Source organism: Petaurus breviceps, unplaced genomic scaffold (assembly GCF_028583685.1).
Source record: "Petaurus breviceps papuanus isolate PSGF00001 unplaced genomic scaffold, PetGlider_PUasm1.0 176, whole genome shotgun sequence".
NCBI classification, from domain to species: domain Eukaryota; kingdom Metazoa; phylum Chordata; class Mammalia; order Diprotodontia; family Petauridae; genus Petaurus; species Petaurus breviceps.
In genome coordinates, this window is record NW_027185771.1 from 32,256,003 (window position 1) to 32,328,091 (window position 72,089).

The following is a 72,089-nucleotide window of genomic DNA, read 5'->3' on the forward strand; positions in this document are numbered from 1 at the left end:
ATGAGGGAATTGGATTCATTACTATGGTCTTCTCTAGCTTTAAATTCTACTTTCAAAAGAGATGTAAAAATACAGAGAAGGACCTTGAACACCATTTAGTCCAATCTCTCCAATGACAAATACGGAAAGTAAAGCCCCAGGAGATTGCACGCCGGGCTCAAACAAGACAGACCCCACTTCTTAGCTTCCAGGCCAAGGATAAGAAATATTTCTTCCAGAACAAACTGAACTCACTTTGCAGCCTGGCGCCGTCAGGAATACAGGGGCCATTCCCACAGTCTTGGAGGACAGAGGGCTCAGAAGACAGAACTGGCAAAAACAACAAAAAAAAAACGAGCTAAGACAGGCATTAGTCTACCTCGCCCCTTCCAGACCTGGGCAGAACCAGCCCTCCCGACCCACTTCCCCTGCAGAGGGGACTCACGAACAACCCAGGCCCCGGGTCGGGGTTCAAGGACCAGGCACAAGGGGAGCACTAGCGGTTCCAGCCCTAAATCCGGGCAGGGACCGCGGGGAACCCGGCCAGGACGTGGCAGGCGGGGGCTCAGGGGAGGCAGAACACGGGGCTGCGCTGAGCTCTCCTTCCCCGCGGACCGGGAGCAGCGAGACAGGCTCAAGGGCCGGCGGGGGACGACTAGCCCAGGAAAGGGCCCGACCAGGCACCTGCCAAGAGAATCGCCCGGCCCCGCGCCCACAAAGGCCCCTGGGGCAGGGCCCGGCAGCCGGCTCGGCTCAGCGCAGACCCCCGATCGCTGGGGGCAGCTCAGCTCGCCGGGAGCGGCAGGAGCAGGGAGAGGCCGCTGGAGGCGTTGGGTCAGAGGGAGGGCCGAAGGCCGGACGAGCCTCGGCTCCCGGGTCCGGGACAGGGAGGACAGAGGAGACACAAAGCAAGTCCATGAGGTCAGGCTGCCCAAGTGACAGCAGAGAGAAACCGGAAAAGACGTCAGAGCCACTTCCTCCCGCCCCTTCCGGACATTCTCCTTCAAGTGTCTCCACAGCCTCAGGGTGCAGCACTTTGGTGCCTCTTAAGGTTTCCGTGGCAACCACTATCGAGGGCTCCGCCCTACCCTGAGGGAAGTAGGGTCACAGGGCCGGATTTCCGGAAGTGGGGTCTGAGGTCCTAGGAGGTTTGTGCGCATGCCTAGGAGAGAACAAGCCTGCTGCTGGGAGATGGCGGGGTTTTTTCCTTACCAGGCTATTAAGCCTTCTTTGGGGATGAGGCTTTGTGCCAGACCCTGGGCACACCAAGACCACACCGAAAAGCCTGTCTCCACCCACGGAGCTTCCAGGATGTGGCTGGTGCCGCTTATGCCCGGCATGGATCCCCAGCTTCCTTCCCTACTCAGGTGAAGCTCCTCCTCCCACGTGGGGCTTTTTCCGCCTCCACCCTAGACCTGACCACGTGTTTGCCTGTTCGGCTTTCTGGGGCAACAACCTTTTTGTATTCCTAACACCCAGAACAGGTTCTTTTTTGTACTTTTTTCTCCCAGCACACATACTTTATTCCTTTTTTTCCAGTTTCACATTTTCTGTTGTTTCTTGCCCCTCTCCAAACCATTTAGAGGGCGAGAGAAATAAAACCCATTACAAGTGTGTGTTCATGCAAAACAAATTTCCACATTAGCCATGTTCCAGTACACACACAGTAAAAAAAAAAAAAAATTAAGCTTCAATCCACACTATATTTTGCCTTCAGATGGATAACCTGTTTCATCATGAGTCCTTTGGCATTGTGGTTACTCATGATCAAACTTGTTGAGTTAGTTTATTATCTATACAATATTGTTTTTTTCCCTGGGTAAGCACATTTAATTTGTATCAGTTTATACAGATTCCCAAGGTTTTTCTGAAACCACACCCTTTATCTTTTATTATTGTTCAGCCATTTCCTAATTGATTGGAATCCCCTCAACTTTCAATTCTTTGCTCCCACAAAAATAGCTGCTATAAATGTTTTTGTACTGTGGTAAGATTTTTCTGTATTGGCTTCATGACCATCATTGCAATTAAAACACCTAATCACATCAATTAGCTAGGGCCTGCAAAATCAAAATGAGGCAACAGTTACAACCCTCCTGCTATCTGGTTACTGTTCTGCCTTTTGGCAAATTCCAGTTTTATCCCCTAGTATTTGCCAAACTATTATTTTGCCTAATGCAATTCTGCTATTTGTTCTTTGATGCATAAATATTTACATTCCTGTTGGTTTGTAGCTAAAAACCTTTAAAAGGTTGCAAAAAATGACATTTGGGGCTCATTGATTTTTATATCCATTGGAACTGCTCCAAGATTATAATACGTCAGTTATTAAAATGTCCCTTGACGTTGATAAGTACAGTTGTCAGGAGTACCTATAAATGAACCCTTGAATAAATTTCTATCAGATTGGTGGAGTAAAGGAATAGGAATAAGTCTTCTATTCCAGAAACCACCTAATACACATGGTAAAAATCTGCCTAGGGAACTTCTGAGCAGGAAAACTCAACTACAAATAAAGTTGCTATTCCTTCTAGAAAATCACAAGACAAATTAGTGGTCTGTATTGCTTATTTATCACTTGAATAATCACACATAAACTATTGCATTTCAGAGTGCTTAGACTCAAAAGCCTCATTGATCTTTATGCCCTAGTATATCATTTTTCCCAGTTACATGTAAAATAACAATAACAACAACAATAATAATAATTATGTAGATATATATTTAAACATTTGATTTTAAAACTTTGAATTCCAGATTCTATCCCTTCCTCCCTCATCACCCACCCTTACTGGGAAGATAAGCAATTAAATATAGGTTGTACATGCAAAACATTTCTATAGTGGATATATTGTGAAAGACTGACTATATTTCCTCCATCCTATCTCACCCCCAACTTGTTCTATTCTCTTTGATCTTGTCCCTTTTCAAAAATGGGTGCTTCCAACTTCCCTCCCCGCCATGCCTGCCCTCCCTTCCATTATCTCCCCTTTCATACCCTTCCCCCTACTCTCCTGTAAGGTGAGATACCCTATTTAGTGTGTATGTCATTCCTTCCCTAAGCCAAATTCAATGAGAATAAGTTTGTCATTCCCTTTTGCCTTCCTTTTCTTACCTTCCATTGTAAGTTTTCCCTTGCCTCTTCTATACTAGATAATTTACGCCATTCTGTCTCTCCCCATCTCCTCTCATAATATTCCTCTCTCACCTCTTAATTTCACCTTTTAAGTATCATCCCTTTCTATTCAATTGGTCCTGTGCCCTCTGTCTATACATACCTGTACACATATATACACACACTCACATATGTATTCATCTGCCCACATACCTTCCTATATAGACATACACACACATATATGTGTATATGTACATATACACATATATGTGTGTATATATATATATTCCCTTCAATTATTCTCATGCTGAAAAAAGTTTCATAAGTTACAATTATCGTTTTTCCATGTGGGAATGTAAATAGTTCAACTTTGATAAGTTCCTTATGATTTCTTTTCCGTTTACTTTCTCATGCTTCTCTTGCTTCTGGTATCTGAATGTCAGATTTTCTTTTCAACTCCGATTTTTTCATCATGAATGCTTGAAAGTCCTCTATTCCATTGAATGACCATATTTTCCCCTGAAACGTGATGCTCAATTTTGTTGGGTAGGTGATTCTTGGTTTTAATCCCAGCTCCTCCAGAATATCATATTCCCTTTGATCCCTCAGTATAGAAGCTGCCAGATCCTGTGTTATTCTGATTGTGTTTCGACAATATTAAAATTGTTTCTTCCTGGCTACTTGTAATATTTTCTCCTTGATCTGGGAATTCCGGAACCTGGCTATAATATTCCTAGGAGTTTTCTTTTTGGTATCTTTTCCAGGAGGTGATTGGTGGATTCTTTCAATCTGTATTTTGCCCTCTGGTTCTAAGACATCGGGGCAATTTTCCTTGAAAATTTCTTGAAGGATGATTTCTAGGTTCTTATTTTGATCATGGCTTTCAGGTAGTCCAATAATTTTTAAATTATCTCTCCTGGATCTATTTTCCAGGTCAGTGGTTTTTCCAATGAGATATTTCACACTGCCTTCTATTTTTTCATTTGTTTGGATCTGTTTAATAGTGTCTTGATTTCTCATAAAGTCCCTAGCTTCCATTTGCTCTAATCTAATGCTGAAGGAATGATTCTCTTCATTGAGCTTTTGAGATTCCTTTTCCATCTGGCAAATTTGGCTTTTTAAGGCATTCTTCTCCTCATTGGCTTTTTGAGCCTCTTTTGCCATTTGAGTTAGTCTATTTTTTTAAGTGTTATTTTCTTCAGTCAGGTTGTTGACTCTCATTTCATAATTTTCTTGCATCATTCTCATTTCTCTTCCCAATTTTTCCTCCACTTCTCTTATTTTGTTTTCAAAATATTTCTTAAGCTCCTCTATGGCTTGTAAACAATTCATATTTTTCTTGGAAGCTTTTGGTGCAGGAGTTCTGACTTCACTGTCTTCCTCCTGTTCCATGCTTTGATCCTTTTTGTCCCCAAAATAGGAGTGTAAAGTCGTATTGCTCTGCTTGCTTTTCTTCCTTTTTTTGCTCATGTTGCCACTCAATTACTTGACTTTTGAGCTTTTTGCCACAGTAGAACTCTGCTACCAGAAAGGGGAGCTTTGTCCCAAGTTGTTGGGTTTTTCTCAGCTGCTGGAGCTATTAGCTGGGTGCCCTCCGTGAAGCTTCCACATGTTCTGGCAAACTGGTCATGCAACCCAGGACCTCTACCCTAGATAGTGATCCAGATCCAAGCAGGTTAAAGCAAGAGGGATTACCTGTCAGAGTGGCTGCTTGGTCCCTCTACAATCTGCAGGCCAAGAGCTCTGAAGCAGCCATGCTTTGGTGGCTGCACTGCAGCCCCCCTTCAGCTGCTTTACCTCCGGGAGTAAAGGCTAGACCACACTCCCGAACTCAATGTTCCCACAAAGTCTACACTGAGTTCTCACTTTGTCTCTGGCATCTATGGGTTGATAATTCTGGAAACTGCCACAGCTGCTGGTGATCTGAAGTCCCGTCAGCCAGCAGTTGGTTGTGGCCTCCCTGAGGCTAAAACCTCGAGCTCACGAAGGGCTGGGCTCTGCAAACAGAGCACTGTGCTGGCCCCTTCCTGCCAATCTGCTGGGCTGTTTTCAGTGGGAGTTTAGCTTCTTTCTGTCATTTTGTGGGTTCTGTAGCTCCAAAGTTTTTAGAGTCATTTTTTACATGAATTGGAGGTGGAAGTGGGAGCTTCAAGGAAGTCCTGTTTCTACTCTGACATCTTGGCTCCACCCCCTTGACATTTTTTTTTTAACCTTTTGTTCTTCCAGATGTATTATTCTTATAGCTTTATAAAATAAACCTTTGGTACTTTGATTGGAATGGCACTAAGTAAATTAATTTAGCTAATATATTTGTTATCATATTGTCCTAGTCTACCCATGAGTAATTAATATTTCTCCAATTATTTAGATCTGTTATTATTTGCCATATGTATAAAGAATGTTTTGTAACTGTATTCATACAGTTCCTGTGTGTTTTGGCAGGGAGACTCCTAAGTATTTTATATTGTCTGTAGTTATTTTAAATGGGATTTCTTTTTCTATCTCTTCCTCCTGTGTTTTGTTGGCAATATATAGAAATGCTGATTTGTGTGGATCTATTTTATGTTCTACAACTTAGCTGAAGTTGTTAATAGTTTTGATTAGTTTTTTAGTTGACTTGTTAGGGTATCTAAACTATCATTCCATCTATAAAAAGTGAGTTTTGTTTCTTCATTGCCTATGCTTTTTTCCATCAATTTCTATTTCTTACCTTATTATTTTAGTTAGCAACTGTAGTATAGTATTGAATAGGAATGGTTATAATGAGCATTCTTGCTTTACTCTTTCTCTTATGGGAAAAGTGTCTAGCTTATCCTCAGTTTAAATAATACTTCCCCTTGGCTTAAATATGTAATACCATTTTAACGAAAACTGTTCATTCCTCTGATTTGTTTTTGTTTTTTTAAACAGGAATAGTTGTTGCATTATGTCAAAAGCTTTTCTACACCTGTATACTGTGCTTTCTACATCAAATTGTAATGATATAATTGTTTTTAATTGTTAGTTGTGATTATAGTTGTTTTTTTTTTAAATATTAAACCATCCTTGCATTCCTTACATAAATCTAACTTGGTCATAGTGCATGACCTTTGATATATTGTTGTAATCTATTTGTTAATATTTTTAATTTTTGTATCAATATAGATTAGGGAAATTGATCTATAGTTTCTTTTTCTGCTTTCACTTGTAAACCCATCTGGTCCTGTGATCTCTTACTTAGAGATCACATTTATGGCTTCTTCAATTACTTTTTTCTAAGACAGTTATTTAAGATTTTTATTTCCTGTTGTGTTCATCAGAGCAATTTATATTTTTAAAAAAACTTAACCTATTTTAGTTTTACTGACATATAGCTGTGCAAAATATCTCCTAATTTTATTTACTTGTCTTTGTGAATTCATCTTTTTCATTTCTGATACTGGCATTTTGGCTTTCCTTTTTAAATAAGCAAATGGATTAAATTGTTTTTTCCCTCTATCAAAAAAAAAAACCCAGCTCTTTATTAATTCAGTGTTTTATTTTGTTTTACTTTTGATTTTGTTCATCACTTCTTTAATTTTCAGGATGTCTAGCTTGGTGTTAATTTCAGGTTTTTAATTTGTTGATTTTCTAGTATTTCTTATTGGATGTTTTAGGGGGAGATGATGGAAATAACCAAGTAACTGAATTAGAAATTTATAAACCAAAGTAAGAGTTATTGAATCCACTAGCAATCTCTCCCACTTGGGTAGAGTTGTACCATTCAAGGAGAGAGCAGTGTTTTTATGGGGTTAGATGTTTTTAGTACCCTGGGGCAAATCTTGCTTCACATATTTGTTTGTCCATTGAGTCCAGGATATTGTGGTTAGGTGAGTTCTCAGAATCAGGATGCAAAACAAGAAATGTCGAAAACATACTGGATGCTTGCAGTTTCAAGTGAGAAGTGGGTAAGGGGGCATAATGGAGGAATTAATAGGCGAGAGGGTGGCACGATCAGGATCTACATATGCCTAATTTATTTGCTTCTTTTACTGATGTGTAATTAGTGATATAAAAAGTACTGCTTTGGCTTCCATCTGCAATGTTGTCTCATTGTAATTAATGAAATTATTTCTGTGATTTATTCTTTGACCCACAAATTCTTTAGGTTAGTTTCCAATTAATTTATAACCTATGCTTCAAAGGCCCTTTATTGAATATAATTTTTATTGTATTATGTTATGAAAAGGATGTCTTGAATATTTTTTTCTGCATTTGTGCAGTTTTTAAGCCTTAAAATATGGTCAATTTTTGTGACAGTGCTTGCTCAGCTGTGTAAGTTATACTTTTTCCATGTAATCTCCAGAGGTCTCTCATATCTAACTTTTCTGAAATTACCTTCATATCCTTTTACTTTTTCTTTTATGGTTATATTTATATCTAGGTTATATCTAGGGGTAAGTTGCAGTACCACACTATTTTAGATTTACTGTTTCCTCCTGTAACTAATTTGACTTTTCCTTTGAGAATTTGGATGCCATTTGGTAATTTTATATTCAGTATTGATATTAATTTATTGTCTTTGATCCCCTTTAGCAAAATGTAGCTTCTATGATTATTCTTTTAATTAGGTCTCTTCTTGCTCTTCCTTTGAGATGACTGCCATGGCTACTTTAAAAAAAAAAAAACTTTAGAATAATAGATTCTATACTAGCCCCTTATTTTGACACTACATGCATCTTTATGTTTCAAATGCTTTTCCAGTAAACCACATATTGTAAGATTCTGGTTTTTGATCCATTATGTTATCCTCTTCCATTTTGTGGATGAGTTCATCCCATTCACATTCAGTTATGATTGCTAGCTGCATATTTCTCTCCCTTCTATTGTCTTATACTTTTCCTCCTCTTCTACACCATTTCCTCTTCAAGAGTTTGTTCTCCTTCTAACCACTTCCTCCCTTAATCTACCTTCCCTCTTATTTGTAACCCCTCCTAGCTCCCATTCCCTCTCCACCCCTTTTTCTTTTAACTCCTTTCCCTCCTATTTCTGTTGGGAAAGATGAATTTCTCTATCCAAATGTGTGTATGTGTATCCATCTCTCCTTGAACTAGTTCAGATTAGAGTGAAGTCCAAGTGTTACTATCTCTCCTCCACTATATAAACTGTTATATGTTCCAATTATTTTCCCTCTTCTTCCTCTCCCTTCCCCCTCCCAATATATTCCTCTTTTTCAACCTTCTATTCTTCTTTTGAGATCAACCCAAAATAACAAATACATCAGGCCCTCTAATTAGAATCCAAGACCCCTGGTAATGAAAAAGTTCTGAGGGGTTACATGTATCATCTACCTATGTAATAATGTAAATAGTTTAAACTGGTTTAGTCTTTTGTGATTTCTCACTCAAATTTACCTTTTTATACTTGAGATCTATTTGAATGTCAGTTTCTATTCAGCATTGGTCTTTTCATCAGGAATACTTGAAAGTCTTCTATTTCATTAAATGACCACTTTCCTCTTTTGTGGGATTATATGGTTTTGTTGGATGTATTGTTCTTAGGCATAATTGTAAACTTCTGGAATCATATCCTAACCTCTCTGTTCCTTTATATGGTGGCTAAATCTTGCATAATCTTGACTGTGGCTCCACCATATTTGAATACTTTCTTTCTGACTGCTTGCTATAGTTTCCCCTTGATCTGAGAGTTCTGGATTTTGTCTATAATATTCCTAGGAACTTTCATTTTGAGATCACTTTCAGGATGTGACCAGTGGATTCTTTCCATTTTTTCAATGATTTCTACTTTGTCTTCTGGTACTAAGATATCAGGGCAGTTTTCCTTTATAATTTCTTGAAATACAATGTTTAGGCTTATTTTAGTTTATGGCTTCCAGGTAGTCATGTGATTCTTAAATTATCTCTCCTCAATCTATTTTCAAGGTCAGTCATATTTCCTATTAGATATTTAATTCCCCCCCCCCCCCGTCTTTTGACTACATTATTTCTTGATGTCTCATCTGAGCTTTTATTTAGAGTTTTTGATGTGGCTAATTTTTAAGGGGTTACTTTCCTCAGTAAGGTTTTGTACCTCTTTGCCATTGTCATTTCCAACTTTTAAGGAGTTATTTTCTTCAGTAAGGTTTTGTACATCTTTTTACCAAACTGTTAATTATCTTTCCATAACTTTCATTTCCTTTCAGATTTTTTTCCTTTACTGCTTTTATTTGATTAAAACATTTCTTAAATCTTTTTTTTTAGCTCTCTAATATTTCTAAAAGCTCTTGTGGTGCTGTTGTCCAAACTGTATTTTTCTGAGTTTTTGCTTATATGGTTTAAAGTTTCTTCCACATTTTTGTCTTTCACTTCCCACTCACTGGAGTAGCTCTTTATATTTATATTTTTTTTTTTTTTGCTTGCTCATCCTTCTTGCCTGTGTCTTGACTTTAGAACTTATGTTAGTGCTCTCCTCATGCCTAGGTAGTATGTCCTGGCTTGAGCATGTCGTTCTATGTTCTGTTCTTTCACAGCTCAATCTAGGAGCCTGCAAATTTTTGGTGCTTCCAAAGTGGTGTGATCTGGGGTGAGGTCTGTTTATTGCCTTCCTGGTCTGAGGTCTGCAAGTTCTTCATTTAGGTTTGTCTAATGGTTTGGTGGTTGAGTTTCTGTAGACAGCTACTAGATAGTTACTGCTAGCTCACTGTTGAAGGTTGGACTGGGTTCAGATTGACTGAACTGCTAGTTCCCTCTTTGATCTTGGTCTCCTGCCTGGTATGTATGACAAAAGATTAGAACTCAGTCCTTACTCTGCTCTTGGACTCAGAACCACACAGCTAAGTTTCTAGAACTTGTTCCTCACTCTCTATATAGCGAGAGTCCCTCCAGCTCATAACCACTCTTCTTGGGAACTGTGACCCAGAATTGGGTGGGCAACAGAACTGCCAGTTATTTCAATAGTCTCCTGAGATGTCTTTCTGTCCCAGTGTCTTGGGTTTGAGAGGGAGTTTGGCTTTCAGGAAAAGAGTGTCCCTCTGTACTCTACCCTTGTTGAACCACATGGAGACATGAAAAGGCAGCTCCAATTTACCATTGTGGTAAATAGGTGGGAGGGCCACAGGTGTTCAAACATTGCATTTTTTGGGGAACTTTTTCAATGTATCATTCAGTTGTGCTTATTTCCTTCCTTGTACATTTTTTAACATGGCCAATGTGTGAATTTGTTTTGATTGATTCTACTTATTTGTTACAGTGGAGGTTCCCTCTTCCCTTTAATGGAGGGGGTAGTAGAATTGGGAGAGAGGGATTATAAAAAAAAAAGAAAGAAAAGTGGATCATGGGGTCATTTTTTAAAAGCCCATAACAGAAAAAAAGGAGGTTCAGAAGTCATAAATCAAGGTCCGCTTTAGTTGTTGATGACTGTCAAGTTCAGGATAACATAGAAAATTTAAAAATCAAATTAAGTTAAACACGTATGAGCTCTTTAATTGAGAATGAGATGAGATTAAACCTTAACTAAAACTAAGAGACAGCCAAATCTCAACCAGAGACGTCCATTTTGCAGGATCTAGGGAGGCAAGTTACAAACCAGGCACATACTGAGGAAACAACTCTAAATGTCTGTCACATCTCTCTTCATGTGTCTCTCCTAAAGTCCCTCTGGTGCTACATGTTTCTCTCCCAGAAATTCTGGAATCCATGCTATTAGTCCTGTATAGAAGCATACAACAGCATGTCCCGCATTCTTTTCCAGACTCTGGAGTTGTGTCTCCTGACATATATGCAGCAGTATACAAAATACCTCAGGCTTGGGTGGTAGTTGGGGTTATATTCAGGCATAATTTTCATTTTTATACCCTTCCTAGCAAACTTACAAAGTAATTTCCTTGTTATAGCTCATGTTCTACTTATTTAGTATAAAACCTAAGAATAAAATTTGACTATAAAAGTAAAACTGTAAAATGTGTCTTATGTCCATTTTTCCAATATGGATGTCACTACTTCAGCATATCTTTATTCAATTTGAGATCTGTTAATCATATGTTTGGATATAAGCTAGGCTAAATATATGTATCAAGCCTTTTCATTCATCAGCTTAGCCTTCCAGTTCCCTTACTTGGTCCCAGAGGATGGGATCTGTGGGATGAAAGTAGGCCATTGCTGATGCCCAGATTAATCCTAACTTGGGGCAACATAATACTATAGATTACTAACAACACTCTAAGATGAGCTGATATCAAAGGTGGCACAGGACAAAGTAAAAAGAACTCTTGATCTGATGTAAGAATTGGGTTCAAATTTTGATACTGCTTTTTTTCTTCTTTAGCAGCTCACTAAAACTGTGAGGTCCAGTTTACTCATTCCTAAAATGGAATTCCTAAATGCACTATTGGGTAACTTGCTTTACCTCTCTGTCCCTGAGTTTCCTCATCTGCAAAGTAAGGGTATTGGAGATCCCTTCTAACACAAAATCTGATATTTTTACCCTATGATACCCACTCAACATCTTATTCTACAGTCAATAACAAGACCAATCTTGCTAAATTGTTAATGGAACAATGTCTGAACATTTTCCTAAAATATCTCCATTTCCCAAAAGATAAAGTAAAATAGTTTGTTCAGGATTCTTTATTTTTTGTACTTACTCTTTAAGGTTTAGGATGGCTAGGGTTTTATATCAGTTATGCTGAGAACTCCCTACAATTGAAAAACAAATCACTTGACTTAATAAGAGATTTTGCAGATAGTTACATGGTAGTTTAACAAATGGGTGAACTAATTTAACCACAAGATATTATTTTTGTTAGAAACTAGTTTCCTACAAAGTGGTTAGTTAGGTGGCCCAGTGGATACTCCAGGCCTGGAGTCAGGAAAACTCAAGTTCATATCTGGCCCCAGACACTATGTGACCTTAGTCAAGTCACTTAACCCTGTTTGCCTCAGTTTCCTCATCTATAAAATGAGGAAATGACAAATCAGTACAGCATCTTTGCAAAGAAAACCCCAAATGGGGTCATGAGGAGTTACACACATCTGAAATGACTGAACAACAATAACAAAGTGGCTTGTCATTATAACCAAGCTCAAGGGTTCTATGCTATAAGTTCCAAGAGCAAATGGGTCTTTATGGTACAATTCTGTTGTTCTACACAAAACTGTCTCCTTGAAGTGACTTAATTGCTACATCATTTGAAACACCTCCCAAGCAATTTGTTGGATTTTCATCTTATACTTGCTAAGCCACAAAAATAAGTAAACAATATTTCTCTGTTGGTTATTATTCAGATGCTCAAATTCAACTATCATTTTTCCATTCATCAGACAATACAGAGACAATCTTGCAAAAGGATAAGACTTTTTGGTTGAACTTTATATTATAAGGGAAGTTGTGTTTTGTGTGACTGTTAAGGATCCTGGAGTTCAATTTTATACTTTTAAATTTTGGCTGTTATGTATGGCAGTGATTAGTAACACAGTGTTCATGTGAAAATTTTGCATAAAGGAGGAAATGAATAAGAATTGAAGAGGATGAAAAGTATAGTTGGATTGACAAATGCATCATATTAATGAAATCAATGCATGCCAAAGAACTGCCTAGCTCAAGCCTATTTTTTTCAATACCAACACATTATAAATGTATTCCTCTATAAGGTTGTCCTATTTGCCTATGAGATTATTATTCTAAACAATCCCTTAAAACCATCAGGATGGGGGCAGCTAGGTGGCACAGTGAGTAAAGCGCCGGCCCTGGAGTCAGGAGGACCTGAGTTCAGTTCCAGCCTCAGACACTTAACAAGCACACACAAAAAAACTAGCCGTGTAACCTTGGGTAAGTTACCCATCAGGGTATATGGGATGGCTACATTCAAAAATAAATGCATACATAAATGTGGAAGAATTTTCACTAATAAGGACAGTAATAACACAATCTTTTTTTGGATTATCTCAATAGTTCACCAGGAGGTCAAGGTAATGAAGTAGTAACTGATCCCTCCCCCCAACTAAGCCCCTTCATGTCCCTACTTTTGAATCAGTGCCTTCCATCAAATAATTTGGCTTGTACACTGTGAGTGTACCCTCATTTGAGAAATATTGGGTTCCTGAACATCCTGAATTTGAAGAATCATAAGCTAAGTAGGTTTGTTATAAGACTATAGAAGATTTCAGTATGAGAAAAACCAAGTAGGTGCAATCTCCCTTGGCTCAGCTGCTTTCTTTTTTCAGTGACAGAGATCCCAGAAATTTCAGATGCTGTTGCTCATGAGAAAATTCTTACTAAATTACAACTTGTTAGACAGAATCACTAACTCCTTAATATGTCCAGTTCTGTCACTATCTAACCAGTAAGTATGAGTTATTTACTCCCTTCTCCCCAAAAGTATATAAGATAGATTTATTCCAGGCCACACTTTTTTATTCCTACTATGGGGTCCCAGGAAACATGATCTTCCTTTGGTCCACACTTCTCACCCAGACCTCGAACAAAAAGGCTAGAGTGTTTTCATAGGATGCTTAAGTGCTAAGCAACAAATGACTAATCATATCAATGAATCATTTTAACCTATAGGTGAATTGTCCTGGCTTATTATTCTCTTCTCTCTTAGGAATTTATCCAAGTTATGGGTAATTCTGACCATAAAATTCTCTTTCACCTTCATCTTACAGTCTCCAGGTTAGGATGAATCCTGAAAAAATCCTGGCCATCCAGATAAGGATCCAGTCCTCTAACCTGTTTGTAGTTCTGTGCATCTCAGCTTGTTACTGGCATTCCCTTTTTTGTTCCTTAAATGTAATCAGTAAACAAATATGCTTCACAAAGCATTTGTGATCAATCAGATGTTTTATATTCAGGAATTTTTTTATTTTTATTCAGGAATTCACAAAGTGACCTCTGCACCACTGTGGAGACAGTGGTAAAGACAAACCAAAATAGATAGAAAAGAAAAAGCAGACAGCCTTAGGGAACCATAGACAGATTCAGTGTGGCAATAAGACCTAAGCCCAGACACTGAAGAAAGACCCTAGGCAAAATCCAAACCAAGTAATTCTTTAGACTGAATATAGACCTAGGACCCAAAGGCAGTGGGGAAGGACCTCAGCACAGTAGCAGGGGGGAAGGACCCCAGCACAGTAGCAGGGGGGAAGGACCCCAGGCAGAGCCTACAGCAGGGGAAGGTAATAAAACCCTTTGGCAAGAGGGACAGTCCAGCAGCAGAGCAATTCTGAAGTCCCTTGAAAGCAAAGCCTAGTCTGGGCCATTATACTCATGACCAAAGTTCTTGCCCAAGCCATTTCCTTGCAGAGAGAGACCCAAAATTAGGTTCCCCATACTAGACATTGAGGTGGATAACATGAACAAACCAAGGAAAACTCTGAACACCCTGAGGAAGAAACTTGGAGGTAATCCCCAAGGAGGACCATGACCTCACAAGTCTAGGTAAAGATAAAATCATGTCCTGTCCACAGGGATATAGAATAAAAAAGCTAGGGAGGAAAGAACAGCAAGAAATTTGATACCTCAGAACTGAATACCCTGAAAATTCAAATAGGCCAAACATAAAAAGAACAACACAATAAGGCAAAAAGGAATATTTCAAAAGACAGAAAAGAACAGCAGAAAATGAAAGAAATATATTTTTAAAAAACTGACATGGAAAACAGGCCAAGGGGTGATAATCTAAGAATTACTGGACTATCTGAAAAACATAATTTTAAAAAGTCCTGATACTATATTTTCAATAAAGTATAAATGAAAATCACCTAGAGCTCTTAGAACCAAAAGGCAAAGTGGAAAAAAATCCACCAGTTGCCTCCAGAAAGAAATCAACAAAATGAAAACCTCCAGGAGCATCTTAGCCAAAACCCAGAGCTTCCAAGTTAACGAAAAAAATACTAAACAAAACTTGAATGTTGAAGAGGAACATAAAAGGCTGGTTTATTAAAAAGAAAGGAAGAAAGTAAAAACTGAGATTTGGGATGGGATAAGAAGAAAAGGGCTGCAACAAAAATGTAAGAGGGGATATAATGGTAGCTTGTTTTGCTTCCACAAAAGTTATTGGAAGATAATCAATAGCTGTGGGGAAGATCTAGCTTATCTTAAGTTACTAAAACTCTCGCCTTCCTGAAACTAAGACAATGGCCCGAGGGAACTAGAAAGTTGGGGGTGTGGCACATAGCTCTGACCATAGAAGAAGTCAGGCAGGATCAAACATCCTCACTACCACGCCTATGTAATCTGCATATATAGAGGGAACATAGGGAAATAAAGTGAGGAATTTGACTAACCCTAAGTCTTACCAGGAAGAACAGATCTGTAGAGATGAGAGGTGACTCAGTCTTGCTTCTCCATCAGTGTGGGTGTGTCCCTAGTAAGCATACCAGCTTCCTTGCTGGAAGCATAATAAACTCCTTACTCTGTACATTCTGTTTCCAAGTTCTTTCAGGTAAAAGGGGTATGCCATTTTAAGGGGTATATGATGTAGATCTTCTTAAGGGCCCCCAAAGGGAAGCAGTGGGCAGCATAAATTTGTCCAGGCTACCTCCCTGAGCCTGCCTGGGAAGTTCTGTGCTCCCCATAAGAGTGTTTCTCACAAAAATAAAATAGTATGGTTGTTATAAGATCACAAAGCTCAAGTAACTTCCTTCTCTTTTATTCCCTTCTTTTGGTAAAGAGGATGGATAGAAGCAAAGAGAAGAAAAAGTATAAGAAGAGAGAGTGGAGAGTAAACATAAATTAAATTAAAACAGTAAATGTGAATGGGATGAAATCACCCATAAAAAAGCAATGACAGAAGAATGAACTAGAAAACAAAATCTAACAATTATGTTGTTTACAAGAAACACATTTGAAACACAAAAATTCACATAAAATTAAAAGGAAAGACTAGAGCAAAATTTATTTGTTATGATTTAGATGACCAACAATAAAAAACAACAAAACAGTTGTGGGAGGTAGAGCTAAGAGGTTAAAATAGCAAGAAAAAATACAGCCCAGATCCTTCAACACAAACTCTCCACAAAGAAACTAAAGACCAAAAGCTTATCAGGAAATCCAAGAAAAAAATCATGTCACTTTTTTTTTTTTCCAGCCCAGAGCATCATAGAGAGACAGAGAGAGTTGTGGTACCACACTGAAAAAGAGAAGTGAAAAACTCATACTACAGAATGAGGCTTTTTTAAGACATGGTCAATGAAGAAAATTGTTTTCTGGACTATACGTATTTATAATAGAGGTCTTGTTTTTCTTTCTTTTTCAAATGGGAAAGGAGCGTGAAAGCAAGAGAAACTGGAGCATTGCTGATGGAAATTTTTAAAAAGTGCAAGAATTACTTCAAATACAACTACAGAAAAGACAAAAAGAGATAAACAAGGAAATTATATTGAGCTTAAGGGCACCATAGATAATGAACTAATATCAACATCTTATATATGTGCAAGTAATAGCCAAGCAAATCAATACTTAATTAAAAAAAAGTCCATCAATTTAGAGGAAAAAATAGTAAAACTATAAGAGTAAAGGACTTAAATGTACCTCTTTCATATCTAGACAGTAAATCAGCAAGAATTTATTGAGCACCTACTGTGTGTGAGGCACTAAACTAGGAAAAACTAACCAAAAGATAAATGAAAAAATAAGGACTTAAAAATAAACTTAGAAAAATAAAAAAATTTTAAAGATGTCTGGCAATTACTGATTGAAAATGGAAAAGGTATTTTTACATGAACTTAGCTGCACATGACATTTTGCAAAAAAAAAAAAAATTGACATCTTAGAACATAGACTTCACCAAAAAATATAAAAAAGTGGAAATATTAAATACATCATTTAGTAATCAACAGTATAATAAAATCAGGCTTAATAATTACGCCCTAAAAATAATTTTAAAGTAATTGGAGACTAACATAATTTTAAAGAATTGTTGGGTCAAAGAAAAAATATAGAAACAATAGAAAATATAAAAGAAAATTACAATAATGAGACAATATAACAAATTTATGGGATGCAGTTAAAGCAGGTCTGAGGGGAAAAATTTATGTCTCCAAATGCTTTCATCAACTGAGAGAAAGTACAAATCAATGAAGCGAACACTTGAATAATAACAAATCAAAAATCCCCAGCTAAGCAAAAAAATAGAAATTATGAAAATTTTAAAAATCAATAAAATTCAAAGTAACAAGACCATTTAATTGATAAATGACAATAATAGCTGGCATTTAGATAGCACTATCAGGTTTACAAAGAGCTTTGATTCTCACAGCAACCCTTAGAAGATGTCTGTTATCCCTATTTTGCAATTAAGGAAACTGAAACATAGATTAATTGCCAAGGGTCACACATCTAGTCAGTGTCTTAGTTTGGATATGAACTCAGATCTTCTTGATTCCAGGTCCAGTACTCTACCCACTCACTGTACCACATAGTTACCAGGAGGTATGAGTTGTTTTGTTTTATTTTTAAACAAAACAAACAATAAAACAGCTCATTTGAATTTTCAAAAAGAAAGTCAAAATGTTCACATGAAAAATGAATTCACACCCACTGAGGAACAAATAAAGGAAATTATGAGGAAGCAATTTGCCCAATCATATACTAAGAAAATTAACTACTTACCAGAAATGGATGAATACTTACCAAAATATAAAATACTCAGATTAGGAAAAGAAGACAGTTATATACTATTTAAGTAACCAAATATCAGAAAAAAGGAATTTACTAAGCCATCAATGAACCCCCCAAAAAGGAATTCCAGGATCAGATATATTTACAAGTTATTTTATCAAGCATTCAAAAACCAACTAATTCTAAGACTACAAAAACCATTGGCAATAAAAAGAAAAGAAACTTCAATTCCTTTCTCTGTTAATATGGTTTTGATATCTAAAGCAGAAAACTACAGGAAAATATTCCTAAAGAAAACTGCTGCAAAAAACCTGAAATATTAAAAAAAAAAAAGTTACAATATGATATTAGAAAGAGGATTTTACTATGACCAGACTGGTTTTAAAGTAATAATGTAGGAACTCTTCAACCTAACAAAGACTATAAGTATAATAAACCATATCAACAACATGAATAATGAAACTTGTTTAATTATATCAATATTATATCAAAAGGTTTCTGGCAAAATTCAAAGCCCACTTTTATTTTTGAAAATTTTTAAAATCTTAAAAATCACTGCAATAAATAGACCTTTACTTAATATAATAAACAATATTCATCTAAGTCCAAGAACATATATCCTTTGTAAAGGAGAAAAGTTAGAGGACTTTCCAGTAAGATTCAAGGTAAAGCAAGGGTGGCCCTTATCACCTCTCCTATTTAATATGATGCTAGAAATGGCAGCTCTAGCAATAATAAAAGAAAGAGAAATTGAAGGAATAAACACAGGCAAAAATGAAACAAAACTGTCACTTTTTGCAGGTGATACTATGGTATACTTACAGAACCTTAGGAGACTTAATTAAAAATCATTTGAAAGAATGTCTTCAGTTAAATTGGAGGATATAAAATAAATCCACATTAATTATCAACTTTCTGGTATATTACCATCAAAACCTAGAAGATCTAGGAAAAGAAATTCCACTCAAAATAACTACAAAAGTTACAAATATTGGGAAGTGTTATCCACCAAGATTCACCTGGGAACCACATGATTCCACTCAAAAAATACCCTTTAAGGGGCGGCCAGGTGGCTAAGCGAGTAAGAGCACCGGCTCCAGTGTCAGGATGACCTGGGGATCAAATCTGGGCTCAGATACTCAGCACCACACCCAGAAATAACTGGCTGTGTAACCTAATCCCAATTGCTTTAAAAAAAAAATACCCTTTACAGAAATAAAGGCAGATCAAAATAATTGGAAAAATACTAACACTTAGCAATAAGCAAAGCCATACAATAAAAATGCTAAGATTCTTTGAGCTAATTTAGTTGTTCACTGCTGTACCAGACTACCAAAGGAGTATTTCATAGAGCTAGAAAAAATAATGCATTTCACATGGAGGAACAAAAGGTCAAGAAATCTCAAGGATAATAATGAAAAAAAAAAAGTGGAAAAGAAGTGGCTCTATCAGTACCAGATCTGAAGATGTCCTATACTACCTGTCAGATTTATGGAGGATGGAAGAATTTATGGCCAAACGAGATAGAGAACATTATGAAATGCAAAATGGATAATTTGGATTACATTAAATTGAAAAGTTTTTGTACAAATAAAATTAGTGAACCAAGATTAGGAAGAAAACAGAAAACTGGGAAAGAATTTTTACAACCAGTATCTCTGAAAAGGCCTCATTTCTAAAATATATAGAGAACCGAGTCAAATTTATAAGAACATAAGTCATTCCCCAATTGACAAATGGTAAAAAGAACAGTTTTCAGAGGAAGAAATTAGAGATATCTATAGTCATATGAAAAAATCTAAATCATTGATTAGAAAATGCAAATCAAAACAAATGTTAAGTACCACATCATACCTATCTGATTGGCTAGCATGACAAAAAACAGAGAAATTGTAAATGCTGGAGATGTGGAAAAATTGGAACACCAATCCATTGTTGGTGGAGTTGTAAACTGATCCAACCATTTTGGAGAACAATTCTGAACTCTGCCTAAAGGGCTATAAAAATGTGCATATGCTTTCACCCTGTAACATCACTTCCGTAAGTGTATCCCAAAGAGATCATACAAATGGGAAAAGAGCCCACATGTACAAAAATATTTATAGCACCTTTTTGTGGTAGCAAAGAACTGGAAATTGAAGGGATGCCCATCAACTGGGGAATGGCTGAACAAGTTGTGGTATATGAATGTAATGGAATACTATTGTGCTATAAGAAATGATAAACAGGTGGACTTCAGAAAAACCTGGAAAGACTTAAATGAACTGAATTCATTAAGCTGAGTGAATTGAGCAGAACCAAGAGAACATTGTACAGTTACAGCCACATAGTGCTCTATGATAGATTTGGCTCTTCTCAACAATTGTTCTAAGATAACTCCAAAAGGCTCATGAAAGAAAATGCTATCTACATCCAGAGAATTATGGAGTCTGAATGCAGATCAAAGCATACTATTTGTTCTCTTTTTTGTTTTGTTTCTTCTTTCTTGTGGCTTAATCCATCGGTTATAATTCTTCTTTGCAACATGGCTAATGTGAAAATGTTTAATGTGAGTGTATATGTAGAGCCTATATCAGCCTATGTGTTGGGAAGGGGGAGGGAAAGAAAATCTGGAACTTAAAGCTCATGGAACTGAATGTTGTAAACTAAAAATAAATTTTTAAATGTACTACAAAGCAGTAAAAATTAATATACTGTTTAAAAAAATAAGTCAGATTTTAACTAACTTTTGTATAGTGCTTAGTATGTGCCAGCCACTATGCTAAATGCTTTATAAATATTATCTCATTTTTTTACAACCCTGGGAGGTAGGTGCTATTATCATCTCCATTTTACAGATGAAGAAACTGAGGCAAACAGAGGTTAAATGACTTGCCCAGGGTCACACAAGTAGGAAGTGTCTGAGGTTGTATTTGAACTGTTATCCCCAATAAACAGCATCAGCTTGAACACTTACTATGACTAGGTGACCCAGTCCATTTCCTTATTAGGTAACTGATTTCTTAAGAGATTTTTTTTTCTTTGAGTGATTTAAGAAATATGAGGTCACCAACATCATAGAAGGAACCCTATCAGAAACATAATGAACACTGTCTTCTTCAGATATGAGAGCTACACAAGTTTGGAAAGTACACAGGAGGGTCTAGATATATGCATCTTGTATTGATTGTTTGTAGATCATATAGAATTAGTCTTGTCCAGGCTAAGGGCCTAAAAAATGACAGTTTGTTAAGAGAGAGTTTCTCAGAGTGTTCTCTTCTTCTTGATGAAATTTCCAAATTTAAATAAAAGATATTTAGTACATACTTACTATATGCCAGGCACCATGTTAAATGCTGGAGATAAAAAGAAAGTTTTAAAACAGCCCCGATCCTCAAAAATCTCAGATTCTAATGAGGGAGAAAACAAACAACTAGATATATAAAGAGTAGATGGAGATCATATCAGAGGAGAAAGTCCTAATAGTTAAGAGAGGCAGGGAGGACAGGAACCATATAAAGAAAGTGGGATGAGTTGGGGCTTGAAGGAAACCAAAGAAATTAAGAGACTAAAGTGAGAAGGGAAGAGTATATTCCAGTCATGGGAGACAGCCAGGGCAAAGTCAGAAATCAGAGTTGTGTGTGTAAGAAATAGCAAGCAGGCTACTGTAAATGGATTGTGAAGGGAATGGGGTAAATCAAGTACAGTAAACTTGAAAAGATAAAATGGGACCAGGTTATGAAGAGGTTTAACTACCAAAGGATTTCATAGGTGGAAGGTTATATCCTTGAGTTAAGAGGGAACCATGGAGTAACATGGGAAGTAACATGGGCTGACCTACACCATAGGAAAATAATTTTGACAGTTGAGGATAAAACGGATTGAAGCAGGGGTAGACTTGAAGCAAGAAAACCAGTCAGTAGGCTGTTACAACTGTTCAGTAGAGTGGACATAAGTACTTACATTAGAGTCATGGCAATGTAGAGAAAAGGGGACATATAAGAGGAGATGCTGGGTTGGTAGAAATGTTAAGATTGGGTAATGAGAAGTTAGTTTGTTTGATATTACTACATATGATTTTAATACTAACAGTGTCCTTCCATTATCTCAAACCATACAGTGAAAGAGTTGCAAAAATGTATTTTAAAATCTGGATATTTATTTTCCACCTATGTGTTAGAAGATTTCCATATTCAATGTATTTCTTTCTATGTTCTTCAAAAGAGTTATTTTGAGACAAAATGTTGACCATTTTAGGGAACTGTATGGCTTAATTTAAAGGGCAAAAGAGAAAAAGAAACAAGACTCTTACATTTGGTTCTAGTGGCTTCCTTCGAGTCTAAGCTAAGATTCCATTTTCATTTTCCACCCGTTTAATCTGGATTTCATGATTTCTGCAAGATGAAATTAACTCTCAAACTGAAACTTGCATGGCACCCCCTGTGCTGTGGGGGTTCTTTCCTCCTTTTGATTGGAGAACGTGGGGATGAATATCTGAGAATTCCTCTTAGACCCTCCGTTTGAGGAGGGCACCCAGGGAACTCACCTCTTCATTTTCCAGTAGGCTGATCTCCTGTTCTTCGTGACCTCTAGAAACTCATTCTGCAACATGAATTCAAATTTTACTCATACTTCCTCAGGTGGTAAAGTGAATAAAGCATTTTACCTGGAATCAGGAAGACTGGAATTCAAATCCAGTCTCAAACATTTCCTAACTGTGTAACCCTAAGTAAGTCATTTACCCTCTATTTACTTCAGTTCTCTTATCTATAAGATGGGGTAATAATAGCACCTATTCCCAGAGCTAGTGTGAGGATCAAATGAGATTATTTTAGTAATATACTTAGCATACTGCCTAGCTTATAGGAAGTACTTTATAAATGTTAGCTACTATTATACTATCATTTCCCACCCGGATGCAGGACTTCATCATGCCCTTACTCAGGGTACCTAACTCCTTCCCTTTTCAGCTTCTTTTTGTGTCACTTTCCCCCATCTGACTGTGAGCTCCTTGAGAGCAATGACTTTTACCTTTCTTTTGTATCTCCAGTGCTTAGCACAATGTCTGGCACTTGATAAATATTAACTGACTGATGGATCCACTTGTTTCAGATTCAGGCAACTTTATTGAGGCCTTTATCCCCAAACAATCTTGTTATTCAGTAAGTAGATTTTGAACTGAATGAACAGTGATTGTGATGTAGATACATTATAATCATTAGGTGAGAAAAATAATTAGCCCAAAGAAAATAATATTGTGTGTTTAGCATGACAGAAAATAGATTGGATAAATGAATATAAAAAAGTATATTTAACTAAAAGCAAAGTTATTTGGTTCCTAATGTATGGATTCATATGTTACATATTTTTATTCATCATAAATTGATAGCACACCACTTTTTTTTCTATAATAATATTTATTAAATAAAACAGAGGACTAAAATAGATTTCTGGGTAACCTGAGAATTTGGGGGGGCACCAAATACCCCCCAAATTCCTGAATTGCCTCCTTTATTTTTGCTAGTAGGTATTTGGTGCTTGAAGCTTGTACCTAGCAATGAGGAGTGAAAGCGACAGATAGTAGGAGTTATCCAAGGTTGAGGTGAGGCAGGACATAATTAGAGATAAAATAAATGGGTCAGGTACTCAAAAGGACAATATAGAGTTGAACTGATTCACCAAAGGGCCCAGACAGGGAAAGAAAGAGAGCTCAGCTAGTGAAGGAATGAAGACCTTGGAGAGAACCAAAGGGTTGAGGGACTGGAGATCATGGTGTGGATGTAGAACTGGGATTGGTAATTAAAGAAGGGAAAGGTTGAAAGCCAACACGTGATGATCAGATAAGGGAATTTCAGAGTTTTAGGGATATGGAGGAGAGAGATTTGTGGGTGATGGTAAGATCAAGGGTAAAACCATCTATTCTTTGTGTGTAGCTGAAATATAATGAAGCAGTACATCATAGTAAATGAGTATGTTAAGGAACTTGGAGGTGAAGGTGTTTGACTGGGGTTATCAGTATGTATACTGAAGTATTCTAGTTTGAGGGTAGCAGTCGGGGAAGAAAGATGAGAGACAAGGAGCCAGAAGAATAAGATTTTTTTTTTAAAGCAATACACATTTTACTAAATTCAAAAGTCTTTAATTCCTAATAATCTGTGAAGTCCATTTATATATTTCATCATCACCCTTCCTAACCTGTCCCCTTCCTCCTTTTCCTGTGTTCTTACACCTTACTCCTCTCTATGTACTTTGTGATCCAGTAGACTCATTGCTGTTCCTCAAACACTTGATCTCTTGAATCCAAAAGCATTTTCACTGGCTGTCCCCCATGCTTGGGACTCTGTTCCTCCTTGAGACCTACTGGCTTCACTTGAAACTCAGCCTTCAACAAGAAACCTGTCAGTCCTCCTTAATCTTAGCATCTTCCTCCTGCAATTACCTTGTTTCCAAGTTGTCTCCTCCTCTATATTAGCTCTTAAGAGAAGGGACTGGATTTTTCCTTTCTTTGTATCCCAAGACTTAATTTAGCATAGTGCCTGGCTATAGTGGACCCTCAATAAAATGCTTGTTGAATGATTCAAAAATTGAAAGGACACTATTCTTGGTTTTTCTCTATAAAAATATTAAGAGTCCCTTTGATTAAGTAAAGCACAGAATTAAGACAGTTTTCTGGGACATCTGGGAGTTTTTTAGCACCAAATTTCCTGAACACTTTGCTTCATTTTTGCTAGTAGGGATTTGGTGCTTGGCTTTGTGTCTAGAAATGATAAACATTTGGCCAAAATATTTAAAAAATTTAAATTTATATTTTTAGATATTTGGCAGTGTATCAAAACTTCTTTAGATTGGGTTTTTATTTTTTGTTCCGATGTTTGACCATTATGTAATAGATTCTACTTGGGCCAATATCCTTTATCACCTTGACTTGATAACTTAAATCTTTCTTGCTTTGGAGGTTTAAAAAATAATCTCCTTTCTTGGGATATATGTATCTATTATTAAAATGATTAATATGTACACTATAGAGGACTAGTTTTGATTCAGGTTTAATATAGTAAAATCTCATTAATAGATTTCTCCACTGATGGAAAATTCATGATTATTAGACCCAAATTATATTCCACATAGGATAATATATTAGAAAACTTTGTAGTTCTCAAAAATTTTGCATTAATGCTCCATGACGTCATGGAAAATGGTGAGGCTTGATAAATAATAATAGTAATAAAATCTCTTTTTAAGTTTTACTTCCTTGAACTAAGCTGGGGAGAGTTTAAAAAGAAAATTGAGATGTATATCAAAGCAGGTAACATGTAAATTTTCTGACAGTATTTACCCCCTTCTGGATCTCCATTTCCTTTGTGTTCTTGATGGCTGCAAATGGTGTGTCTTTATTCTGCATATCTGTCAGCTGCAAAGTCCCATTGGTTTGGAGCTGTACTTTGGCCAGCCAAAAAACCTTGCAATCTCTCCAGCTACCTTAATTTAAAAAAAAAAATCTCAACACCAAAATAAAAGGACATTTCTATTTACAAAGTAGAACCAAAAGGAGTTTGTTTGCTTTTTTAAAAATAGAAAACTGTGAATATCTATTCCATACCACTTGCTTTGGGAAAACCAAACCAAACATAAATTCAACCCCATTACTTCATTTTCTTCAGACCTACCTTCTATACTCCAACTGCTTTGTAAATGTTTTAAGTGGACTTCTTTTTTTCCTTTTATGATTACCACTGCCACTTCTTTTCCTCTCTGCCTGCTCACTCCCCTCTCCCCCAATGCCATTAAAAACAGGTAAAGTCATAATAACCATAGTTAAGCAAAACAAATTCACACAGTGGCCAAGTCTAAAAATATGTCTCCTTCCAAACATCAAGTTCATTACTTTTGTAAGGATAAATAATGCAATTATAAGCTCCCTCTTCTCCCATTCTCTTCACCTCCAGACCCCTAATAAGTGGGATAAGAGGATGTTAATACTCTTCTCTTACCTCTTTAAGCCCAGTATCTGACAATGAGGTAATTCTTTCAAAGACCAACCCTTGTATACAATACTTTCCTGTTTTTTTCTGGCAGATTAAAACCTAAGCATCCTTACTTTCTCTAATCTGCAACCTCTCCTTAAGTTTTTTTCCCCCTAATACCTTCAAACATGCATTAAGTACCCCCTTCATCCTCACACCTTTATTAAGCCCTATTATCACCATCTTATACCTCTCCTCTATTAAACAAAGTCCTATATAAAAGTTGTCCACACCTGCTGTTTTCATTTCCTCTCACTTCTCAACACTTTGCAACATGGCTTCAAACCTCTTCACTAAACAGAACATCCTCTCTAAAGTTATCAATGATCTCAATATCCCAACCTGATAGTGTTTTCTCTGGTATCCTTTTGCAGTACTTAACACTGAAGATCATTCTCTTCTCCTAGGAAAGTTAACCCCTCTTCTAAAGATATTACTCTCCTAGTAATGTATGACTGATCTTTTTGTGATGTTTTACAGACTAGTCATCTAGTTCATATTCCTTACTGTGGGTTCTCCTCACGGTTCTGTATTAGGCCTCTTCTCTACGCTCTTGGTAATCTCATGGATTTCATTACCAATCCTATGACAAAGACTTGAGATCTATATTTCCAGACTCAGTCTCTCCCTAGCTTCAAAAGCACATCATTAATTGCCTATTGGATATTTAAAACCAGACATAAAATGTTACAAATTCAATATGTCTAAAAAGGAACTCATTTGCTTTTCCTACTCTACCCTCCCTGGATCCCTAACTTCCCTACTGCATTCCAACTTACCACTGCCCTTCTAGTCACCTAAATTCACCACCCAGGTGTCATCTCTTTCCTCACTCTTATCTCATCTCCCAAATACAATGAGCAGTATTCTGATACTGCAACCACTCTGGTGTAGGATCTCATAATCTCATGCCTAGACTACTGCAATAGCTTGCTGGTTGGTCTCCCTGATTCAACTATCTCTTCATACCAATCCATTCTCTGCTCAGCTGTCAAATTGATCTTCCTAAAACACAAGTCTGTCTATATCACTCACTTCTTCAATAAATTCCAGTGGCTCCCTATTATTTTCAGGACCAAATATCATTTGGCTTTTGAAGTCTTTCATAAACTTGACTGCTTCCTATCTTTCCAGTATTCTTACACTTTATTCTCTTCACATACTCAGTGACACTGGCCTCCTTGCTATTTCTGAAACACAATACACTATCTCCCCAGTGTGTCACCTGGTTCTCCTTTCCTCATCTCTACCACCCAGCTCTCCTTAAGTTTCTGCTAAGGTACCATCTTTTGAAAGAAGTCTTTCCCAGTCTTCTTAATCTTAGTGTTTTCTCTCTTGAGACTAATATAATCTATCCTGTGTCTAGTTTATACATTCATATTTTTAAAGTATCTCCCTCTTCTTTGCCATTCTTTATATCCCTCAAGTTTAGCAAAGTGCCTGACACATAATAGACACTTAATAAATGCTTATTCCCTTCCCAGTTACCCTAATGCTAGTTGACTGACAAATCTCCCCTTTCCACCAATCCTCCTTATTTCTATTTACAGCACCACCATGCTTCCAGTATACCATGTTTATATGACCCCCCACTCTCCTTGACACTAAATATCTAATCAATTACCAAATCAACATCTAAACCTTTATTACACATCATGCATCTGTCCCCTTTTCTCTATACTCACACAGCACCACCCCGGTTCACCTTTATCTCCTACCTACCTAGGTTATTACAAGTCTTCTAGTAGGTCTCACTGACAAGTTTTTCTGCATCAAGTCCATCCTATACTCTACTGCTAACGTGATTTCCTCTTGCCTATGCCACTCTTTTACTCAATTTAAGCAGCTCTTCATTTTCTTTAAGATCAAATATAAGCCACCCTGTTTCATTTTTTAAAGCTCTCAACAACTTGGCCACAACCTATCTTTCAGGCTTGCTTGTATATTACTCACTATATTCACTGTATTTTCCTAAAATTTAAGTCCATGTCACTCCCCTCAACCCCTCACCCTTATCACCACCTCAACAAACACCACTGGCTCTCTGTTGCCTACAGGAACAAATATAAAATCCTGTCTGGTGTTTAAAGCACTTTATAACCTAGCCCCTTCCTACCTTTCCAGTCTTCTTACACTTTACTCCTAGCCATGTATTCTTCTATCCGGTGACACTGCCCTCCTAGCTGTTCTATGAATAAGACACTCCAGGTATTTTCTCTGGCTGTCTTCCATGCCTAGATGTTCTCCCTCAACTCCACTTACGCACTTCCCCAGTTTCCTTTAAGTCTTAACTAAAATCCTATCTTTTACAGGAAAATTTTCCCAATTCCTTTTAATTTTAATGACTTCCCTCTACTAATCATTTATCATATATGTGTCTGTGTGTATACACACACACACACACACATCCTGTATAGCTTGTTTGTGTAGATTTGTTTGCATGGTATCTCCATTAGATCATGAGCTTTCAAGGCAGGGACTGTCTTTTATCTCCTTTTAAGTGTTTACCGATTTTCTTCTCCTGTACTATGATCAAAGTAAACCAGCCTTCTCTCTTTCACATAGTACTTCATAACCACCAAATGGAATGTACAACTTCCTTGTCTCAGCTTCCTAAAATCTCTCTTCATTCAAGATGCCAACACAAGCACCACCATATACATGAAGCCTTTCCTGAAGCTCCCAACTAACCTTTTATTTAAAAACTTCCCATTTTCTTTATCTACTCCGTATATACTTCTGTACATTTGCTCATGGTCTCCAATATAAGCATAGGGCTTGTTTCATTCTTTATATTTGTATACCCAGTACCTAGCACAATGCCTGGTACATACAGAATTTCTATGCTTAAGGGTCATTGACAATGGCTGCTTATTGTCCTATTACATGCTGGGAGTGATTACTGTCCATCCACATTGTGCTCAATGTAACTTAAATATTGAAAAGGAGTAGGTTATTTAGGTGCCAGACAAAGACAGGAAATGAAGGAAGTCTGAGTTGAATTGCTCTGAATTGGTAACAGAATCAGGTGGAAGAGACCTGAGGGGTTGTTGAATCCAACCTATATAATACGTTAAGGAGTCTCCACTATAACATACCTGACAAGTGGTCATCTAGCCTCCAACTGAAGGGAGTTATGCAATAATACTGTAATACTAAATACCTGACTATACTGTGGAGACACACAAGTAGCACTGACACAGCTTGTATCATGGCACTGGGTCTGGGGTATAGCACTACTTGTTAAAAGCAACCATCTCCACCAAAAGCATTCATGGTTTTCAGTTAACAACTTTCTAGCTGCCACTGAGTCCTTAGATGCACAGACAACAAACATGTTAGTTAAGCCCAGTATGAGAAGTCAGAGGCAGTACATAGCATTCCACCAAGTAGGAACTTGGAGGGGAGACAAAAATCAGATGCCCTAGTGAGAGATGGTTCCTGGACTTCGATGCTCTCCCTGCTTACTTAAGCCCTGGAAGCAAGAGTAGATGGTGGTTAAAATGGCTGTACCTTTCTACATGATGGATAAGATGAAAGGATAGCTGGAAAGTGCTTCCCTAAATAGTCACTCTGGTGATCCTGGGAGTAGGGAAATAGATTTGCTCACCAGTTTAATATTCATTTTTTATTTCACTCAGTAACCATACTCTAATCTATAAACTATGTGAATTTCTTTTGGCTAAATGAAGTTGGAAAAGATATACTGATAAGAGCAACTGTAAGTTTTGATACAATTAAGAAATCATATGCGATAATATTTCTTATTACTATATATTTCTTAACTTTTAAACCCTAGACTACAAATTTAACTTCCACAGGGCTACAGCCCAACCCACACCAATTTGTTTCCCACCTAAGGGTTGATGCCAAGAATCTGGCTGGGGTAACTCAAGAGCACCACCTGCTGGCTTATGCAGAAACTGTACTGAGTAGAAATTCTAGAAGAGGGGGAGGCAACCTTTCTGTCTACTTCCAATATACTTCATAGGACAAGTCTTTCTGCATAAAATAGCTATACTCTTATGTAATTTCATCTTTCAAAGTAAAAGGAAGGGAGGAAAAAATTAAAATCATGGCCTATAAAGTCAATAAGCATTTATTAAAAGCCGACTACATGCTAAGCACTATGGATACAAAGAAGGACAGCAGCCAGTCCCTGCTCTCAAGAAACGTATTCTAATGGGGCGCCAACATGCAAAAAAATCACACTCAGAGACAATCTTGTCGGGAGGCAACCACATGACGGGGACCAAGAAGATTCATGCAGACAGGGGATTAGCTGACACTTAGAGGAAGCCGGGTGATGGAAACAGCATGAGAAAATAGCACTTCAGCCAGTGAAAGAGCAAGTAGAGATGGTGCGAGGAACTTAGTGTAGTAGCTGACTCCTACTTTTTCTGTTTATAGAGCCCCATGTAATGATAGAACAAGTCAAAGACAGTTGCAGATTGATATTTAAAGATGAACCATTTCGCAGAAACATGGCCTTGACTTATGGATATAGTACAGGGCTTTAAAACCAAAGTGGTAACTTTATAGTTACATATCCCAGATTATGGTGGTCATATGGTCTAAAAATATTTAATATTTATTATTTCATTTTAAAAAGTGAACCTAAAATGGCATCAAAATTAATACTTGAAAAACAATACCAAAGGAAGGTGAGCCCAAAAAATGTGCTCAACTGACTGCTTAAATCTTTAACACTATCATTCTGAGCAACTTTAAAGGTTATGGTACTGATCTCTGTTCCTTTCTAACTTTAAGGAGGTTGGGTGACTCCCTATATCAAAGGAACATCAGGAGTGACACCTCCACCAGCAGCCTATACATGAATCAAAGGTATCACATAATTCTTACATTTATCAGCACAAATGAAGAATTTTGTTTATTGAGTTTATACTTGTTACATTTTTTAAAAGATTTTTTCTTTTCAATCAACAAACATCCATCCTCTCCCTCCCCCTCCCTATTTGAGAATGAAAGAAAAATGAAACCCTTGTTATAAACTAGTTTTAAAAAATTTCTACATTGGCCATGTCCAACAAAACATGTCTCATTCTGTACTGAACACATCTTTCTATCAAGAGGTGGGTAAAATGTTTCATTAATCCTCTCGAGTTGTGGTTAGTAATTATGCTAACAAAGAGTTCCAAATTCTTTCAAAGTTGTTTGTCTTTGCCATATTGTTATTATATAAATTGTTTACCTGGTTGTTTACTTCACTGCATGAGTTTATATAAGGTTTCCCAGGTTTCTCCGAAACCATCCGATTCATCATTTCTTATAACACAATAGAACTATATTACATCCATATAATGGAACTTATTCATCCATTCCCCAATATATGAGGACCCCCCTCAGATTCCCATTGATTGCCAAATCAAAATAATTATAAATATTTTTGTACATCCTTAAATTTGTTTCGCTTAAGACAAATCTCTCTTAATCTATCTTCCCTCTAATTCTCCCTTTTCCCTGCTGAATGAAATGTATTTTAGCATCTGTGTTCTTCCCTTCTTTGACCAGTTTAGATGAGTGAGATTCAAGGGTCAACAGCTTCCTCCCACTCTACTCCTTATTTATATGGTTACTTGTGCACCCTGATTATGTGAGATTCTTCACATCCTTCCTTTCTCTTCCCAGCATATTCCCCTTCCCTTCTTTCCATTGCTCTCTTTAAAACATCAAGACCAAAAAAAAAAACCATCAAGACATAACAGAAGCACTCCCAGGCCTGCTCTAATTAGACTCCCTTTATGATGTCTAAAGATGGTAACATCAGAAGAGACACATGCATCATTTCTCTGTATTTTAATGTAACGTTCATTTTTGCTTAGTCTTTTATGACTATTCATTCACATTTACCTTTTTATGTTTCTCTTCATGTCTTTACACTTTAATGTTTCTATAAAGCTCTGGTATTTTCATTATGGTCTATTTTCCTCCCTATGGATTATGCTTTGTTCTGTAAACCTCTATTTTCTTCTGGAATACTGTATTCCAATCTTTACCCACTTTTATAGTGGTAGTGGCTAAATTAAATGTGGTCTTCCTCACTGTACTTTTATGGTTTCAGGCTACTTGCAGTATTTTTTCTTCAACCTCAAAAACCTCTGGATTTTGGCTATGATGTTTCTGGGAATTTCTATTTTGAGGTTTCTAATTGTGGTGGATATTTTAAAGATTTTAGCCTCTTTTTCTTTTTTAAAGCAATCAGGGTTAAGTAACTTGCTCAAGGTTACATGGCCAGTTATTTCTGGGTGTGGTGCTAAGTATCTGAGCCTGAATTTGATCCAGGTCATCTCGACACTGGAGCCGGTGCTCTTACTCACTGAGCCACCTGGCCGCCCCTAAGCAATTGGGGTTAAGTAACCTGCTCAAGGTTACACGGCCAGATGTTTCCAGGTAGGTGCTAAGTGTCTGAGCCTGGGATTTGATCTCCAGGTCATTCCAACAGTGGAGCCGGTGCTCTTACTTGCTGTGCTACCTGGCCGCCCCTAGCCTTTTTCTAGTCAAGGTATTCATGTATTCTAAAATTTTCTCTCCTCAATCCATTTTTTCAGATGAGTTGCTTTTATTAAGAGATACCTTACATTTTTTTCTTTTATTTTCAGCCTTTTGATTTCTGAATATTTCTGACTATCTCATGGAGTTGTTGGCTTCTATTTGGTCCATTCTAATTTTCAAGGAGTTTGTTTCCTATGTAAGATTTTATAAACTTATGCCAAGCTTATAATTTCCTTTTCAATTTTTTCTTCTATAGCTCTTATTTCTTCTCCAAATTTTTTCAAGCACTCTCATTTTATTTCTAAAAACATTTTAAAACTGTTGTTTCATCTCTTCTCAGCAATTCTATTTGAATTTATGCCTAAGTTGTGTTGAGACTTTGCTTGTAGGCGTTTTAGTCACTCTTTACTAAGTTTGTCTTAAGCATCTGTCATCAAATAGCATTTTTCGTGGCGGTATTTGTTTGCTTATTCTAGCCCACTTTCTGACTTCAGCAATACTGAGCACTGTCCAGTGAAGCTGAGGCTTGCAAGCTCCCAGTGCTTCTGAAGTGGTCTGATCCAGAGCAAATTATGATTATTGCCCACCCTGGTTTGAACTTTGCAAGTTCCTAAACTGGCTCTGAGCAAGCACAGATTACTGCTTGACATAGCCACTACAGTCCAACTAGTGGGTTGGAGAGAGAAAATTGCAGGCTCTCTTTGGGTCTATCCTGTCCTGGTTGTCCTTTGTAGGATACAGATGGGGCGAGAGGCTGGAAATGAGACTCCACTCTGCTCCTGAGATCTGGGTCAAGTTGTGCTTTGTTTCTAAACTTGCCCTCTCACTGCACAGTGCAGGGCCTGTTCTCATATCCTTGGCCAAAGGTTTTCTCTTCAATCTACCTTGGGTCTTTGTATTACTGGGTAGGAGGCAATAAAACTGCCCAGTGTGACCTGTTCCTGAAGCCTGAACAAAGCTGAGATGCCTTGGTATGGATTAGGGACCAAATCTCACCTTGGCACAGTCTTTCTCTGCACTGGAGTACTTCTGCACACAGCATACTTGTAGCCAGACTGTCCTCAGTGTCCAGAGACCTATCTCCCTATGCAGACATAGGCTAAAAAAATGACTGACTTTTTTCATGAATTTTGCCCTCATGACTCAGTTTGATGTGCTTTCTTGATCTATTCTAAAAGGAATTTTGGGGACAGGGAGAAGGAGGAACTTGGCTATATTTCCTTCTTTCTCTCTGCTCCACGTCTCTGTCATACTTTCAAAGAAAATAATTAGAGGAAGAAAAGCAATCGAAACCCTTTGGCCTACTTTTAAAATGTAAATGATATATGGTTAAACAGGAGAGGATAGTTTCTCCTCTTTTTCGAATATACATGCAGATAAGCAAAATAAATTCCCATATTAGGTGTATCCAAAAATATATCACAACTCCAATGTATTCTACAACCTGAGTCCATTACTTCTCCATCAGGAAAGTGAAAGCATTCTTCATCACCAGTCCTCTCTAATCTTTGCTGATCACTGCACCGTTTAGAGTTAAACTTTGCAATGTTGTTTCTCACATGCAACCTTCTTCAGTTTCTCTAAAATCATTCCTTTCTATCATTTCTAATATTACAATAATTTCCATTATATTCTTCTACTATAATGTGTTCAGTCATCCCCCAATTGATGCACATTTTTTCCTTTCACGGACAGTACGTGGACTCATCATATTGTAAATTTAATTTAAATAATGAACAAAATGCCTTCAAACTCTGAAGGAAGTCCTAATGATATAGGGAACATGGGGAAAATAGATCCTTCATTAAATACTTAATGAAAGTTATCTTGCAAACATTTAAGAATGCCGCAATATTCAATGGGTGAAAATACTGACCAAACATTTTATCCTAACAATTCCATAAAAGGACTTCATACTAAATTTATAATGGAAATGATTTTTGAAAGGGCCTCTATTCTAAAATATCCTGAGCACCTTTATGTAAGATCAAAAATGCCAATATTACTTACACACACACACACACACACACTGATAGGATGGCTGAATAAAGTATGATACTATTAATGCAAAACAACTGTGCTATTAATCAGTAAATACAAAACAAAAAAAGCAATATGAAACAGCCTATACAAAGTGATACAAAGTGTGATTAGAAGAACTGTATATAAATTGAATGTAACCTTCCTTGAAATATAGTACATCAGTATATTTATATGATATATATGTATATATCATTCCCAATAGGTGGTGAGGTTCTTTAGAAGCTCTTGTGAATCACATTCATTGTAGTGAAAATCTCAAATTTCAAAACAATGAAAAGCCTCCTAAATGAGATAAACAATCACTTGAGATTTTGACTGTTCACACAGGAAAAACAAAGCAGATTAAAAAAAATCTATTTTCTGGAATATGACATAAAAATTAGATGGCTAATCTATAGAACTCTTCCATCAATGCATATGTGGGAGCATACATACATATATAAGCACACACACGGAGAGACAGAGACTCTGTGTGTGTGTGTGTGTGTGTGAGAGAGAGAGAGAGAGAGAGAGAGAGAGAGAGAGAGAGAGAGGGAAAGAGAGAATGGTGGTCCCAAAAAGCATTTAAACTTAAAATTGTTTGGACTGACTGCAAAAGGATAATCAATGGGGCCAAGCACTGGGATGAAAAGCTAAAGGTAGCAGAGTCAGAATCCTGAACAGGGATACAGAACAAAAAGAAAAACTGCTTGATTTGTATGGTTTTACTTTTTAAAATGTTAATGATTTATTTTTATTTTTTAGTTTGATTGCTGATTATGGATAATTTATAACTTTTAGATGGTTAAAAAAAATCAGGGCTCATTGGATCAAAGAACTCACTTATTTATAAGATTCTAGAGTTCAAAGGAAGCTCAGCTACCATCTAATTCAACTCATACCTTAACTTGCTGGTTAAAAACTTTCCTTTCTGGGTTTTCTTAATACTATTCTCTCCTGGTTTCCTCTTACTTAGCTGATCACTGATTCTTCTTTGCTCAATCTTCATCTGTGACATTTCCACTAACAGCAAGACAATACAAGGTTCTCTACTGAGTCTTCTTTTCTCTACCTTTTCTTCTTTTGCTATCTCATCATATCCCAAGGATCTAATTATCATCTTGAAGCAGAAAACTTCCAGATTTATATATCCAACCACAGGCTGTCTCCTGAGCTTCAGTTTCATATCACACAACATCCACACTAATTATCCTTTTGCAGTTAGTCCAAACACACTAATAGTCCATTTTAACTCAATTTCCTGCAGGTTTCTCAAGTAGGTGATAGAATTCATTATTTTTTCACTTCCCTGAAACCACTGTTCATTGGACTGTTCCTATTACTGTACAAGACACAATTCCTTCAAGTCATTCATGTCCCCAACCCGTGTAATTCTCAATTACTCACTCTAACTCCCAACTTTCAATCAGCTGTCAAACCTTATCAATTGTCTCTCTACAAAAATGGACATATTACCCATTTTCTTCAACCATGTAGCTCCCACCCTGGTCAGGTCTCCATCAACATCTCACTCAGACTATTGCAAATAGCCTGTTATTTGTTTTTAACCTTAAGTCTCTTCCTATTCAAACCCATCTTCCACACATCTAGTAATTATCTTAACTCACAGGCCCCCTACACAATGAACTTCATTAGCTCCATCCTCTAGACAGGGATGGGGAACCTGCAGCCTCAAGGTCACAGGTCCCCCACCCCTGCTCTAGAAAATAAACATCTCTGACATTAAAGGTTCTTTATACTCAGGGCCCTTCTTACCTCTCTGGTGTACTTACATGTTACTGTTTTCCATGCACTTTGATCCAGATAAATGGAATGTTGTAGACCAAGCCTGTCTCAAGCTGGTCCACTAGTTTAAGTCAAATACTGTAATGGAATGAGATACTCATACTCATTCAATGGTTAAAAGATTTACTTAGCCATAGCATAAAAGATACTCAATAAGGATGCAACACTTAGCTTGGGTAGATAGGCCACCTTCCATCTATATAGAGAAACAAATCTAGTTAGCAGGGAAGAATGTGCTAAGTCCCCAAGAACTGGGAATTTAGCTTTTTTATGTTCTTCGATGACTAGGAAGCTATTTTAACATAACTTGGAGAAGCTGTATCAACAGCAAGACAGCTTGAGCCTTAGCCTACCTGCCAATTAAGTCTTGGGAATAGCTTCCTTGCCTTTCAGGGCAAGACCTATCCTAACCTACATGGCAAAGTTTAGGGAGTGGGGGTGAGGAAAAGCCTTCAGGAGAATCTCAATTCAGATTATAACTCTTTGCCTTTGAACTCTCTGATGCCCATACCTGAATTACCCTCTAATCTTAAATCTCATTCAATTACCGATTTCCTTTCAGACTCAGCTCAACTAGCTGAAAGCCTTCTCAGTTACATTCACAAGTTTTTATCTCCCTAAGTTTTTTCCAATATGAGCACTATGACTTTGAGTAAGAGCTCTGCTCTTAAGGAGTTTTCTACAATGATTATATTTATAGGGTTTCACTCCAGTATGAATCAACTGATATTAACATTTTAAGCTCACTTTTCATGAAAAGCCTTTCCACATTCATAATGTTTCTCTGCAGTATACATTCTCTGATGTTCAGTTGTCACTTGAGAAAAAATTCTCACAAGTACAACTTTCATAAGCGTTTGTATTCTCTGATACTGTGTAAATTGTGAGCTCCAGTGGAAAATGTTCCCACATTCATGAAGCTTCATTCATCAAACTTCCCAGTTTGGAGTCTCCTATGTCCAGTAAGATGGGGGCTGGTATGGAAGGCATTTTCACAATCATTACATTCAGAAGGCTTCTCTCCAGTATGAATTCTCTAGTATTTCAATAACGTATGCACTGTTGAGAAAAGTCTTTCTGTATCTGTAACATATATAGGTATTTTTTCTCCTGTATGAATTCAGATGTCAAAGAAGTTGAGAGAGCTAGTCAAAGGTAATGGACAATTTATACTTATTTTTTCCCAGCATGAATTCTCTGATGTCTATTAAGATTTAATTTGCAACGGAAAGCTTTCTCACAACTGTTACATTTATAAGGCTTCTCTCCAGTATGAGTTCTCTGATGTATAGTTAACTGTGAACTCCATCGGAAGGTTCTCCCACAATCACTACATTCAAAAGGCTTCTCTCCAGTATGAATTCTCTGATGTTCACTAAGGTATGTCTTATTAGGGAATACCTTCCCACAATCATCACATTTAAAAAGTTTCACTCCAGTATGCAGTCTTTGATGCTGAGTAAACTGTGAGCTCCATCGGAAGGTCCTCCCACAATCATTACACTTATAAGGCTTCTCTCTTGTATGAGTCCTCTTATGTTGAGTAAGGTACGTGTTACTAAGGAATGACTTCCCACAATCATTACATGGATAAAGTTTCACTCCAGTGTGTAATCTCTGATGTTGAGTAAACTGTGAGCTCCAACGGAAGTTCTTTCCACACTCATTACACTTATAAGGCTTCTCTCTGGTATGAGTCCTCCTATGTTGAGTAAGGTATGTCTTGTTAAGGAAGGATTTCCCACAATCATTACACTTATATAACTTCAATCCAGTATGCTGTCTCTGATGTTGAGTAAACTGTGACCTCCAGCAGAAGTTCTTTCCACATTCATTACATTTATAAGGCTTCTCTCCAGTATGAGTTTTCTGATGTTGAGTAAGGTATGAACTCCAGTGGAAGACCTTTCCACAGTCATTACACTCATAAGGCTTCTCTCCAGTATGAATTCTCTGATGTTCAGTAAGATATGTGCTATCAAGGAAGGTCTTTCCACATTCATAACATTTATATGTTTTCTCTCCTGTATGTATTCTTAGATGTCTAGTAAACTGTGAGAGCCAGCCAAAGGCCTTTCCACAATCATTACACTTATAGGGCTTTTCTCCAGTATGGATTCTTTGGTGTTCAATAAATTGTGAGCTCCAGCAGAAGACCTTCCCACAATCATCACATTTATAAGGAGCATCTCCAGTATGAATTTTCCGATGTACAGTCAACTGCGAGCTCCATCGGAAGGACTCACCACATTCATGACATTCATAAGGTTTCTCTCCAGTATGAAGTCTTTGATGTCGAGTAAGGTGTAATTTGCTACGGAAGGCCCTTTCACAATTGTTACATTTATAAGGTTTCTCTCCAGTATGAGTTCTCTGATGAAGAGTTAACTGTGAACTCCATCGGAAGGTCTTCCCACAGTCATTACATTCATAAGGTTTCTCTCCAGTGTGAATTCTCTGATGTTCACTAAGGTATGTCTTATTAGGGAATACCTTCCCACAATCATCACATTTAAAAAGTTTCACTCCAGTATGCAGTCTTTGATGTTGAGTAAATTGTGAGCTCCATCGGAAGGTCCTCCCACAATCATTACATTCAAAAGGCTTCTCTCCAGTATGAATTCTCTGATGTTCAGTAAGGTATGTCCTATTTGGGAATACTTTCCCACAATCATTACATTTATAAAGTTTTACTCCACTATGCAGTCTCTGATGCTGAGTAAACTGTGAGCTCCAGCGGAAGGTTTTTCCACAATCACTGCATTCATAAGGTTTCTCCCCAGTATGAGTTCTCTGATGCTGAATAAGGTATGAGCTTGAGCGGAAGGCCTTTCCACAATAATTACATTCATAAGGCTTCTCTCTACTGTGAATTGTTTGATGATCAATCATGTGTGTGTTCCAGAAGACCTTGGTATATTCATGACTTTTATGGAGATTTTCTCCAATAGGAATTCTGTGATAAGAAATAATGGATGAATTGTGGTTGCAGGGTTACCTACATGAATTGCATTCATGTGATTTCTAAGCTATTGAAAATATCTGAATAATTACCTGAATGAATCTTTACATTCATTATATTTAGAAAATTGATTTCCTGATAACGATCTATTAACTAATGCTTAAGATTGAATAGTGTTTGAAATTCTACTTACGTATATCATTATTTATGGAAAGTTTCTTATATGGACATCAGCTAAGAAAAATGGATTGAATTTAAAAGCCTGGAGAGTATTAAATTTGTTAGGATTTTTCCTTTAGATGATTTATTTTACTTGCCTAGAATGTTTCTCCTCATGGTTTTGCTCCTGCTTCTCCAAACTGACATAATATTTCAATGCTTCTCCCAATTTAAAGACATAGGAACCATCCCTTCTAAGTCTTTTCTCTGTTAACTGCTTAGTTCCAGGCCCAGTTACCCAATCTAAAAGAAAAAAAAAACAAATTTAAACATGTTTTGCTAAATTTTAAAAGAAAATGTTAAACTGTTTTTTTTAATTTGTCACAAGAAAATAATCAACATTTTTTCATATATTGCAATAAAATTTTTGCTGAAATGTCATATAACATTTTTGTATCAATAGTTATCTCTACTTTTTTCTCCTGTTATGAGAATCAAATATGTTTGGGAAAAGAAATTTAGTGGAGTCCCTGTCTTGCTATACTACAGGAAACAAGGGTAATATGATCAGAACTAGAGCACTAATTGGTTTTGTTTTGCTTTGAGATGGTCAAATTTCCCTTTAGGCAATGACTTCTATTCTTTCTCAGTTTTCTGGGCATCAGTACTTTTGATTTACATTTCTCATCTTAGTAGAAATGTAGAGAAATCTTTCATATAGTTCTTAATAGTCTGCAATTCTTAAAGACTTTTTTTTTCTATATCCTTGAAATATCTGTTCTTTGAGAAAAAGTTTTTGGTGTTACATATTTGTATTATTTCCCTATGTATACTGGATAGAAAACTACTATCAGAGTTATTAAATCTAGGTGTTTTCCCTCAAATGACAGCATCCCTTCTCATCTTTTCATTGTCAGCACAAATGCTTTTCAGTTTCATGTAGCTGAAATTATCTGTTTTATGATTTATGTTTGCCATTCTTTGTCTAAAATTCACCCTGAACCAATACTGTGAAAGGCACTACCTGGTCTTGTTCTTTTTTGTTTGATATAATAGCTAAACCTGGAGGGGATTTAAAAAAAAGGAATGCTCACGTAGTGCTGGAGGAATTGTGAATTGGTCTATCTATTCTGTAGAAAAATTTGGAACTATGTCCAAAGGGAACAAAATTTGCATACCCTTTGAACCTAACAATATCACCACTAGGTCTATATCTCAAAGAGATTAAAGGAAAAGGAAAAGGACCAATAAGTACAAAAATATTTATAGCAGCTTTTTTTGTGGTAGGTAAGAAGAAGAAACTGGGGGCGGCTAGGTGGCGCATAGAGTACTGGCCCTGGAGTCAGGAGGACCTGAGTTCAAATCCGGCCTCAAGACACTTAACACAAAAAAACTAGCCGTGTGACCTTAGACAAGTCACTTAACCCCAACTGCCCTACCTCGCCCCTCCAAAAAGCAAAGAAAAAAAAAAAGAAACTGAGGGCATGTCCCTCAATTGGAAAATGGCTGAAAAAGTTGTGATATATAACTGTAATAGAATACTATTATGCTGTTAAAAAATGATGAGCAGGATGATTTCAGAAAAAGCTGGGAAGATTTATATGAACTGATGAAAAGTGAAGTGAGCAGAACCAGAAGAATACTGTGAACATAGTAACAACATTATAATAATGATCAACTGTGAATTAGCTACTCCAATCAATACAATGACCCAAGAAAACTCCAAAGGACTTATGATGAAAAATGCCACTGACCTCCTGAGAGAGAACTGATGAACTCTGGAGAACAAATTGAAGTATAATTTTTTTCACTTTTTTCTTTTGCCTTTTTGGAAGATCAACATGGCTAATATAGAAATACGTTTTGCATGATTTCACATATATAATAGGTATCATATTGTTTAACTTCTCAATGTGAGGGGAAGGGTCTGAATGGAGGGAGAAATTTAAACTCAAAATTAAAAAAAAAGAATGCTAAATCACAAATCTTTTAAAAACAAAAAATAAAGATTAATATATCCATTTTTGAACTTACTGAAATACTGTGTAAGATGTTAGTCTAAACCTAATTCAGCCCAACTTCAAAAATTTCCCAGCAATTCTTGTCAAGTTGTGAGTTCATCCTTAAATAACTTTTGTTCTCAGGTTTACAAAAACTGTACTGCCGAGGATTGTTTCAAATCCATCTTTTACCTATTCCATCCTACTGAAATTCTTTTGTAATTTTTAAAGTGTCAAATAATTTTGGTAATAATTCATTTACTTGGAGGTAGAGAAGTGCTATTTCCCTCTTTCATCTATAGTCTAAAAAAGACAACTTCCTTTTGGATTTTGGTCCTTTTATTCCTCCAAATAAATGTTACTATTTGGTCTGCCTCTATTCCCTTGCTTGTTTGGTAAGAGTAGCAAGCCTGCAAATTAATTTATGTGGTAGTCTCATTTTTATTATATAGGGTGTCTTTTAGTATATTGTTAAAACTTACATAAAGATCAAACTTCACTAAGATTTTTCCAACACCCTGTACAGGAGTAGTCAAGCACTATCCAGTCTGTCAACAAAGGGAGATCCAGTATGAGAAAGAGAGAAAAAGAGAGAGAAGGAATAGATCTTGAATGTGCTTTATTGACTGACTCTCATATATTTCATGCATTTGGTAGTCATTTTCAGAAATCTCTAACTCCTGAATTTTATTATTGCTATAAATAAGTGCTCTTTGTAGATTTAACTTAGTACCCTTTTCTTAAAGATGTTAACTGAGCTTCTTTGTTGAGTCTCTAGTGTTTTCTATATAAACCATAATTTCATCATTAAATGGGGACAGTTTTATCTACTCTTTGCCTACTTTTAATTTTCTTGCTTTTGTTTTATGTCTATCATTAGAGTTCCAGAACTAGGTCAAATAACAGCAGAGAAATGGGGTATCCTTTCTTTACTCGTGGATTTCTTGGAAAAATTTCTAGTGTGTCCTCCATTGTATACAAAGATAGCTTTTGGCTTATACTTCTTATGTTAAGAAAAAAATTTCAACGGGCAGCTAGGTGGTGCAGTGAATACAGCACTGGCCCTGGAGTCAGGAGGACCTAAGTTCAAATCCAGCCTCAGACACTTAACACTTACTAGCCATGTGACCTTGGGCAAGTCACTTAACCCCAATTGCCCCGCCTTCCCCCCTCCAAAAAGCAAAAGAAAAAAAAAGTTTTATTTTATGCCTCTGTTTTATGGGATATTTAGCTTAAGAAGGTGTCTATCTTGTCAAAGGTTTTATCTACACCCATTTATATAATTGTGGTATACATGTTTTTGTATTCAATATGATTATTTTCCTAATAGGGAATATCTCTGCAACTCTGGTATATATACAACTTGATTATGATAAATAACTTTTAGACATATCACTATAGTCCTTTCAGCATAATTAATTTTTTTTGACAATTCAATATTCACCAATGATAAAGTCATCTAGAATTCTCTTTCTTTTCTTTATTTTTCTCTGGTTTAGGTACTGCAAAGGAAGGTTAGCAGGACTGTCTTCTTAATATTTCTAAGAAATGGTGAATTTGATGATTTATGAAAACATGAGAAGACAGGAATTAATAAAAAAGTAGACTGAAATAGGAAAAAATACACAATAAATAAGATGGAAATGGAAGGAAAAACCACAAGAAAACAATAAAAAGTGGAAGCCATTGTACTTATTTCCTACTGTATTTGATTCTATATCTGCTTAACTGCCCTTTCTATGCCCTTGAGCTCAGCTCAAGAATTTAACTTTCCCTCCGAGTTAGCTTCAAGTTATAATTAAAAGTAGCCTCTGGGATATTTTCAGGACATTTACCATCTATTTGTTATCTTTAAGCCCCAAAGGTTAACTTGGTACTACCCCCAAAAGATATATTGTCGATCCCTGTCTGCCCTCATACAATTGGGGGGGTTATCTCTTCCAAGGAGACAGCAAATCTGGTAGTTTTTGATCACCTAAGCAAAGATTACAAGATGCAGATGGGTCCCATAAAACAATTAACATCGCTTTCTGGTAAGTAATTGCTAGCCTTACTAATAAATGGATCATGCTTTTGCTTGGAACTTTGTCTCTCAGAATTTCTCTCCCAACACTCAAAAACTCGCTCTATGCTAGTCACTTTATTTTCTTCCTTTCTCACTCCTTTATTGACACTTTATAATCTAGTTTCTAACCTAATCACAGTCTTCTAAATTTAACAGTCTTTTCTCAATCGAGCTTCTTGACCTCTCGGCACCATTTTATACTACTCACCACCATCCTTTGCTAGACACTTTCTTCTCTTTCTGGGTTTTCATGACATTCTCTTGGATCTTCTCCTTGTCTAATCACTCCTAAATTTCTTTTGTTGGTTCAATAACCATATTATGCCCACAAAGGAATCTCATCTCTTCCCTTCTGCAGAGATTACTAACATCCCCTAAGGTAGACAGTGATTTGGTTCAGCAAAATGAGTAGGGTGAACTGGATAGCTTTCAGCCTGGGGTAGCACTTAGGTTAGGGACCCCAAAGGGAGAGATTCTTCAGAACCCTACCATAACACCTACAAAAGGGAACAGACACTGATCTAGCCCAGGCACAGTAGGAAAGGCAAAGTTCCAGAAGACTAACTAGGCCTGGAGACTAGAATGAGTGGCTGAACTGAGCCTGAAGAAAAGAGGATGGAAATCCAGGTGGGGCTAGCACTGACCCTGCACCAAAAGCTACCAAGGGCAGAAACCAAGAGTAGTGAAATGTAACACCCTCAGCTTTTCAGTAGGACAGGCAAGTTTGTATATCATAAAAACGGGAGGACTCAGGAAGTATACAACAGGGGAATATAAGGAGAAAAAAAGGCCAAAATAACAAAGATTTTAAAGGCTAAAACTGAGGTAGATGGAGGTTAAGTACCTGAGGCAGGATTTGAAATTGGGTCTTAACTACTAGCCCAGTTCTCTATCCACTGCACCACCTAACTAACTAAGGAAAGACAAGATACAAACAACTATATACAAACAAAATATACACAGGATAAACTGGAAATAATCTCAAAAGAAAAGCCTCAGCATTAAGGCAGATCAGGAAAGGTGAAATTTTAGCTGGGACTTAAAGGATGCCAAGAGATAGTGATGAATAGGGAAAGAACTTCAGGCATGGGGGCATCAAATGACATGGGAGTATTTTGTGGGAGGAACAGGAAGGAGACCAGTGTCATTGGACACCAAAGGATGTGAAGGAGAGTAAACTGTAAGAAGACTGAAAGGGTTAGAAGAGGACAGATTGAATGCCAAACAGAATTTTGCATTTTCTCCAGGAGGTTACTGGAAACATTAGATTTTACTGAACAGGAGTGACATAGTCAGACCTGTGTTTTAGGAAGATCAATCTAACAACTGAGTAGGGAACAGATTAGAGTCAGGAGATACATGAGCTAGGGAGACCAACCAGAAGGTTATTTCAATAGTCCAGGTGTGATGTGATGATGGCCTGGAAAAAGGTGGTTGTGGGGTTGTGAAAAAGAGGACTTAGGGGACTAGATAAGGGATTTTATAAAGGTAGAATCAACACAATTTGGCTACTGTATATGAAGAATGCTAGAGAATGAGTAGTTGAGGATAACACTTAGATTGTGAAACTAAGTGACTGGGAGGATGGTGTCTCCTGCATACTAACAGCAAAGTATGGAAGAGGCAAGGGCTTAGGGGGAAAGATGAGCACAGCTACTGACATACTGACTTTTAAGATGTCTGTGGTGTCCACTTCAAAATGTCCAAGAATAGGGCTGCATATCAACATCTGAGAAACATGAGCTTAGAGATAATTCAATCCATGGGAACTGAAGAATTCACTAAGTGAAATATGGAAGGGAGAAAAATGCCTAGGGCAGAGCACTAGAGTCACCCCCTCTTAGTGGGCAAAGGAGATTAAGAAAGAATGGTCAGATAGTAGGAGGAGAACTAGGAAGAGTATAGTTTTAAAAAACTTGAGAGTATCAAGAAGAAAAGAATGATCACAAGGTTTAAGGGCTGAAGGATGAGGATTGAGAAAAGGTTATAACACCTGGCAATTCGATGATTATTAGTAACTATGGAGAGCAGTTTATGTTCAGTGATGAGGTCACAGGTTAGAATGACAGGAAAAAACGCAGTTCAGGAGTAGCAGTAAAAAGGAAAAGTGAGAGAATGGGGATCACAGAGGAAGCAATCTTCTAAAAGAGGTGGGATAGAATGGGATTATTTGTACACGTTTGCCTTGGCAAGGAGAATGGCCACCTCTTCATGTGAGAGAGGGATTATGCAGGGAGACTGATGAAGAAAGGTGAATGACATGAAATGAGTAGGGGGAGGAGTTCTAGGTAAATGTTTTTAATTTTTTCAGTAAAATGAGTCCAATCATCAAATGATTCATATACAAGAGAATCCTCATACATGCACTGACTGAGTTCAAATTTGACCTTAGATACTTACTAGCTCTGTGATCCTGAGCAAGTCATTTAACTTGTTTGTCTCAGTTTCCAAAACTATAAAATGGGGATAATTACAGCACCTATCTCACAAGGTTCTTGTGAGGATCAAATGAGATATTTGTAAACTTCCCACAGTGCTTGGAACATAGTAAGTTCTATTGTTAGTTATTATTACTACTATCATACATTGAATATAGGAACATCTTCATTTTTAAATCTGATCTTCTTAAATGCAAGAGGATTTACAATGGAGAGAAGCCTTATATATAATATATATTACATACATATGCACTGCATATGTGACGTACATGTAATATATTCCAATTTAGAAAATGCCAGGGAATGTGAAAGCTAGAGAGAAATGCAAGAGGAAAACCAGGAAAGATAGGTGAGTGAAGTGACTAATCTTAGAGAAATGTCTGTGAAACACGTAAGGTATGTGGGAAAGCCTTTAATTACAACTCAACCTTTACTGCCCACCAGAGGTTTCATTATTGTACAGAACAGATGAAAATAATGAAAGTGGGAAAGACCATCCACAGCTCAAGCATTAGTCACCACATTGCAGAGAAGTCTTATAAATCATAATCCTATGAACATGATAAATGTATAAAACTCCTCAGGGAAAGATCAAACATTATCAATGAGGACAGAGGGCTCATTTTTGGACAGAAGTCTTTTAAAAGTCATGAAAATATGGAAGCCTTCAAAGAAAGACCTAACCTGAAGAGATACAGACTAAAGGCAGCAAAGCCAAGGTAATAACACATATGGCTACAACACTAAAGTCTCTGGAAAGAAGAATCACAAGACATTCAGAAGAAAATAGTGAAGAAATACAAAGAACCAGCTTTGGTCCCCAAAGAATTGTTATGAGAAGACACCTCAATCTCCCCACAATGCCAATCCTTAGCAGAGGGGGAGATTCACAGGTAGTGAACAATCCTTATATTTTCAGATTTTTTTCCCTATGCATTTATAGGCTTTGTTGACTTTTTTTCTCCTCTTATTTTTCTTCTTAAAATATATTTGACTGTATGGGATGGGTCTCTGGAAGTGGAAGAGATGTGATCAAAAATTTAGGTGATGTCAAAACAAAAGATACCTAAATTTTATTTTTAAGAACAAAAGTAACAAACATAGTAAAACCTGCAAAAAACTTGAACCTTGTTCGACATCAGAGAATTTTTACTAAAGAGAATCTATGGAAATGTAAAATAATCTCAGAAATTCCCTATACAAACCTTACTAAATATCAAAAGAATTTATAATGAAAGGATAAAAAACCCCCCAAAACAAGTGCAATACTTGTGTTTCTTGGCATTAAAGAATGTTTCCTTTAAAGAACAAAATGATGAGGTTTCTTCATGGACCCTTGCTGTAATTCTTCGCATTTAATTAAGGAATAAAATCAAACAATTGATTCAGAACTATTTACTGTAGTAACAAATTAAGTTTGTCTTCTGATACTGTCTTATTATTGTCCCTCCTTCATTGACTGGAATATCTCAAACCACACATTTCTATCATTCAACAAATAAATGAAAGAATTCTTGTTCCTTAAAAAAAAAATCATTATGAGGCATGGTTCTCAACTGAAAAGGTTGGGGGAGGGGCACAACAGGAGCCTTGAAGAAAAACTGAAAACATTTGGAAAAGGTAAAGAATGGAAGAGTGAGTTCACTGGAAAGATTTAGAAAGGCTACCTTGCCACAGTAAAGGCCCACATGAGATTATGTAAAAGAAATTCATAGTGTACAACGTCAACTTGGTTTCATGATTTTCTTAGGATGGTGAGAATAATCCAGGCTGGGGCTTAGCAGAACAAGATCAGCACACAGGATAAGGAAGAGAGGTACTCAAGAAAAAAAGACAGTAAAAGTTGGACTGATTTACCACAGTCATTATGAGGAAAGGAAGAAAGTGTACTCAGGCAGAAGTGATGAACTGGGAAAAAAACTGCAGGGTGGGATTAGAAGTCAGTGAGAATTGAAGAACAGGATTTGCAGCACTAAGGTAGAAAATATGAAATGGTTAAAGATGTTCAGATAAAAGGATTTCAGATTTTATGAACATGGAATTAGAACAATTGTGGATGATGGCAAGTTCAAAAGTATGACTTTCCCTGTATGTATCCGAGGTGGAGTGGAGGAATATTGGTCACAGGAAATGAATAAGTTAAGAAACTGTGAGGTTAGAGAATTTAAGGAACTATCAATATGTATGCTGAAGTCCCCTCTAACAGGGAGAGGAGAAAGGCAGAAAGGTACTGGAATAGATGAAGAAAGAAGGCAAGTGTCCTGGTGTTATGAGAATCTTGGTTGGGTGGTAAATATAGATTGACTGAACCTCAAAGGAGAAATTAATGAGTGATGGAGGTAGAAGGAGAACATGGAAGTTACAATGAGGAACAAGGAATAGTCTAACTCCCCCATCTAGACTAAAGAATTGGGGCATATGAATGAAAGTGCAACCAGTGAGGAAAAAGATTGTCAATGAGGATGTGTCATCACGAGGGTGTCAAGATTCACTGGGAGCCAGAAGATGAAAGGTAAGGGAAAGGAAAAGATTTACTATAAAAGCAAGTTTGTTACATAAGAAACAGTCATTCCAGGTAACACAATGGAAGGGATGGGTAACTTTAGGAGAGATTTTAGGGAGATTTGAATTGAGGAATATAGAAATAAGGGAAAAGGAAGTGGGGAAACAGAAACTGAATAATGACAGCTGGAATTTCAGAATCACTGGGATAGAGAGAATATAATGGAAACAGAAAGGGCTCTCGGGGCTTGCAGCAATACATATGTATATATTTATATGTTATAGTACATAATATGGTTATATTTATAACTATATATATATATACATATAAATATAAAATATAACTAAAAAGGGTTAGAGGTACCTAAATGGGGACAAAACTTATGGCTAGTGACTTGGAGGAAGGAGGATGGAATAAAATTTCTCTTTCCCAACAAACAGGCTAAACTAGGATTCCAGGGGAAGGAATGCAATAGAATGGTTTTTCTCTTTCATGAGGGGAGGAAGAAGGCAAGATAGTCTAGAGAGTACTATAGAATGGTGTTTCTCTCCTACTACTAGGAGTTTGATGGAAAATACATAGACAAAACCCTATAAGGAATTACTATAGGAACAAAGAGTCCAACAAAGTGAGAAGTACTGACAACTATATGAAAGAATGCTTCAAAGTACGAAGAGAAATGAAAATCAAAACAACTCTAAGGTTTCACCTCACACTCAACAAATTGGCAAAGGTAACAAAAGATGGGAATAGTCAATGTTGGAAGAGTTGCAAAAAAACAGGTAAATTCACCCACTGTTGGTAGACCTGTGAAATTCATAGTAACATGGTGGAAAACACCTTGAAATCATGCAAATAAAGTTACTAAAATGCCTATACCCTTTGACCAAGAGATTTCACCATTAGGCAAAAACCCCAAGAAGGTCATCAACTTTACAAAACAAAAAACAACCCAAGGACCACAGGACTTTTCCATCTGATTTGTGGGTGGAAACTTCCACATATGTTGTCTCTTCCTTTGGAATGTGAGCTCCACAAGAAAAGGGACTGTCTTACTTTTCTAGTTATATCTCTTAACACTTAACTCAGTTCTGTGCACATATTTAGCACACAATAAATGCTTTATTTGTTTCATCCTTTCATTTGCAAACTATTAACTGCATGAAAGAATGCTCCAAATAACTAAAAAGGAGAAAAACAGAAATCAAAACAATCCTGAGGCTTCAGATGGCAAATTGGTAAAGATGACAAAAGAATAGTTCATGCTGGAAGAGTCTGGGGAAAATAGGAACACAAGTGCCTTGTTAATGGAGCTGTGAATCAGCACAAACATTTTGGAAAGGAATTTGGAATTATGCAAGTAAACTAATCTACCCAAACTCTTTGCCCCAGAGGTCTCACTACTAGGTCATAAACTCCAGGAGGCCACTGAAAATAAGAAAGTCCCCATATGCACCAAAATTTTTATGGGAGCACTTTTTTTGTGATGGATGAAAATTGGATTAAGATGACTACTCAAAGATGATCAGGGAATGGCTAAACTAACTGTGATATATGAATGTAATGGAATATTACTGTGATATAAGAAATGATGAAAGGGATGAATGTAGAGAAGTATGAAAAGATCTGCATGAAGTAATGCAGAGTAAAACAAAGTCAAGGAAAAAAATATTCTTAACAACTACAACAAAGATATGTAAAAAACCACCACATATACAAAAGATTCAGAAGCAAATGCAAAGAACAAGCATGGCTCCAAAAAGAGATATGAGGAGATATTCCACTCAACCTCTCTGAAGAGAAGGGAGGTCCATGAGTGCGGTACTTATGCATACCTTCAGACTTTCAGCTTTGACTGATTTTTTTAATCCTTTTTTTTTTTTTTTGGTGTAAGGAGGGGAAAATCAGGGGAATAAGAAAATGACATCAAGATTTTCAAGAATGCTACAAGAAAGAAGGGCAAGCTAGGTGGTGCAGTGGATAGAGTGCCAGGCCTGGAGTAAGAAAGACTTCCTGAGGTCAAATCTGGTCTCAGACATTTACTAGATGTGTGACCCTGGACAAGTCACTGAACCCGCCTCAGTTTCCTCATCTATCAAAAGAGCTGAAGAAGGAAATGGCAAGCCACTCCAGTATGTTCACCAAAAAAACCCCAAATGGGATCATGAAAAGTCAGACACAACTGAAAATGAGTGAACAACAATAACAAAATTATGAAGAACAAGCTTAGCCCCAAAGAAGGCATGAGATGATACCCAAAACGTTACATACCAGAAACAAACAGTATAAATGAAAAGTAATCTTATAGAGAAAGAACTAGCAGAGCAATGGGGTAAGGAGGAAAATGAGAAAAACTCTAGCAAAAGGTGGGATTTGAGCTGAGTCATGAAAGAAGCCAGGGAACACAGGTGGTGGAGATAAGGGAGAAAATTCCAGACACTGACAACAGTCAGTGAAAATACCCTTATTATTGAGGAGATGGAATGTTTTGCAGCAGCAAGGTCAGTGTACCTGATCACAGAATATACAGGGGGAAGGAAGGAAAGCAATTTAAGATTTAAGAAGGCTGAACACCAGTTTATGAAAGGGCTTTCAAAGTCAAAAAGATTTTTTTAATATTTGATCCTAGAGGAAGCCATTTAAGTTTACTCAGCAGGGGGGTAACATGGCAGGCAATCTGTGCTTTAGGAGAAGTATTTTGACATCTGCGGGAGGATGGATTCGAGTGAGGGGAGTCTTGATACAAGGAGACCAACCCTGGTTGGTCTATTGGAAACATCCTTTAAGAGGTGATATAAGTCTGTACCAGAGTGGGGACCGCATGAGCAGAGTTTAGAAAGGGAAGTATATGAGAGATGCTTTTGGAACAGAAATGTCAATGGTGGACTGGATTTGAGAAAAGACTGGTACGTGACATTGACTCTGGGAGAAAGGATAACTAGGAGGATGGAGGTACACGCCATCCTACTGGGGAAGGAAGTCCCTAAGGATGGAGGGTTTGAGGGGAAAGATAATGACTTCTTAAGGCATAATGAGTTTTAGATGTCTAAAAAGGAAAAAAAGGAGAATAGGGGAAAATCTTTGCCATGAAACTTTCTATTCAAAACCAGACATCTAAAATCTAAAGAACAGATCATTTAGAGGACAGCAAGATGGCAGAGTAGAAACAGGACTTCTGCGCGGCTCTGGCTTCCACCTTCTCCAATTCATGTAAAAGATGCCTCTGGACAAACTTTGACAGAGCGAATCTAACCTCCCACTGCAGACAGTCCAGCAGACCAGCAGGAAGGAGCCAGCACAGCACTCTGGGAGCCGAGACCAGCCCCAAGTGAGCCTGAGGTTTCAGCCTCAGGATGGCCACAACCAGCTGCCAGCTGGATGGACTTCAGATCATCAGCAGCTGTGGTGGTTTCCAGAATTATCAACACATAGATGCTAAAGACAAGCTGAGAGGTCAGTGCAGTGTGGACTTTGGGAACAGGGAGTTTAGAAATACAGTCCAACCTTTACCCCCTGGAGGGAGAAGCCGCTGAGGTGCCGCGGTGTTCAGCTGCCGCCCCGTGGCAGCTTCAGCTCCTGTCTTGCAAATTGTAGGGGGACCAAGTTACCAGTCTGAGGAGTAATCCCTCTTGCTTTAAACTGCTTGTATCTGGATTGTAGTCTAGGGTAGAGGTCCTGGGGTGCATGACCAGCTTGCCAGAGCATGTGGAGGCTCAGAGAGGGCACCCAACTAACAACTCTAACAGCTGAGAAAACCCCAGCGATTTGGGACAAAGCTCCCCTCTCTAGTAGCAGAGTCCTACTGTGGCAAAAAACTCAAAAGTCAAGTAATTGAGTGGCAACATGAGCAAGCAAAGGAAGAAAATCAGGCAGAGCAATCCAATTTTACACTCCTATTTTGGGAGCAAAAAGGATCAAAGCCCAGAATAGGAGGAAGACAGCCAAGTCAGAACTCCTCCACAAAAAGCTTCCAAGAAAAATACATGCTAGTTACAGGCCACAGAGGGCCTTAAGAAGGATTTTGAAAACCAAATAAGAGAAGTAGAGGAAAAATTGGGAAGAGAAATGAGAATGATGCAAGAAAATTATGAAATGAGAGTCAACAACCTGACTGAAGAAAATAATACCTTAAAAAATAGACTAACTCAAATGGCAAAAGAGGCTCAAAAAGCCAATGAAGAGAAGAATGCCTTAAAGAGTCAAATTTGCCAGATGGAAAAAGAATCTCAAAAGCTCACTGAAGAGAATCATTCCTTCAGCATTAGGTTGGAGCAAATGGAAGCTAGTGACTTTAAGAGAAATCAAGATACTATTAAATAGATCCAAACAAATGAAAAAATAGAAGGCAATGTGAACTATCTCACTGGACAAACTACTGACCTAGAAAATAGATCCAGGAGAGATCATTTAAAAATTATTGGACTACCTGAAATCTATGATCAAAAAAAGAACCTAGAAATCATCCTTCAAGAAATTTTCAAGGAAAATTGCCCTGATATTTTAGAACCAGAGGGCAACAAAGAGGTCGAAAGAATTCACCGATCACCTCCTGAAAAAGATCCCAAAAAGAAAACTCCTAGGAATATTATAGCCAGGTTCCAGAGTTCCCAGATCAAGAAGAAAATATTAAAAACAGCCAAGAAACAATTTGAATATTGTGGAAACACAATCAGGATAACACAGGATCTGGCAGCTTCTACACTGAGGGATCAAAGGGCTTGGAATATGATATTCCAGAGGTCAAACGAGCTGGGATTAAAACCAAGAATCACCTTCCCAGCAAAACTGAGTATCATGTTTCAGGGGAAAATATGGTCATTCAATAGAATAGAGGACTTTCAAGCATTCTTAATGAAAAAACCGGAGCTGAATAGAAAATCTGACATTCAGATACCAGAAGCAAGAAAAGTATGAGAAGGTAAAAGAAATCATAAGGAATTTATCAAAGCTGAACTATTTACACCCCTACATGGAAAAGCGATAATTGTAACTTATGAAACTTTTCTCAATAGGAGAATAGTTGAAGGGAATAAAAATGTGCATATATAGATATATAGATAGATAGATACATGTATACGATACATATATACGTCTATATAGGAGGATAAATGGGCGCATGAATACATATGTGAGTGTGTGTATATATGTGTACAGGTATACATAGATGGAGGGCACAGAACCAATTGAATAAGAAGGGATAATACTTAAAAGGTGAAATTGAGAGGTGAGAAAGGAGTATAATGAGAGGAGATGGGGAGAGACAGAATGGGGTAAACTATCTCATATAGAAGAGGCAAGGGAAAATGGTTACAATGGAGGGGAAGAACAGGAAGGCAAAAGGGGATGGGTCAACCTTATTCTCACTGAATTTGGCTTAGGGAGGGAATGAAATACACACTAAATAGAGTATCTCACCCTACAGGAGAGTATGGAGGAAGGGCATAAAAGGCGGGATGATGGAAGGGAGGGCAGGCTGGGGGTGAGGCAAGTTGGAAGCACCCACTTTTGAAAAGGGACAGGATCAAAGTAGAGAACAGAACAAGTGGGAGGTGGGATAGGATGGAGGGAAATATAGTCAGTCTTTTACAATATATCCACTATGGAAATGTTTTTGCATAGCTACACGTGTACAACCTATATTGAATTGCTTATGTTCCCAGTACGGGTAGGTGACAAGGGAGTAAGAGAATGAATCTGGAATTCAAAGTTTTAAAAATGAAATGTTTAAAATATATATATATACTATTATTAATATTATTTTACATGTAACTGGGCAATAAGACAAACAGGCACTGGGGCATAGAGATCCATTGTGCCCTACTGGAAAATCGGAGGGGGGCATGGGGGAAGATATGGGAGAAAACAGATTGGAGGAGGAGATATCCAGTGGAATTGCTATTTTAGGGTGGTAGGTATGGAAAAAATAGGGAGAAAATTTGTGACTGAAAATCTTGTGGAAATGAATGATGTAAACTAGAAGTTAATAAAGCATTTGATAAAGTAAAAGAAAAAAAGAATAGATCATTTAGATAGTTTTATTACCCTATGGATACAAAGTCAAAGAACACAAAAAGACAGTTCTAGAAACAAAATTATCATCACCCAATTTATTCAAATCCTCTAATATACAGAAAATTGTACATGGAAACAACTCTGCAACACTACAGACCTATTAAACTAGCAAAAATACTTTCCCTATAAAAATGAATAATCTTTTAAAAGTAAGACAGATAGGAAAAGCAACAAAACTAGTTATGCCTTTTAACCCTGTGATCATACTCTTTATAGGATCATAGCATCAGAGATTTAGAGATCAAAGACATGTTTGGAGGCCGTTAAGTTCAATTTCCTTATTTTATAGATGAGAATACTGAGGCACAGAGAGGTTAAGAGATTTGCCTGGGATCACTCAACTAAACTGTCTAAGAAAAGATTTGACCTCAAATTTTCCTGACTCTAATTCCAGTGTTCTATGTCCCATCACTGCCCCACATTGATAGTAAACCCTAAGGATGTTATTAAAAAATATAATTACTGAAAATACCCTATGTATATTATTGAAAAATCTTTCTATACAAATATTAAGAGATTCTATTTCTGATAACAATAATCCAGCCTGAAGTAAACTATTCTTGGGGAATGGCTGAAAAGATTGTGGATAAGTAAAATCAGATAATTATTATACCATTATCCTTGTCATTTCTTAACACAAAACCAGGAAATACTATACAGAGAATATAGAATGAGAATATACACTCAAATCACAATTACATGAAAAACAGAATATTAATTCCAGAGAACATGAAAGAAAAAAAGAGAAGAGAGTATAGAGAAAAAATTGGATGTTTTCCCTTATTTTTAAATTAAAATTAGTATACATATTTTAAAAAAGAATCATCACTAGAAAAGAGGCCAAAAGAACAGCTGTTGGGATTTAGATAAGCCAAAGTAAAAACAGAAGATAAAAATACATCTCTGAGTGAAAGAAACTCTTTCACTAAAACTGGAGGTACTTAAGAATAGAAAGATGTTAATAAAAGAGATTTGCTGACAGCTCATGCCAGACAGACTCAGCTCTGGTCCAGAGAATAGGGGCCTTTAAGGAGGTCTCAAAGTCCAGCATATCACTGGCACATCCCCCAAAAGACTAGTGAAAATATGGCTTATAATGACTTTCATTTGCCTGGTTTTCAATGACCCACCTGGAGAAGTGCTCCAAAGTACTTCTGGGTCCTGTATCCAAGGTGTTTCTCCTTCTTCCAAATGGGAGATCACATCTGGTTTCCAAACTGTAAGTCCTGTTCATTAGAAATGGAAATGCATTGAAGACAGAGAGAGGTCTGTTATTCCATCACCAGTAACTTATTATCTGGGGTGAAGAGTCATGCTAAAGATGACCAAAGTATTGTATAGAGGAACTCAAAAATCCACTGCATTGTATTCCTGAGATATATAGATTTGTCATCCCAAAGAAAATTTGTTTTGACCTACTCTCACTAAGAGGATGAAACTTTCTTGTCCTCAGATACCTGTACTGAAAATCTGGGGGAGGATCTGTGACCTGAAGGGACAGAGAAGGGCAAAGTACAACCTCAGAGGTAACACAAAACAACTAGCCAGTTTCTAGCTGTACACAGTAAAGGCCTTTCACCTGAGATCAAGGAGCAACTTCTGCTCCATCAATGGCCACAAGATAATTAGCAAACAAATTTCTGAATAGCAAACACTAATTCTCAAATATTTACCACACAGGAAATTCTGTCTTAGGTATATTAAGAAAGATACGACTATGGAAACATTCTGAGTCACAGGGGATAGCTCTTCTTACCTAGGAAGACAAGATTCTTGTAATTCTCTAACATGACATCCTTGTACAACTCCTTCTGAGAAGAGTCCAGGTTTCCCCACTCTTCCTCGGTAAAATGCACAGTCACATCCTTGAATGTTACTGATTCCCTCTGGACCTTCAAGGAATGGCATATTGGGAAAGAATTTTAGGGAGTAGTTCAAAGTCGATGCATAGTGAGTACCAACTATATGTATTTTTTATCATGTATAAAATATAGCATCTTATATTGTAGATTGCATAAGTGTGGCTTGTGAAGTACTTTTTTTTTTCAACAAAAACCGTGCAAAACACATGAAAGACTTTACAGCCATTTTCATGTTTAATAAAAAGAAAATTGGGACTAAGAAAGGCTGTCATATAGCACAATCATATCCACCATCTCCTTAACTAAGCACATGCACTTTCTTCAAATATTGATAATTTGATAAGTCTCACAGTTAAGTACACAACACCAACACCTATCAACATTCTCATGTATTACTGACTCATGGGAGGGTACAAAGCAATCACCATCCGTTAATTATTAAATATCCCTCCTATTAGCATTCTCTAGTGTAATTTCTCCCTCTCACATCATTTCATCCTAATTCAAAAATACTAAAATTAACCTGTAGATGACTTTATATCCTTTAATATACATTTATATAGCTAGTATCATCTCATTTGAACTTGGTAAAAAAAAAAAACTGTAATGTTTGCACTATCGGTATTACTTCCCCTAGTTCACAGAAGAGAAAACTAAGGCCCAATGATGTTAAGTAACTTGCAAATGGTCACAGTATTAAGAAACAACTGGAACCCAGGTCTTCCTTGGATCCATGTCAACACTCCATCCACTTCACCACAATGCCTAATTTAATTCTGAGACAGTTTGTAGCTTAACACCACAGAATCCCATAAACAGACATTCTCACAATGTTAAAATTTAACGATTAAGTCAAAACACTATTATTTGTATTACAATAACTGGCTTGATTATTATTTCTCCCCAGTTACACCCTAGAAATGGTGGCCAATTAAGTTCTTATCTTAAATTTTTCTCTATCTTCCCTTTTGTATTTTATTTTGTATTGCTAACTCCTTTGTCAGCTCAAGGAGACAAGATCCCTGAAAAGGAAAAAAATTCAGACGCACTGCTAGACTTTATCTTCCTTCTCTAAATGTACAGAGTACTTAAAAGTTTGAAATGACACATCTGGGAATTTAAACTTCTCTTTCAGGACTCGGGTATAATTCCCAGGAAAAAAAAAAAACTGAACTCACTTTGCAGCCTGGCGCCGTCAGGAATACAGGGGCCATTCCCACAGTCTTGGAGGACAGAGGGCTCAGAAGACAGAACTGGCAAAATAAAACCAAACCGAGCCAAGACAGACATTAGTCTACGTCGCCCCTTCCAGACCTGGGCAGAACCAGCCCTCCCGACCCACTTCCCAAGCAAAGGGGGCTCACGAACAACCCAGGCCCCGGGTCAGGGTTCAAGGACCAGGCACAAGGGGAGCACTAGCGGTTCCAGCACCGAACCCGGGGAGGGACCGCGGGGAGCCCGACCAGGACGTGGCAGGCGGGGGCAGAACATGGGGCTGCGCCCCGCTCTCTTTCCCCGCAGACGGGGAACAGCGAGACAGGATCAAGGGCCGGCGCGGTACGAGGGCCCGACCAGGCACCTGCCAAGAGAATCGCCCGGCCCCGCGCCCACAAAGACCCCCGAGGCAGGGCCCGGCAGCCGGCTCCGCTCAGCGCAGACCCCCGATCGCTGGGGGCAGCTCAGTTCGCTGGGAGCGGCAGGAGCAGGGAGAGGCCGCGGGAGGCGTTGGGTCAGAAGGAGGGCCGAAGGCTGGACGAGCCCCAGCTCTTGCTGCCCCTACAGGAAGGAAAGAAGAGACAAAAAGGAAGTCCCATTGGCCACGCCATCAGAGCCCTAGCAAAGCGGAACCGGAACTGACGTCAGAGGACAGTCCTCCCAGCTCTTCCCGCCCTTCTCCTTCAATTCCACTCCCCCTTCTGGACCGAGTGTTTAGGAGCCTCTCTCCTCTGTTTACAATCAATCAACGTTTCCTTGGCAACCGCAACCAAGAGGCCAGCCTTATTCTGACAGAAGCGTAGTCTCGGCTCGGTATTTCCGGGAATGTAGTCGGAAGTCTAGAGAGATGTGTGCGCATGTCTGGAAAGAAAAGGGGAGGCTACTGGAAGGAGGCCCAGAGGCTTAAGGTGCCACCAGACCTTATTAAACGTTTAAGGCCGGCGTTCTTAATAAACTGGTGTCCGTGAACTTGGTTTTTAAGAAATATTTTGATAACTATATTTCAACATAATTGTTTTCCTTTGTATCTTACGTATTTTATTCATTAAAAAATGTTATTCTAGGAAGGGCTCATTAGACCTCCTCCCCAGAATCTTAAAAGGTCCATGACAGTTAAAAAAAAAAAGTTAAGAATTCTGTGTTTGTTTTTCTTTTCATTTGGAGGAGAACTGGAAGCTGGAAAGGAGAGAAAATTAATTTTGTTTTAATTTTTAAAACGAACAAGAGAGGGGCAGCTAGGTGGCGCTGTGAATACAGAACCGGCCCTAGAGTCAGGAGGACCTGAGTTCAAATATGGCCTCAGACACTTAACAAAAAAACTAGGCGTGTGACCTTGGGCAAGTCACTTAACCCCAATTGCCCTACCTTCCCCCCTCCAAAAAGGCAAAAAAAGAAAAAAAAAAGTGTCCATTAAGCAGCTACTATGCACCAGGTACTGTGCTGAACCCTGGGAATAAAAAGCAAGCAAAAAACAATCCCTGCTCTCAAGGAGCTGAGTCTAACAAATGAGACAGCATGCAAAAAATCATCTACAAAAGATACATGCAGAATAAAGTGAGGGTATACTTTAAGGGAAGGCATTAAAATTAAGGGAGATCACCTTTTCTGTAGAAGGTAGGATTTTAGCTGGAATTTGAGGGCATCTAGGGTAACCAGGAGGTACTGATTAGGATGGAGAACCTTCCTGGCCCCTGGGGAAAACCAGTAAAAGTGCCCTGAGTTGGGAGATGGAGTCACTGGGGGGAGAAACAGCAAGGAGGCTGGTGTTACTAGCTCAAAGAGTATGTGACCAGGAGTCAAGTATTTAAAAATGTATATTGTGAAGAACGTTAAAAGCCAAACAGAGGATTTTATATTTGATGTTGGAGGTAATAGGGAGGCACTGGAGTATATTGAATGAGGGACTGGGAAGGGTGTTTGGCATGGTCAGAACTAGACTTTAGGAAAATCAGTTTGACCGTTGAGTAAAGGATGGACAGAGTCAGGATCCTCTTCAGGGTATGGCAGGCTCCAGAGGCTAGACGTATCCTGATTCCAGTGGGACATGGGGAGGTAGAAGCCAGTTCTTGTACTGACAGAGTAGCTGAATCAGGAAGGTAGAGGTGGTGAAGCACTGAAGTTGTATCTATCAGCATGCAGCATCTGGAAAAGTCCAGTAGAGGATTGTCCAGCAGTAAATAGCAGCAGCACAGAATCTGGTGGAGACGGATACCAAAGTCATCAGGCTGAGTGGGAAGAGATCTTCAGCTGTTGTAGTCTCAGAGCTATGAGTTGTGCCCCTTCACATGCATCCTCACTGTGCATGGTCTCTACACGTGTACCTCTCTCAACATACAATCTCTGTATACACTCTTCCTACTGTGTAGAAGAGTGTGTCCTAGGTTAATTGGAATGATGTTTTGTCATTATGTTTCTTTGCTTTGAGCTAATTAATATCTTCTAGTTGACTAATTAAAAAAATAAACATCAGTAGGCCTTGTGAGTTTGTTTTAGGAGTGTGGACCTACAGAGGACTTGAGTTAATTGTTACCCCAATGACCCTACCTATATGAGTTGTGGAGTAATCGAGAAAGAGTACTTTGGAAATAAGGCAGAAGAAAGAATTAAAGATGACACTAATGTTGCAAATCTACCTGACTGGAAAGATGGTGATAACTTCGTTAGAAATAAGGAATTTAGGGTGGCTAGGTGGCTCAGTGAATAGAGGTACTGGCCCTGGAGTCAGGAGGACCTGAGTTCAAATCAGGCCTCAGACACAACACAAAAAACTAGCTAAGTGACCTTGGGCAAGTCACTTAACCCCAATTGTCCTGCCTTCCCCCTCCAAAAAGCAAAAAAAAAAAAAAAAAAGAAATAAAGAAGGAATTTTTGGTGGAGCATTGAATGGAAGAGGTGGGGGAAGATAATGAGTTCTTTTGAAATATATTGAATAAAAAATGCTTATGGTACTTCAGAGCAGCTAAGTGGCCCAATGAATAGAACACCAGACCTGGAATCAGAAAGACTCGTTTTCCTGAGTACAAATCTGGCCTCAGACCCTTTACTAGCTGTGTGACCCTGTACAAGTCACACATACCCCTGTTTGCCTCAGTTTCCTCATCTGTAAAATGAACCAAAGAAGGAAATGGCAAACCATTTTTATCTTTGCCAAGAAGACCCCAAATGGGGTCATGAAGAATTAGACATGACTGAAAAGCAACTAAACTACAACAACTGTACTTCAAGGAGAAAATTTCAGCAGGCAGTTGGAGTGGAATCCAGATTCATGCTGGATATGTAAGTTGAGATTTACTTATTAGAGGTGATAGCTAAAACATTGGAGCTGATAAAAAGCAATGTGAAAGAGGACATAAAAGAGAAGAAAGGGTCCTGTGAGAGCTTCTGGGCCTCACCAATAATTGATATGTTCATGACAGATAATCTCTTATTCCTCTGTAAAGTATATTGTCTACTTATAAAAGAGGGGCGTTGTATGGGGTGGGGGGTCTGGAATTTTTTAGAAATCTTTCCCTTCCCTCCTCAGAACTAATTTTTCCCTCCTTCCATTCAGTCTTGGGCATGCACAAAAAACTTCAGTCCTCTCAGAATCCCATCAGACTTTGTTGTAGTCACACGAAGAAAAGGGTGGTTTTTGGGGAGGAAGGGAGTTGAGGAAGGTTGTAATAGAAAAATTGAATGAGGCCAACAAACTGGGGGAAATTTGCTTCCTCCCCATTCCTCCACTTTCATCCTTTTTCTACTTTTTTCCCCCTTATTATTTCCTATGCCCACAAGGACCAGCAATAATCAGAAAACTATTAGATGTGTGTGTGTATTAAAAAGCATTTAGAATTGTCATAGTCTTAAACCTCTGGATTAATTTGAAAGTGGAACCTTTTCAGTCATTAATTGTTGAGGAAAATTAATTTTAATGCTGTATCACTTTATTATTAATATGTAATATTCTCTTCTCTGTTCAATTGGCCATTTCTTATACTAGCTTACAGAGAAAACTCAGCCTATTCTAGCTAAAGAATGTCATCACATTCCTGTCTCTCCCAAGGCCTGGAATTGACCTTTCTCTTAACTATAAACAGAAACCAAACAGAGGTAGTCCATGCTACTAAGAGCTACTTATGTGTCCTTGTTCATCATCAGAGTTTGGGTTGACCTGGACTTAAAGAAGAAACCTAGCCAGAGAGATCCTAATCAGGATGGCTTTCCTTGTCCAGATTTTTGGAGGCTGCTGAATCTCCTGACCAAGCCATGTTCTCAGAAGGAGGAATTGAGAACTCTTAGCCCACCTCTTCATTAAATGTCTACTAATCAGGGTTGCCTATTGCTTGTTAGGGGAGGTCCCTATCAGAAGGAAAACTTGGTATTTAAGGTGTCCCAGAAACTCCCTTTTCATCTTTGGTTACTGAGAGAGACCACTGATCTTCGTTTATTGATTATTTGCTATTGATTTTTCTTATCCAGAATTTTGCCTCTTAGAATTTTCACATTACACTATCAGTTTCAAAACAGTGTCCTGCTCCCCTCTCTCCAATCACCTCAGGAAGGACTCCTCCCTGAAGTAATTAGGGTGTCCACAGTCAAGGGTGAGGAGCCCTTTACTGATCAACATAAGAGCAATATCCTTTATACTCATGCTGTAGGGACTAAGATAAAGATTAGAAGTAAAAAGTCTCTCTGATTAATACTATTAAAATGGAAGTTCAGTCAGTATTAATCAGCTGGAAGGGAGAATCTTTGAAGAGACTGGTCAGGAATTCAGTCGTCTAAGAAAGATGATTCTCTAGGAGTGTGCTGAAATTTAATTAAATTATTTTATTTAATGAAAGAAACTTGTTAACTGAACTGTTACCTAAACTTTGCTTTATCTTGACTGAAATATTGTTTGTTCAAGTCATATAAATGGGGCAGCTAGGGGTGGCACAGTGAATAGAGCACAGGCCCTGGAGTCAGGAGGACCTGAGTTCAAGTCTGACCTCAGACACTTAACACTTACTGGCTGTGTGACCTTGGGGGCAAGTCACATAACCCCAATTGCCCTGACTTCCCCCCTCCAAAAAAAAAAAAAAGAATTATATAAATTAGGACTTCAAAGTGACTTATACGGAGAGGTGCCTGAAGGTGTGAGGGAACTGTCAGCTTGGAAATGTCTGAGAACAATGCTTGGATTTAGAATAATCTAAAATTATTTTAAAAACTGTTTTGTAGGCCTTTAACACAGTACAATATTCACTTTTTTCTTTGACAATGTCAAACTGATAGGTCAGGGAAATAGCACAAAAAAATTGATAATGTCTCTCATACTGTCTTTGTGGAAAAGATAAAGAGATGTATGTATGTCAGACAATAATGCCATTAGACAGATTCAAAACTAATTGGATAGTTTCACTCAGAAAATAGTCATACAAATAATTCAATGTCCATTTACCCCACGGCCTACATTGGAAAGCCCCAAGAATCTGAGCTTGGACATGTGCTCTTTAAGATTTTTATTTGTGATTGGAATACATTGATTTATTAATGATTGTGAGTGGAATAAAAGTGAAAACTTCTCAGGTAACATTCCAGAATCTGAATAGAATTGTAGTAAAGTACCAAAGACTTAGTAACCTGGTCTGGGACCCTTGTCTTACTTTCCTGATCATAAATCGGAGTTTTTACTAAGCTTAGCTAAGTGTAAGAGGGGAAAGCACAGACCCTACAAATCTAACCACAGGTGCAAATGTTCCAGACTTGTTTCCACTGTCCACCATATGACCTGTACAACTATAAAATTGGAACTCCTATTACAGAACTCTGGGCAGGTCACCACATCCTAAAATTTCCATGATTCATAAAATATTGTCTGCTTTCATATCTAAGTTGATACTGATGATATATTTGTCTGTTTTCATGTTCGCTAGATATGTACCTTCCACTTTTTTGATATTACTGACATTTCATATGCAAACACCAGTAGATTCTTTTGTGGTTTGATTGTGCTCCTCAGTTCCTGATTAACAGGAACAGGGGGAGAAGGGGTGGTCTTTTGGGTATATAACCAAGCTTTGCGTTTTGTATTTTGCCTCTCCTACTAGACTGCCTCTAGTAGCAACACCACCTTCTTGCAAGAAGAAATAATTAAATAAATCCTTCCTGTCTCTACTTGGAGATATCTCTGCTTATTTTATTTTGGGCAAGGGTCATCTTATCCCACACAATTGGAATACTGACTTCCTTGGCTGCTTTTAAATCTCAGCTAAAATCCCATATTCTGCAGGAAGTCTTTTCCTTATCTCCCTTAATCCTAACGCCTTCCCTCTATTAATTATTTCCTATCTATCTTAGATATAGCTTGTTTGTCTATATTTGTTCACATGTCTCTCCTGTTAGATTGTGAGTTCCTTGAGGGCAGGGACTGTCTTTTGCCTCTTTCATTCCTAACTTTGTAATCCAGTGTGTGTTTTGTGTCCTTTTCAAATTTGCTAAGCTTGCTATCTATGACTTTATCAATCAATTAATGAATTAACATGCTTATGGGCAGGCCAAGCCAATGTGCCAAAAAATACAATGTCACTGAAATTAATTTACTTATTCACCTCTTATACCAATCAAACTAACAAAGCTTTACAAAGTTAGAAAAAAAAATAACTTCATCTGGAAAAACAGAAAGTCAAGAATTTTAAAAATTAAAGGGAAAAAATGGAAAGGAAGAGGGCCTAGGAGTATCAGATCTCAAACTATGCTACAAAGCAGTAATTGTCAAAAAAAATATGATGCTCGGGAAGAAGTAAGTTGATCAGTGGAATAGATTAGATAGGTAATGTACTGAGCAAAAATGAGCTCAGTAGTTTAGTGTTTGATAAACTCAAAGATTTCAGCTATGGGGCCAAGAAATCATTATTCAACAAACTATTGGGAAAAGTGGAATGTAGTCTGACAGAAATAAGATACAGACCAATGTCTCATAATCTCCAAATAAGTACATGATTTACATGTGTGACATCATAAGCAAATTAGTGGAGCATGGAAGAAATTATCTGTCAGATCTATGAATACTGGAACAGTTCATGACTATACAAGAGATAGAGAGATTTAAAGGTGCTAAAATGTGCAATTTTGATTATATAAAATTTTAAAGTTTTTGCACAAACAAGACCAATTCAGTTAAAATTAGAAGAAACACAGGAAACGAGGGGGGGGGGCCAGTGCAGAGGAAAAACTTTGTAGCAAATTTCTCTAATAAAGTTCTGACTTCTAATATGTATAGGGAACTAAGTAAAATTTATAAGAATAAAAACCGTTCTCTAATTGATAAATGATTAAAGGACATGAATAGGCCATCATTTTCAGAGGAAGAAATCCAAGCTATCAATAGCCATATGAAAAAATGCTCTGGATCATTAATAGAGAAATACAGATTAAAATAATTCTGAAGTACTACCTCACACACATCAGATTGAAAAAATGGAAAATTATAAATATTGGAGGGGTTATGAGAAAACAAATACACTAATGTGCTATTGGTGGAGGTGTGAATTGATTCAACTCTTCTGGAAATCAATTTGGAACTGTGCCCCAAAAGCTATTAAACTGTGCATAGCCCTTGACCCAGCAATATCAATCCTGGGTCTATATTCCCAAAGAGACAAAAGAAAGACAAAAAAAGGTCTATGTATACAAAAATATTTATAGTAGCTCATTTTGTGGTGGCAAAAAATTGGATGCTGAGGGGAAATTTATCAATTGTGGAGTGGCTGAACAAGTTAGGGTATAGGAACTGTTTTGCTATAAGAAATGATGAAAAGATGGTTTGAGAAAAATCTGAGGCTTGTACGGACTGATGCAAACTAAAATGAGTACAACCAGAAGAACAATTTATGCAATATTGCTCAATATTGTAATGATAATCAACTTTGAAAGACTTGATATCACACTAAAAGATCCATCCAATCTCCAGATAGAGAGCTGGTGGACTCAGAGTGCAGATCAAAGTTTACTTTCTTCTCTTTCTTTTTTTTTTAACATAGCTAATACAGAAATATATATTTGTATACTAAAACATACATTAGGAGAAAGTTAATGGAAATATAGTTTACATAATGATTACTAGAGGTAGCATTGCACAATGAATACAGAACTGCTCTTGGAACCAGGAAAACCTAGATTTCTATGACACATATTGACTATGTGACCCTGGGCAAGTCATTTTACATCTCAGTGCTTTTGATAACTCTCTATAGGCATGCTTCAGAGGTATTGCAAGTTTGGTTTCTGACCACTACAATAAAGAGAATATCGTAATCAAGTAAGTCACATGAATTTTTTGGTTTCCCAGTGCATTAAAAAGTTATATTTATGGGGTGGCCAGGTAGCAGAGCGAGTAAGAGCACCGGCCCCAGAGTTGGGATGACCTGGGATTGAATCCGGGCTCGGATACTTAGCACCACACCCAGAAATAACTGGCTGTGTAAACTTGAGCAAGTTACTTAGCCCCAATTGCTTTAAAAAAAAGTTATATTTACATTATACTATAGTCTACTAAGTGTACAATAATGTTGAGTCTAAAATAAATGTATATAACTTAATTTAAAGAAAAACTTTATTGCTAAAACATGCTAACTGTGATCTGATCCTTCTGCAAGTCATAATCTTTTTGCTGGTGGAGTATCTTACCTCAGTTCTGGTGGCTGCTGACCGATTAGGTAGTGATTGCTGAAGGTTGCAGTTACTAAGGCAATGTCTTAAAATAAGACAAAAATGATGTTTACCTCATCAATTGGATCTTCCTTCCACTTGAACACTTAGAACCTGTTTAGAGTCATTAATTGGCCTAATTATAATATTGTTGTGTCTCAGGGAATAGGGAAGCCCAAGGAGAAGGAGAGACAGGGAACTGTCTGTTGGGGGAACAGTCAGAACACATACAACATTTATCAATTAAGTTCACTGTCTTATAAGTTTAAAATAGTGTGAGAAATTTCAAAATGTGACACAGAGACAGGACATGAACACATGCTATTAGAAAAATGGCACCAATAGATTTGCTTCACACAGGGTTGCTACAAATCTTCAATTTGTAAAAACACAATATTTGATTAATGAATGATCAAAAAATATCAACAGGCCATTTTCAGATGAAGGAATCAAAGTTGTCAATAGTCATATGAAGAAGTACTGTAAATCACTTTTGACTAGAAAAATGCAAATTATGACAACCGCATACCTATCAGATTGGTTAATATGACAGAAAAGGAAAATGATAAATGTTGGAAAGGGTATGGGGAAATTGGGACACTGATGCACTGTTGGTGGAGTTGTGAACTGATCCAACCATTCTGGAGAACAATTTGGAACTATGCCCAAAGGGCAACCAAACTGTACATACTCTTTGATCCAGCAATACTACTACTAGGTCTGTATCCCAAAGAGATCATGAGAAAAAGGAAAGGACCTACAAGAACAAAAATATTTATAGCAGTTCCTTTTGTGGTGGCAAAAAAATTGGAAACTGAGAGGATACCCATTAATTTGGGAATGGCTGAACAAGTAATGGAAAACTATTGTGTAGATTTATTAGGTTTTATTAGGCTAATTGGAATAGTTGATTTATAGGAGGCCAGTCTTGCAAGAAAACAACATGGTGAATCCCCACACCCAACATCTGGTCAGGCCAGGTATTATATAGAAACAGAAGAAAGGCATAGGGACAGGGATGTCCTGTGGTCATGTATAAGTTTGCTCATGGGATAGTTAAAGCTTCTTTTACTGTTTACATTCATTAAAGGTCATAGGTCCTGCTCTCACACTCTGGCTCCAACTGTACTATAACACACAGTAAAGGTTTCAGATGAAAGTCAGATGGAAAGGGCCTATGCTCCCCAGGGTAAAACAGAAAAACAGATGGTAAAGCATTATTTAATGTCATTTCCACTGATAAGATCATATCAATTTCTGATATTGAGCCTTGTGACAGTGCCAGGGACTTTAGGGGCAAGAACTCTCTTGACTCTTCAGTACTTGTGGTTGTAGCACTGAAAGAATAACTACCCTACTAATTTATAAGCTAGTAAGGATCAATTGAAAAAAAATAAATTAAAGGTTTTTTTGAAAAATAAGTTTTTATTAATGTCTTGTTTCTTACATCATAATTATTCTCAATATGCTTCACCTATGCCCTCCCAGAGGGCCATCCCATATAACAAATAGTATATTTTAAAGGAAAAAAATCAGCAAAATTGACTGATACTTTGAAGAAATTTGAAAACATGTAATGTGTGATACCTGCAGACCTCCCACCTTATGAATGGGGTGACTGGAGGCATCCTTCTATATGTCTTCATTATAGAAATCATGCCTGATCATAATAACTTTATAACATATACTTCTGATTTTTTGGTGTATGGTTGTTTTTTCCATTTATATGATTGCAGTTAGTATGTATTGTTTTCTTGGCTCTGACTCACTTTGTATCAATTTACATAAGTCTTCCCATGTTTCTGTTTATTCATCACATACATAGTTTCTACAAAACAAAACCATTCCATTATACTCGTGTACCACTTGTATGGCTAGTATAAATCTCAGCTGGTCATAATGGACAATTTCTTGGATAAATTGCTGTAGTCTATTTGACAGGATCACGTTTGAAATTTTTGAGTCAATATTCAGGAATGATATTGGCCTATAATTTAGCTTCTGTATTTTATCTTTCTCTGACTTAGTAGGACTATATTTTTCTCATAATATGATTCTAGTAGGTGCTTTCTTTATCAATTTAAAAAAATAATTTGTGGAGTATTAGTTCTAATTGTTCTTTAAAAGTTTGATAGGATTCTGTGGATCCATCAGGACCAGGAGTCTTTTTTTCCCCTTTTGGTAGTTCCTGTACAACTAGATCTATTTCCTTTTCTGAGGTCAAGTGATTTAAGATTTCTATCTGGCTTGCTTTAGTTATTTTGGTTACATCTTCTAACCCTAGTTTTTTCCAGCAATTAGTTCAGTTCCATTTATTATTATTTATTTATTATTATTCCCCTTTTATATTTCTGTTAGACTTGTCCAAAACTGAGAGAGGGATATTGAAGTGTCCTGTCACTATTGTGTTACTGTCTTTGTCTCTTTGTTTAGTTAATGTTTCTTTTATGTATTTGATGCTAAGGCATTTGTAGTGTTTCAGTTTATTACTGATAATGGTTTGTTGTCTATGATTTCATTCAGCATAATGTAGTTTCCTAGTTTATTCCCATTCATCTGTTTTTGCTTTTTCCTTCACAATTGTTTCTTTGGATTTAGTTGACACATCTTTTTTTCATCTCAGTTTTATTTTGCATATATGTCTTTGTTTTTTCAGTGTATTTCTTGTAACAACAAAGTGTAGGGGTTTGTTTTCTTCCCAGTCTGTCACCCTTTTTCATTTTATTGAATTGTTTAATCCATTCACATTTAAAATTATGAGATTTAAGTTTGTATTTTCTTTCACTTGTCTCTAATAATAATTTTTTCAAGTTAATATTTTTCCTCCTCTTCTGCTGTACACAAAGTACTATGTTCCTTCATTTACTTTAGCTCAGTCTTTTTTAAGGTGTCACTATGATCAATGAGTCTCTTCCCTCATCCTTGATTCCTTTCTCCCTTTAGTTATCCCCTTTCTCTTTTAGGGTTTTTATTAGAAACTAATAGTTTCTTTTCCTTGTTTGCTTTTATCTGGTTATTTAATTCTCCTTCCTCCCCTTTTTCCCTCATAGTCAAATAAGTTCCTCCTACCTTTCCTCATCTTCAACCAGTCCTGTTCATTTTCATTAGTTTTTAAATTTTCACTTTTTTTGCTTTTTGTAGAGGACCACAGGCCAGTGGGACTCTGACCCTGATGGCTGAATAAACCCCCTCAGCTGAAGAGCCTGCTATTGGGCCTGGATCAGTTCCCCAGCCCCCAGGAAGGGGTTCAGGCATGCAAAGTGTCCTCAGGGGAAAACAATTAGGAGGAAGATTTATGGCCTTATAAAAGCTTGTGCTTGAGACAAAAAAGTTAGCTCTATTTTCCACCACTCTCAGAGTCCCGCCTCTTTTGTGCACTCTCTCAGCCTCTGGGTAAGCAACTGCTGCAGGACAGCCGGGCTCCCCACAGCTTTCCAGAGAGGGTTTCTCTCACCCTCTTCACTATAAATTTTTTCTTTCTGTTTATGATTTCCATAATTATCTAGTCTCTATTTGCTGTATGGAACATAGGAAATTAAAACTTCCATGGTATCCATTCTGGGCTTTCCCTTCTAGGTAGTTTCTGCCACTGCCTTGTAGAACTTGCCTCTCAGATCCCCCACTTTCATTGCAGGGGCAGGGAACCTTTGGGCTCCATGCCATACTGAAGTTTAGATTTAGTCAAAGGCCCACATTTGAGAACCTAGAGGTCCACATATGACCTCGAGGCCCCAGGTTCCCTATTCCTGGTCTATTCCCTCCCATTCTCCCAGGTAACCAGTTGCTTTAAGAGTTCCATTCCCTGCCCCACCCTCACAAGGTAAGAAAAGTTTTTTTTTTAAACAACAAATCCCCCAGACTGCTTCCAGCCCAAAGTCCTTATCTCCCTTCACAGAATATCTTTCTTCACCCAAAAGAATTGTCATTAGTGAAACCTCCCACTCACTGCAAGGCCTCCCTCTTTTCCTCCCTTTTGTTGAGACCTTTCCTACTCCTTACCCACTCCACTGTACACTCTTCTCTGCCTAAGTCCACTCCCCTAAGTCTCATTGGTCTGTCTGCCATTACTCTGTTGCTATGTGTCCTTGGATGCTGTATTCTTCCATAGCTCTGACATTTATCTTGTTTGTGGTTTTAGAGAAGCAGATAACCTCTTTAGGTCTGGTTTTCTTTCTACGAATGTTTCAAATTTCTCTTTATTATTGAGCAACCACCTTTTTTTATTCACTCTTAAGCACAGATTTTCAGGATAGTTCACCCTGGGTTACATTTTGAGTTCCATTGTTCATCAGAATACATTATTTCATTCCCTCTTGTATTTTCTGGTGAGTAAAGAAATCCTGTATTATTTGAATTTTCTTCCCTTTTTGTTTGAATGTCTCTTTCTTATTCACTTGGAGAACTTCTTGTTTCTGAATTGAATTATTAAATTTAACCATTATGTGTCTTGGAGCTTGCAGCCTTGTTTATTTGTTTTTCTGGAGAAAAACTATGAATTCTTCCAACTGGTATTTTATTTCTATGTTCAGAAGTTCTGGGCATTTCTCTTGTATTATTAACTGCATTTTGGTCTTAAGGTTTTTTGTCCTGTTGCATTCTTCTAGGACACTTATGATCCTTAAGTTGTCTCTACATATTCTACTGATCCCTTCAACATTAGTATGTTTTGTTTGAATGGTGTGCATATATTCTTTTTAATGCTATTGCTTTTTCCTTCATTTCTATGTTTTTGTATTCCCAATCTATTGTTTTTGCTTTTGTTCCTTTGATGAATCTTACCATTACAGATTCCAGTTTTCCTATTCTACCCATTATTTTTGCTGTGCAGACCATAAATTCTGTTCTCATAATTCTTATTTCTCTTTTAGAACACTCAGGAACAATGTATTATAATTTCATGTTCTCCTTAAATTCCACAGGGTCCTCTATCTTATTGAGTGTTTGATCATTTTCCTTTGTTTTTCAATGTTTATTCATAGATGACTGGTCTCTTTGACTAGATTTGAAGGTCATATTTCTTCTTTTAATGTTTTTCCTGTTGATTTATCTGTTTATGGGCAAGGTCTTTGAATTTTCTTCTTCTTGAGATCTTTGATAATTTAAGGTTTTTTCCCCTTTTATTTTTCCTAATTTTTGACTCTCTCCTCTTTGATGGTGGTTTCCTTAGGAGATGGATCTCACAGTGTCTCAGCTTCTTCCCATGCTGAGAAATTAATAATTTACCAGCCTAAGTCTCTATCCCAATTGACTTTTGGGGGGACAGGACTAACCCTAGATGGATGCTGAGACCTTTCCTTCAGACTTAATGGAGAGCCATACAACCTATACCCCCAACACACACATATTGTCCTATCCCCCTTCTCAGTTTTGGGCACTGGCAGTTTAAAGATCTGCCACACTATTTACCCAGACACATTACCTCTCCCTTACCCTCTGTTCCCAGCTCCCCTGCAGAGATCACAGCATATAGAATTCCTTTAGGAAAGAGTTCCACAAGGGTGATATACAAAAAAAAACCCACACAAAACAAAACTCCCAACTATATTCAGATCCAGAAAAATTTAATATAATCTCTTTAAAGAAGAAATTTTCTAAGTTTAATAACTATAATAAGTCCTTCATTCATACTTTGTACTTTATTCAACATTAAGATACATATGAGAAAGACTTATGAAATTAGTTTATGTGAGAAAACTTTCACTCAGATTTTATCTCTTAATTCCTATGAGAGAATTTCTACTCAAGAAAAACCTTATAAAAATAATGAGTATGGAAAAATTTCTCATCATAGTTCACATCTCATTTAAACACAGAGATTATATACTAGAGAGAAACTCTATGAATGTGGACTTTGAAACAAAGGATACACTGTACTCACTATCAGACAATGTATACTGAAGAGAAACTATAAGAATGTACAAATGTGATAAGGCCTTCTGCATCAGTACACAGATTACTTGACATCAGACAATTCTTATTAGAAAGAAACTGTAAATGTAGTGAATGTGAAAAGGCCTTCCACAAGAGCACATAATTTCTAATCAAAGAATTAATACTGGAGAGAAATCCCATACATGCAATGGATATGGAATGGCCTTCTGCCAGAGTATATACTGTATTAAACATTAGAG

At 37.3% G+C, this 72,089-nt stretch overlaps 2 protein-coding genes across 2 annotated transcripts in view; both read right to left on the reverse strand.

Annotated features, from left to right (window-relative positions):
* The window catches only part of LOC138159489 (zinc finger protein 420-like), a 67,681-nt gene extending 66,099 nt beyond the window's left edge, over nt 1-1,582 (reverse strand). The window contains exons 1-2 of the mRNA XM_069085861.1: nt 1,192-1,582; nt 235-309 (exon numbers count right to left, since the gene is read on the reverse strand). Of these exons, the coding sequence (XP_068941962.1) occupies nt 235-270 (36 nt within the window). The 5' untranslated portion in view covers nt 271-309; nt 1,192-1,582. The remainder of the gene's footprint in view (nt 1-234; nt 310-1,191) is intronic.
* Nucleotides 1,583-13,887: 12,305 nt separating this feature from the next.
* LOC138159472 (zinc finger protein 420-like) lies at nt 13,888-57,940 on the reverse strand. Its single transcript, XM_069085838.1, has 6 exons — nt 57,653-57,940; nt 57,252-57,326; nt 55,968-56,103; nt 55,342-55,437; nt 39,292-39,436; nt 13,888-38,968 (listed from the first exon to the last, which is right to left on the reverse strand). The coding sequence occupies exons 2-6, from the start codon at nt 57,285-57,287 to the stop codon at nt 37,186-37,188; spliced, it is 2,196 nt and encodes a 731-aa protein (XP_068941939.1). The 5' UTR covers nt 57,288-57,326; nt 57,653-57,940; the 3' UTR covers nt 13,888-37,185.
* Between the last annotated feature and the right edge of the window lie 14,149 nt (nt 57,941-72,089).

Excerpts from the sequence above, each read along its gene's own strand:
- LOC138159472 (XM_069085838.1), bottom strand. The coding sequence starts at position 57,287 with ATGGCCCCTGTATTCCTGACGGCGCCAGGCTGCAAA. Across the intron at positions 56,104-57,251 it reads TGACGGCGCCAGGCTGCAAA|GTCCAGAGGGAATCAGTAAC; the intron begins GTGAGTTCAGTT and ends CATTCCTTGAAG. Across the intron at positions 55,438-55,967 it reads CAAGAATCTTGTCTTCCTAG|GACTTACAGTTTGGAAACCA; the intron begins GTAAGAAGAGCT and ends TCTAATGAACAG.